At 43.9% G+C, this 59,919-nt stretch overlaps 1 protein-coding gene and 1 long non-coding RNA gene across 4 annotated transcripts; one reads left to right on the forward strand and one right to left on the reverse strand.

Annotated features, from left to right (window-relative positions):
* Positions 1-4,406: 4,406 nt before the first annotated feature.
* On the reverse strand, positions 4,407-52,839 carry FAM120A (family with sequence similarity 120A). 3 transcript variants are annotated; one of them, XM_036391294.2, is made up of 18 exons: positions 51,971-52,839; positions 46,242-46,488; positions 41,477-41,559; positions 33,743-33,871; positions 33,170-33,266; positions 32,004-32,101; positions 31,429-31,712; positions 30,689-30,776; positions 27,210-27,434; positions 24,702-24,876; positions 18,758-19,007; positions 17,938-18,052; positions 16,209-16,418; positions 15,196-15,379; positions 14,187-14,324; positions 12,635-12,776; positions 8,786-8,882; positions 4,407-6,310 (listed from the first exon to the last, which is right to left on the reverse strand). In XM_036391294.2, exons 1-18 carry the CDS (start codon positions 52,442-52,444, stop codon positions 5,999-6,001), a joined length of 3,348 nt encoding a protein of 1,115 aa, XP_036247187.1. In that variant the 5' UTR covers positions 52,445-52,839; the 3' UTR covers positions 4,407-5,998. The 3 variants fall into 3 exon arrangements, with proteins under 3 accessions (XP_036247187.1, XP_036247185.1, XP_036247188.1); XM_036391292.2 differs by having other exon boundaries at positions 32,004-32,104; positions 51,971-52,837; XM_036391295.2 differs by lacking the exon at positions 14,187-14,324 and having other exon boundaries at positions 32,004-32,104; positions 51,971-52,836.
* On the forward strand, positions 52,360-59,340 carry LOC118691868 (uncharacterized). The gene is made up of 3 exons (XR_004981080.2): positions 52,360-52,445; positions 55,089-55,767; positions 55,859-59,340. It is a non-coding gene; the product is annotated as an uncharacterized LOC118691868 (long non-coding RNA).
* The last annotated feature ends 579 nt before the right edge of the window (positions 59,341-59,919 follow it).

Here is a 59,919-nt window from a genome sequence, read left to right on the forward strand (position 1 = left end):
GTAGAAGATCAAGTCCTGGAAGTACAGCAGGACAGGGGCTGAACGGCTTGAGAGCCATCACAGAGCTTCAGACACCTTTACAGCGTTCCTCGATGCCAAGGACATCTCCCAGCACCACTCAGCTCAGGGTGTAAATGAGCCTCTAGAGACTGGGATGTCCTTTGGTACAGGATGGGCTTTGTGCCTCTGCACACCCTACACACCAGCAGCTGCAACCTGAAGGGCCTCCCTCTCTTCCTGGAACCAGTGTTGTCATGTTACAGAGCATGGAAGCAGAGGGCAGATCCATGATCTTTGAGGCCTTTTCCAAGCAAAAGGACTACTCCCTGAAGCAGCTCCTCCACACCACTTTCTGTGCCCATGTTCCCCCTCTCAGTTGTTTATGGGCTTTGCCTACCCAGCCCATATCAGCTGTGAGGAATTTTTCTCATCCCCTTTCCTTAGTCCCATGAGCATCTCCATGCAAACAGCTTTATTTCCAAGGCACCACCCGAATTCCAGTGTTATCATGTCCCAGCTGCTGCAGTGCGTGAGCCAAACCTCTGGATGCCCTGGGGGTTTGGTGCTCCCTACAGAGGGCAGCAGGGCCATGCCTGAGTGCAGCCAGGAGCTCCTAGGGGCTGCAATCATATCCAGCTCTCCATTGTCCATTGCTGGCCCTCAGGTGATGCCATACCTAGCAGCAGAGTGGTGTGTCTGTGGTTTTACTCCTGTTTTTATAGTGTCCATGTTTTTATGGATACTGCCAAGTGCCACAGGCAGTTGGGCCATCTGTAATTGTGCTGGAGGATGCTGGAGCTGACACTGCATGGAAATGCAGAAGCTCTGCTCTGGCAGCTCAGGCATCTTACTCATTGTTTTAACAGGGATTAGTGAATTAAGAGACTTATGGGTGCGGTTGTCCCACTGTCCTGAGCTCATCATGAGCATTTGAATCCAGAAGGTGCCTAGCTGCCCTTGGGAGGGGAGGGTGAGCCATGGAGCTGTATCCAGGTGCCTCAGCAAAACACCATTTGATCAGAGTTGACTGTTTGAAATCTTGAAGTGCATTTTAATATGTATTTTTAAACTGATTGGAAAAAAGTGGCACAGGCCCAAACAGAGGGCAGTGACCCTCACAGTGTTGCTGTGCAGGGCCATGAGCATTCTCTAGCCCAAAACTCCACAGAAGAGGGAGACACACAAGTCCATCACTGCCTCAGGCTGATCCCCACTTATTTCATCTCTCACTAGGGATCAGGACACTTCCTGAGGCATCAGAACGTTCATGTTTCCCAAATTCAAAGCACCCAGGAATTTCCCAGGTAAAACAGACTTTCAAGTGTTAAGAACCTTTTCTATTTGCTGAGAGCTGTCAAGAACAAGAAACTGGAGTAAGATAACAGAGGAATAAATAATTGTTAGATGAGTCCTCTTCTCCCATCCCATCCCATCCCATCCCATCCCATCCCATCCCATCCCATCCCATCCCATCCCATGCAGTCCATTCTTTCAGATCTTTCTGGAAATGGTTCAGAGGGCTTCGAGAGACATGGGTGGTTTTGATCACATCCTACAGCCAATGCTCACTCCTCAGCCTCAGTCCTGTGCCTGCACTGGACTGTGTTGTGCTTATCTCCAGAGACTGGAACAAGCATGTTTGTTCCAGGAAAGTGCTGCCCTCCCTCTGCATCACCCCTTCTCCAGCCATATCTTGCTCTTTTCCAATGGGGTGTTATTACCAACAATCCTCGGCTGGCTCCACAGCTATTCCAGCTATCAGTGCTTGAGACACACACATTACTAGTCCCTTATCTTCTGCGATCCTACACTTCATCCCATCTCTGTCCAATGGGTGGGACCCGCCTGTACTTGGCGGGTCAGTGTGACCGGGCTGGATTCACTTTACAGGCTTTGGGCGCGATCTAAAGGATCACACGGACTCTCACCGCCGCCGGTACTGCCATCTGCCGTGGGGCTGGATCATTGCGGGGCTGGATCACGGTACTCCTGGGCACCGGCAGCACTGAAAGACGTGCCATGGCCTCATCCTCATCTCGTCTCAGCGCAGAAGCGATGGCTGCACGTCCCATTCCCCGTTCCCATTCCCCATTCCCCATTCCCCATTCCCCCTCCTGGCTGCACCAGGCACTGGGGCTCCGTCCGGCGGTCCCCAGAGCTGCTCACTGAGAGGGAGAACGGCCCCAGCCGCGGGCAGGGCTTCTCCCAGCCCCCTGTAGCCCGCCCCCCACCCCTCCGGCAGCTCTAGCTCGCACCGGGAACAGCCCGGGCGGCAGCGGCGCTCCCCGGCCCGGCCCCGCCCCGCCGGCCGGCCCCGGGCAGGAAGAGGCGGAGCGGCGATGGCGATGGCGGTGGCCGTGGCGATGGCGGTGGCCGTGGCGCTGGCGGTGGCCATGGCGCTGGCGGTGGCCGTGGCGATGGCCGTGGCGGTGGCCGTGGCGGTGGCGATGGCGGTCGCAGTGGCATGGCCATGGCGGTGGCGGTGGCCGAGGCGATGGCGGTGGCGGTGGCAAGGCCTTCCTGCCCCGGGGCCGCCCTGCTGCCCTCCCCGCGGCCCGGACACGCCTCGCAGGCGGGAGCCCAGAACAAAAGTGGGCCGGGGCGCTGCGCTAGGAATGCCCCGACCCGAGACCTTCCCCGCTGCCGCTGCCCAGCCCTGCCCTGGCTGGGACATGGGGAAGGCCGGGGGACAGCCCGCACCGCCGGGGACCGGCTGCGGCACACGCCGAGCATCGCTGCTCGTTAACACAGGTTGTGAGGAAAGAGCCCCGATGCTGTCGCTGAAGGCACAGAACGGACAGTGGCCCCACGTCCCACCCAAAGAGTGGATTCTCCCAGTTTTCACTCTTTGTGTTGGAGCTGGCTAATGAGATATTGGTCACACCGGGGCTTTCCTTACCGAGAAGGTGGTCAGACCCTGGATCATGGTCCTGGAGAATGGGGTCAGTGCCCCAAATTGTCAGTGTTCAAGGGGCATTTGGATCATGTCCTTAAAAATGAGCTTAAATTTTTGGTCAGCCTTGAAGGGATCATGCAGTTCAACTCAATGATCCTTGTGGATCACTTTCAACTGAAATATCCCACATTCTATTCTATTCTATTCTATTCTATTCTATTCTATTCTATTCTATTCTATTCTATTCTATTCTATTCTATTCATAAATTCAGGTGTCAAAGATGTTCTTCAGGAGCAAGCCCAGGCAGTAGCCAGTCATTCCATAGGATCACCGATCCTGGAGTCAGTTTAGCTCTCTCTGAGAGGACTGTGTCTGTGCTAAATGTGCCTGTCCTACAGGAAGCTGCTTGGGACAGCAGGCAGGCAGCGCTGTGCTCGTCCCGAGGGGTGCAGGGTCACAGAACATTGCTGGGCTCTCGCAGTCCACCCGTCCCAGCCCATTCCCAGTGCACCCACACTGGGGACTGGCACTGCCACACGGGACCACGGCCACGCAGCTTGGGTTTGCTGACGCTGGTTATTCTATGCCAGCTCCCAGTTTGGACTTGAAAAGGAAACCTGCTGGGCAATGGGACAAGGGCTGTCCTGCAGCTGCATGAGAACCAGAAGTGGGAATACTGTCAGAGCAGAGAAGCGCTGGCATGGGGGGAGTCACACTGCACTGAACAGGGAGAGCAGGGACACAACTCCTCCGGCTGCTGCAGGGGGATCTGTCTCAGGAAGGAGAGACTGATTGCTGTCCCTTGTGGAAAAGCATAGCTGTGCTTCGGGGCAGGGCAGAGGGAGCTGTGCCCACTGCTCACCCCAGGCTGTAGCTAACACAGCGAGCAGACAGGCACGGTAGGGGAGAAAGCCCCCCAGTTTACACCAAGGTGTAAATCTGCAGCTCCTCATGTTCTGTCAGTTGGATCTTGTGTAACAGACTCATTGGATCCCAGCTCTGTAGAGGCATTGCCCACCACTCTCTCACTGCCCATCCCCAACAATCTCCGTGAGCACCTGCAGTTCTTTTTCTTTAAACAACTGCCCCATTATTTCTGCCTTATTTGCATCTCTTCACCCATCTGACATTTAAAGGTGACATCTAAAGGAGCTGCACATACCAGCAAGACAGGGCATGACTCCAACCAGGTGTGGTGTCCCCAAGCAGCGAGTGAATCACAGAATCCCAGAATGGTTTGGGTTGGAAGGACCTTAATGCCCATCCAGTGCCACCCCTTCCAAGGGCAGGAACACCTTTCACTGTCCCAGGGTGCTCCAAGCCCGGCCCAACCTGGCCTTGGACACTGCCAGGGATCCAGGGGCAGCCAAAACCAAAGGCCATGCTTCCCTTCTCTGCCTTTTAGGAGGACACCACAGATCCTGGCAACTCAACCACTTGACTTGGGCATAGGAAAACTTTTATTTACATGTTAATTAAAAAAATACTTGACAAAAAAGGCATACAGTATTTTATACTAAAAGAATAAAGATTTTTATTAAGCACTGTAAGTTGCATTCAATAGCCTTCAAAGACACCACACCACAATCCATCTACAACCAGCCAAACCCAACAGTAGTTCATTCTTGCACAATCCATGAGTTGGGGCAGAACTCCCTTCAACTTACATTAAGATACCTACTTAGCTCTGGCGGGCAGGGAATGGGGAATTACACCTCATTTCTGATCACTAATGTGTGATGAAGAGCATCAGGAGAATTATATGAAAACGAATATAAAGAAATGATTCTGATTTTGAAGTACATTAAGTTTGGAAACACTAACAAAAACATCAAAATGATACAGGTATATTTGCTTATACTAAATTCTTGATGGGAAAGTTCTCAAGAACAAGCCATTTGTTTCCTGCTACAGAAGGGGGGTACTTTTTTTTTGAAGATCAAAGCGTTTTTTTTTTTGTTTTTCACAGAATTTCATATTTGCTAATATGAAGGCATAAAACAGCAACAGAGAACAATAATGCATACAGCAATGAGTACACCAGGGTAACGTTGATATTCAAAACGGCTAGATAATTTTTTTTTTAAGTTTTAGAATAAATGCAACAGAGGTCAATAATCACAAAATTTTAAGGTTAGAGCAAGATCAGTCAATGACTAAACATAGTTAACATCTTTTATAGGACTATTACTGATTATTAGCTTTTTTTGTTTTGCAAATGGGCACAGTACTTGTAAGAATGGAAGAAAGAGGACAATAACATGCATAATATTAACTACACACTTTAAAAATCATGAACCATGCAGAAGTTTAGCTCAAATAGTAGTACTAATGGTCTACGTCTGATTCAAAACCACATAGTTCATTGATCACGGATGCATGGTATTAGTCACAAAAAGTTTCCTAACACATTGCGTTTGTTTTGAAAGGTCGTTTGCATCTTCTATGATTTCAAGTTTATCTCCGTTTAACTCGCTCGTAACATATGTATGATGTCTATTGAACTCAGCAGAACTGCAGTGTTACTGAGAATTGGTAGTTTCGAGAGTTTGCACATTTTTAACACAAAAGAACCACGGCAACGGTGATGAGATTTCAGAAAGAAAAAACTGTGGTTGTGCCTTTTTCCCCCCATAATCATGAAATCAAAGCCTTAAAGAAAGCTTTATTGTGACACAGTAATGCAAAATCAAATATAATGGCATACATATGGTGCCAAGTACTAAAAATTATAGTTTTAAGCTATATATACTTAAAGACTGCCAAAATTTGTTTTCTTTATATTTCAAAAAACAAAACTACAAGCTTTTGTCATAACCAGTTTAAACTTTATGTATACTTCATTTTAAGTGCGGGAGTCAAATGCTCTTCATTCTTTTTTTTTTTTTTTTTGTTTTATTGTAGCATTTTGACTACAACTGGTTAAAACTAAAAAATGTGTTGTTTAAATCTCTGACATCAAAGAGGGATCCGAATTTCCAAAGTCCTCATTTTTCTCTTACGGAAAGGAAAAAATGTACGTAACTGTAGGCTCTCTTTCTTTCCAGATATTCCTAATCCTGACCCTTCCCAACATCCTTCACCCTCTATAAAAAATAAGTTTACTCTTCTTTTTTTAAGACAGTGGCCTCAAGAGCATCATCTTTATGGCAAACACTGTCTGCATTTAGTGCATTTAAATGAGGATTCGTATTGCACATTTTAGAGTCATTACTCAAGGCACTTTCAGACTGATTGGAAGCCCTGATGTCTCCTGTATTCCCATTCATCTGGGAAGCTGGTTTTTCCTCAGTCACAACTCCATTTTCAGCCAGGGATCCATCTGAAGACACAAGTGAGGATTTAGATTCCTCGGATTTTGACTTAAGTTCTTTGGCTACTTCTTCTGCTGAAGCAGCGTAAGGAGGTTTGCCCTAGTTGTTAAAAAAAGAAGAGAATTACTGAAGAACCAGTGCTAAAAATGTATATAAATGTACAGTCTAATATAAGGACACTACAACAGGCAGCATGCAGGGCACAGGGTCGTGAGTGAACACCAAATATTAGGCATTGCTGAAAGAAGTGGCCCACAAAATACATGGAGAAGATTTTCGGTGTTCCCCAGAGCCTTCTGATGCCCCTGGGGCAATGCTTTAGTTTAAACTTTGCTGTTGCCCTCCTTTCACAACATCAGAGCTACATAAATGTCTGAAACACCAAAACTGAGAATCAATGTTCAGCTGCACTTTGCTCCTTAGTTCATGTGCTGTGATTCAGTGGCAGGATTCTGTGTTACTCAAATACAAACACGACTGTTTCCAGCCAGCGTTTGGAGGAGTGCAGAAGCACCATGCACTATTCCCTGCACCAAGCTATATGCTTGCAAGATTAGGAAAGGCTTTCATAAAAAAGCATATAGTAAAATTGTACAAGACTGAGTATAGCCATAAAAACCAGACTGATGCAGCATACAATTAGTTAAGTATTTGTAATTAATCTTAGTGTTCCAGAAACATAATAGCCTTTAAACAAATCAAAATAAGCAGGTTAGGCTGCTAAGAAGCAGCACACTGGTCTGTCACACTGTTCACAAAGTCAAGTGCTAAGACATGGCTTAAGACAGGGATGCCTCAAACAGCAGCAAACAGCTTTGCAGTATAAAAACCTCCACTGTTACCTACTAGAACACCTGCAGTAAGCTGCTGAAGGGTTTTACAGAAGCACTTTGCAGGTGAGTCAGAACTGCTGTTCTCTAGCATTCTCATTATCCAGATAATCACAATTCTCAGTCCCATTGCACAGGTATGGGTGATCACTGTCATCGTGCCTCTTTACAGACATCCTTAAATTCAGCTTTCAAGACATGCTTTAGTTTCTTTCCAGAACAAGAGTGAAAAGTTTCATCTTGGGATAAACCAGAGCAGTCTGGTGTGCTGGACAAATCCAAAGAGATCATTTTGGTCAGATCCCCAAGTTGAGGGGAGGAAGTGCCTCTGGCTGAGCCTGGTCTTGCACAAGCACTGCCTCAGTGAGGCAGAGGGGCCACTGGCACCTCCCAGCCTCACCTGGCTCTCACAGTCCACTCACTGCATGGGAACTTTCCCAAGTTCTCCCTGCCATGTGCATTTTAAATAATCTTTTTTATCTTCCTATAGGAGAAACATCCTATATGGCCTTGATGACCACAAAATGCAATGAGCTCAGGTCCATAGAGAATGCCATTAATCTTCTCCAGGCACAATTTTACACACAGGTCCTTGTGATCACAAGTATTTACCATCCAAATTACAGATCATTATTAAAAATGCAAATACCCAACCTTGATAGCACTTGTCAAGACACCTGCAGCTATTACCTGAACTATACTCCCATATGTACACCTGTAATAAGCCTGGAGTATTTGGGAGCTCGTTTTCAGGATTTCCTTTACTTCAAAGCTTAAGATACTCAGAAATTAGATGCTCTATGATTAACACAGTAGTTTCTCTTCTACTTAAAATATAAAGTTTCAGATCCACAGGTACATTTGTAGACATATAGTCTGCGTACACAGCAATTTAACAAGGAAGAGAAGTATTTGAATTTTTACAACTGTAAAACAGTAAGTTTTACTGGAAGTTAATAGTTCCTTCATTATCTACTGGAGAACATTCTTTTACTGTCTGACGCCTGAAAACACCCTCCTACTCTCAGGTCTCTCTGACAAATGGCATGTCCATATGACGTATTTATTGTGGAAGTTTTACCAACTATTTACTACTCATTCATCCAAACTGCATAGCAGCCAGAACCATGGAAAAGGAAGAAAAACAGAACTCTGAAAGCAACTGACATCTCATACAGGTCAGCAGTGTGCCTCAGCTATATTTGAAGGATCCTTGGAACAGACAAAAGTCATGATCCATGGACGCTTTGCAGGGTGTCACCAGGAAGGAACCTGCATGCTCAGGGGGAAAGGCTGCTCTGCTACTCCCAAGAAGTTTAGAGTGACCTCTTAGATCTGGAGCATGGCAGCAGCAAAGATCCTTCACTGCTACAAACTTTCCTTCATGAGTCTGGACCACGGTCCCAGAAAAAAAATTGGGGAAGATTTGGGGCAGGAACAGAACTGCTAATTTGTTTCAGTTTTGTATTTCTCCCATTTTCTAAATTTTCTTCTACTCCCATGGCTGGTTAGAGCTGTGTAGGCACAAGATTCATGTCAAAATACATTCTTCCACATCTGTCTTTAGAAGCAAAGTTTGCTTTAAGTGAGCTGTGACACCAGCCTGTCCTGTCACCGCTGTGCGGCTCACAGCTTCCACGGGTCGCCAGAAACACTTGGAGCTGTTAAAGTGCTGCTGGTCTGGAGTCCAGCCCAGCCCAGCCCGTCCCAGAGCGTGCTGCAGTCAGGCACATGGCTTCATTACCTGAATTGCTCCCTGGCTTTTATAACCTCGCCCATAGTACCTTCCACCTCTTCCAAAAGTTCTTATCACCGGAGTGGAGATAACTCCTCTAGGTCGCCTGCAGGGGTGGGGCAAGGGGAGAAAATAAAACACTGATCAGTTTTGTTTACAACTGCTTTACATTTAGTTTTATTATTTCCCTAGCTTTACTGACTAGTGCCTATCATCAACGCATTTTCAAAGAGGAAAGATACCTAATTCTGAATTGTAGGGTTCTGCTGCTTGCAATTGTATCAAACCCAACACACCTTTTGGGTCCAGAGCAATAAAATGTTTCTTTCTATATTTCCCTTCAAAAAGAAACAATAAATGATATTTTCAAGCTTTGCAGAAACATTTTCCAAGTGTCAAATTATCCTCATGGCACTTTAAAACCAGAGCTCAAAATACTTTCACCTTACAAAAATAGCAATTTGAACCACACAGAAAGCCATTTCCCCCATTAAGTAACAGCTCCCAATGTAAACACATGAGACAGGTTCTGATAAAAGAAAGTAAGGCAGAATTAAAAAGTTGTGTAGGTACAAAATTATCTAAGAAACTGAGGGAATAAATGAGCTTCACCTTTATCTGGCATGTGGCAATTAGTAAGTTGGGATGCCTTCCAGTGGAGACTCCCAACTTAAGACACATTAGGCGGTGGTTTTTGGTGTGATTCAGTACAGATTACATCAGATGAAACCAAACTTTCCCACCTTGGTCTCAAGTTGTGCCAGGGAAGGTGGTTTAGATTAGATATATTTGGAAAAATTTGTTCACAGAAAGGGTTGTCAAGCCCTGGTACAGGCTGCCCAGGGCAGTGCTGGAGTCATAATTTTGGAACTGTTCACAAAACACATGGATGTGGCACTTGGGGATATGGTTTAGGGGTGAGCATGGTGGTGGGTACTGGGTTGACAGCTGGACTTGATGATCTCAGAGGTCTTTTCCAACCGCAGCAATTCCAGGATTCAGCTACAACTGCTTTAACTCCATCAGCTGCAGAAACTGAATTTCCCAATCGTTATGTCACGAACTCCTATGTCAATGTTCTCCTAAAAGTTCCTTGTTTTCTCTAGCAGAGATACTGGATTGCTCTAGAAGCCTGGGAATGCCCTATGTTTGCTCTGGATGTGCTGCCTGATAGTAGGAGGTGCTGATGTCACACCTGACCCCACTGGGGCTGGCTGCGTGCTGCTCAGGTCCCTGAGCTGAATGATGCCCAGGGGAATTGCACTGTGCCCTCCCAATCTCCTCTCACAAGCTGTGAATTCCCACACTGGGCAGTAAGAGATCAAATTCTGGGGTTTAGAAGCGACAGCAGCGAATGAACAGGAGTTGTGGTTTGCATGTGAGTCCCTCTCACTGTGTTCCCTCCTTGCCAACCCCACTGGCTCTCTTTTTACAAGGTCAAACCATGTCCTTCAAGTAGCTGTAAAACTTTTCCCACTCAGAAAATCACACTAAATACACTGATGGATCGAGGCTAATACAAGGCAGCTGGTATAATTTTACACAAGAAGAACGTCTGAGCTCAGCATTGCGGAGACATGAGGCAATGGGGTGAACAAGCCTGACTCAACCCCCTCTTCTGAAAGAGATAAAAATGGAATACAAGTGTGCAAAACTGGGCCATGAACCAAGACAACCTGCTGTGCTGTTTCCTAGTTCTGACCTTTGGTAGGAAATAACCTCTGCCAACATGGACCTGTTGTTAAAGCACTGGATCTCAGGGCAAGGTTCTTCCCCCAGAGGGTGCTGGCACTGCCCAGGCTCCCCAGGGCATGGGCATGGCCTCGAGGCTGTCAGAGCTCCAGGAGCCTTCGGATAGCGCTGCCAGGGATGGACAGGGTGGGATTGTTGGGGTGTCTGTGAAGGGCCAGGGGTTGGACTCCATGATCCTTATGGCTCCTTTCTAACTCAAAATATTTCTATGGTTCTGTCTTTAGGCAGAACCCTTGACATGATCATGTTTTCCTATTGGTTCTACTTTAGTATCAACTGACCAACAAACAGGTAAGCTGCCTGCAGTCATTTTCCCTCTGGCCTATTCTAGTAACGCTACATGTGACCAATGCCCTCTCAGTGCTGATCTGATGGAGAGAAGAAGATCTGGCACTGACACTTTTCCTGTCTCTTTGGGGTGACAATCTGCACCAAACCATACTGCCTTAAGACAGTACCTCCAACAAAAAGAAACTTCAGGCATTTTATGTCAAATTGAAATCTACTACTGAAAAATCGTATTTCTCTGTCATAAAGGTACGGCAGGAGCAGCAATACCCTTTCAGTGATCTGTTCACTTCCCAGACAAGGAGGGTTCTCAGTTCCTGGCTACTGATGTTCTGTGTGAATTCAGGTATTGCCCCCTTCAGGAGATGGAGGAACTGCTGTCCTGTATGGATGTAACTGAGCTCTGAGCCCCAGGCTGCCCACAGACCCTGGCTTTGGCAGGACACAGCCATCACCTCCCCACACACAGTGCAGATCACTGGGAGAAGCAACCAGCTTCTGTTCATGTATCCTCATGAAAAACAGAACTGATGATCATCCAAGAACCTCACTTCAGTGGTGAAAAAGGTTATTTTGTCCCTTGGTACCCAAGCAAACCTCATTACTCCTCACCTTTGCTCACTCCCACTCTCTCCAGATGCTGCTCTGGATCAGTGCAGGGCTCCCAAACCTGCCCCCACACCCACCCAGGCACGTGACAGTTGTCTGAAACACCTAAAACAACACTCAATGCTTCTGTTTTGGCAGTTGGATCTCATCCTTGACAACTGGGCAGTCCTAGCTAAATGAGGTCCCCTTAAAAGATCAGTTCTGCAGCCACTGAACCTGCTCACATTTCTTCCCACAGCTCCTGCCTCTCCCCGGCCCCACAGCAGCTCCAAATTCTCCCAGGGCTTCAGATTAACCCAGCTCTTCCCTCAGCCCAACACGACATGCATTCCAACAGCTGTGGCTGACTCCAGCATGAAGCTTCATAGTGCACACTGGAGTAAATTAACAGAGAGATGAAATTCATGCAGTGCAGTCTTTCACACTGCTGCTCCCTAGCTCAAGGTGGCAATAAATCCATCAGCTTTATTGCACTCCTAATACAGACAGACAAAATACACAGTACTTTAGGATTGTCTCCTGTAATAGACACAACCTTAATGAAAGATAAAGAGAGTTCTAAGGCACAGAACCAGCAAGCTTATGGAAAAAATACCATCTTAAAAGTAACAAACTAGATATTTTTGTAATAAAGCACTTGCTTTTCAGACATGATGTGCACCCGTAACTTCAGCTGTAGTGAAATGAAGTGGAAGAGCTGAAGAAATTAATATTCTTTTAAGCACACTTCCATCATGACTGTAACAGAGAACTATTAAACTCAGAAATGTCCTTCAAGTGTTTTCTGCTTCACAGGATTACATAATGTAGTTATTAAAACTGTTATCATGCTTCTTGATAAATGTCCTTCCACAAAAAAGAAAGGTGTTTAATGTAATGCATCTACTGGTTTCATGGAAAAGTCCCAAAGTAATTTCCTCACTCAAAAGCAACCTCTGTGTTTGTGTGTGTGTGTGTATATATATATATATATTTCAGATTAGTACGAATTTTATTTGCACATAAAAATGCTTATACCTATAAAAATAACTGGTGAAAAGCATCTTAAAATGAATGCCAATGTTTTTCTTGAATATTCAGTGGGTATAATTCACCCTATGTGTCCTAAAGTGTGTCATATGGAATCTCTACTGCTTCCAACTTCTGTTTTCCTTGCTTCCCCAGTCATTAAATCCCACGTGAGCAGCACATTCCCAGGCTGGCACTTACCCTCTGGCTGGTCCTCCCACGGACACCACCTGCAGAGGAAATGGCCCTCTACCCCCTCGTCCACGTCTGCTTCCAGCCCAATGGCCGACTACAGTGCCGGCAATTTCAAGTTTCCCTCCCTGAGAAGGAATAGGTTGGACTCCTGCACATAAAAGCAAAACCAAACTTTGATCTTCATAATCATCACAGTAAAGTTCCAAAGAATGGAAAGCTGGTTTGCCCAGATTTCACCACCCCATTTCCTCTAGGGATACTGTGAGGTTACTGCTCATTTTGCAGTATTCCAGAAGTGTTAGAACTCCAAGAGCCTGTTTCCCCCACCCCTTTTTAAAAATAGATATGAATTCTGAAAAGAAAAATTATCTGACATGAATGCTTCAGTTTCAGTAATTGAAAATATACTTGAGATAGGCCTCAAGAAACCAGGGGAGTTTTACAAGCTGGCTGAAGACTGCTTTTTTTCCTGCATTCTTGAAGAAGAAGGAATTCTTGCAGGTTCAAGGCACTTTTTAGCCAACAGCAAGTATCAGCATAGATCACACAGATTATATTTGCAATAAAGAACTTACTAGGTTGGATAAGCTGTACTAAGACTAAGTTGCTATAAAAATGTAGCATTCAAACAGATCTGGTTTAAAAGGTGTGTTTATCATTTCCCCTCAAAGAAGGCAGCTAAAGTTACAGTTGTCTAAGATGCAACTACAGCTTCTGTTCAAGTTGCTCATGTCTTTATACTAAATCAGCTCTGGGGCATGACAGGTATTTCAAGAAATCCAGGTATGTGAACTGAGCAAGATGTTACTGGTAAGACCATCAGCACCAAAAGGGTTACAAACCACAGCATTTATGCAGCCATTAGTCTCCAAATGCTATAAGCTGGGAACTACTCTACCGCTTACATCCAGAAGGTTCCTACTTCCCTGTGCAAGTCCTTCAGCTCCAAATGCAGATGGTTTGCAGGGCCAGAGTTATCCACACAGGAAGCACTAGAGGTATCTTTGCTCTTAAAATAGAAGCTCAGAGGCCACAAACAACAGCTAAATATGTGGGAAAAATTTACCCTCAACAAGCTTCCATCATCTCACATACAGGAAGTAAGCAATAGGCACACAGGTAGGGAATAAATCCCAATCCTGTGTCCACACCAGCACTGATGCCAGCAAAGAAGGGGTCAGCAGTAATACCAAAGACAGTAATTTCTATGCTAGGTCTTTGCAAAAAGCTCAACTGTCCCCAGATTTTGGAAAATCCCTGTTAATACAGAGGCCAGTGGGTTACGGATGCCCTCTTCGCCAGTGGGAGCACAGGAGACAGGCTGCCTGCTGGGTTTTGGGCTCTCCTGTGTTTGGAAGAGGTTTCTGGCATGAGGAGGCTGGCGCTGGGGGCTTGCGGCAGGGATGGGAGCAGAGCGGACAGCAGCCGGGCAGGCTCTAGAGAGGGAAGCTGAGACAGTTAAGGAGACAGGGAGTCAGTAGGAAAGCCTCAGACCAACCCATACAGTGGAGGAAGCTGTTGCCAGAAGCTCTAAGAAAAGGGGTTTGGGTATAATTACCGCCCTGAAACTTGCTAGTCCTGTTGCTGTCATTGCCAGAGAAGGCTCCGGAGTGTCCTGCCGCTGCCGCCACCCGGAAGGCCCGGTAAGTGCCTGTGGCTACTGTTTCCCCATAAGGGCCTCCAAAGCCATAGACTCCTGTTAGACCCAGGGTAAAGAAAGACAGGGGAAAAGCTGTGAGGGGGCCAGGCAACTGGGAAAGCCCCAGCAGAGAGGTTGCTGCCTCCTTCCACCCTTCCAGAGCCAGGCGGGAGGACCGCGCTCCCGCGGGCCGGGCTCCTGTAGGCGATACTGCATCACTGCCGAGGGAGCCCTGGCCAAAGGTATCCTGCTGTCTCAGCCAGCAGGGAGCCTCTGATCCAAAGGGCAGGCCTTGGGGCTTGGAATGGGATCCCAACCTCTATGGCATCGTAAAGGCCTGTGACAATTTTTTGGCAGTGAGCATTGGTAGCTACAGTCATGGCACCCCTGAAATGCCTGTGGCCAGTATCTATACACCTCTGGGCCTTGGTACAGAGCGATTTTGAGGTAGTGAGCAATTCTAGGAACAGCCTGCAATGTTTATGTCAGTATTTACACTTGAGGGTGCCAATGGTTATATGACTGCAGCAAAACACAGAGGAGTGGGGAGGGGGAAAGGTTGTCTTTAGCCCTGACAGTTAAATTGTGTCTGATAATTTATAAATGTTTTGAACCAATTTACTGTGCAAATCAAAGTTTTTTCATACCGCCCAGTGTCAATCTATTCCTCTTTTTTCTACTTCTATAATAACAGTAAAAATATTCTGATCTGGCACAGTTACTAAAATCCTGATGAAAATACGTAGCAATACAGCACATTCCATATCACTGGGCTAATAAAAGCAACCCCAAAATACAGTGGCAGGCACATGCCAACACAAGCCGACCACTTGCTTTTCCGTATTTTCCCTACGAAATTGACCAGAGTTGGTAGTTTTGGGAATGTGCAAGGTAAGGTAATGTGTGGCACCGCTGTCCCATCACTTACCAGCAAAGCCTCTCCCCCTGCCCTGAGGTGGTGGGACTGGCCCAAAGTGTCGAGGATACATAGAAGCTGGATAGAAAGGCATGGCAGGTGGAGGTGGGAAAGGGAGAGGATGGTTCTGCCTGGAGAAATTTAATCCTTCTAGGATGCTCTGACGCATCTTTTCAACCTTGGCTGCCTGCTCAGCCTAGGAATAAAGAGAAGGTCACAGAGGGACATTAAAATTCTCATTTCAATTGTATAAAGCTACATTTACACAACAAATTCAATGGAAAACCCAAAATAATACAGAAGTAGAGAGAGAATCATCATCCTACACCTGGACTGCAACCCAGAGTCTGTGCATACAGGCTGAAACATGCCTGGAGGGTTATAACCCTGAGAAGGGACCACAGCCACCATCAATAGCAAACTTGGGATCACCTTCCCTCAATTCACAAAAAAAGAAGGGATACAATTTCATATCTTTCAAAAAGTTTGGGTTATTCAGTAAACTGTTTTATCAGTTTCCTGGTTTTACAGGTGGATAGTAACTTCGCATGATTTGGATAAAACAAAAAAGGCCTTTGTTCATATTTTAAGATGATTGTAAGAAACGTGAAAAGATTTTGAGCTGAGGACCCCAGGAATGACTTTACAATCTGTTAAGTCAGTTAGAAAACACCAATTTTCTTTCACTACAAACCCAGTGCAGTTTAATCTTTTCGACAGTCTGACCCAAAAAGGTGGGACTTGAACAAATGAGCAGAGTTTCCAACTTGGCCATTCATCATATCAGTGTTTGCATTTTAGAGAGAAAAAAAAATCAAATTCAACTTGATGCCTCTTCTTCCAAATCTACCCAAATGCCACCCTACTCATCAAGAAATAAGGAACTAAACAGAGAAACCCACCCATTAGCCATTCCCCTCATATTTGCCTTTTAAAGCAGAGGTGACACGTGTGGTAAATGACAAGCCAGGCCATGGAACCCTTGTGGACACATGGGACACTCCATCACCCTGCCAACTACACACCTGACCATCACAGAGGTCGATGAGCGGAACTTTCTCCCGGCTTGCTTTGATGAGCTTGGTCTGGAATAATTTCCCATCAAAATACATCCAGGGACAGCAATGCTCCCATGGAATCGGCTGTCCGCAGGCGTCGTTGGCAAAAAGAGCCATGTCCACACCACTCATAAAGAGAGCAGACAGTTGGATTCCACGGGGATCCAGATTCTCAATCTGTTTAAAACCAGAGTAAATATAGTAAGATCGCAGTGAGATATAATTCAAAGTTATTCCAATAGTTACATTCTTTTCAAAACTCTTGCAAACAGAGGGATTTTAAAAGGTCATCCAGACTTTCAGAGGTTTGAGCAGAAGAATGCACCAGAACCTCACACTTGGGCATGCAGAGCTGCCATCTTCAGAAAAGCTGTTGTCCCATCCACCTGCTCTGGAGACCAGAGATAAACACAAACCCCTATTTTCTCAACACAAAGTGCAGGAAACTATTTCTAAAGACATTTACAGGAAATTAACACTAGAAAACTTCATTCAAAATTTTATTCCAAATAATTAAATGCTTCTTAGATGTGTGGCAGAACATCTCAGGAATGAGCTCAATGCAAAATTCCATTTTTCTTCCCATGTAACACATTTCTTTCTCAACTCCTTTATAATGGATTTTCTATTAGTTTGATTCAAGATTTTGCTTTAAGAACACTTTAAGATATCTTAATAATAAAGTAGTGTGTATGCACACAATGGCTTTATTTAGGATGTAGAATAGGAACACTAAGGTAGAACTAAACAGTGAATAATAGGTAGTGGTCAAAGCAAAAAGGATTTGCTTGCCGCAAGTGTATTTTTAGCTCCAGCATAAGAAAATATCACTATTGGTATTCTCTGAAATACTTCTCAAAATATCAGCCCTTGCTTGGGAACATTTTCAAGACCTTGGTATTAAATTTTAAAATTAAACTCCATTACCACCTTCCTTATGCATAAGCAACCTTTAAGAGCCCAAAGACTCTCCTGCTCATTTTGCAGATACGTGGCTGGGTTCAACCAAATTCAACTGCTCTTTATGTCTGACTTCACAAACTGCTTCCTGTGAAGACAGTAACAACCCTGAGGGAATTACTGCATCTTCCAGCTAACCAACATATCTTATGGAAGTAATCCACATTACTTTATGTATGATTGAAAAATTAAAAAAAATACTACTAAACCAAAACATTATCTGCTATTAGTGGCCTTCTGGTTTGTGTTGGAATGGCAAGAATATTTTCTCTGGGAGTTCCTTTCTTAGTCTCTAAGAACAGTGATTTTCACAGAGGAGTTTGAGACTTTGATGACTCTACAATAGATACCTTTGGCAAAATCTATACCCCTAGATGTCATTTAGGCTGTGGGCTAAACATCCCTGGAAGTGTTCCAGGCCAGGTCAGATGGGGCTTGGAGCAACTTGGGATAGTGGAAGGTGTCCCTGACCATGTCAGGGAGTGGAATGAGATGGGCCTTATTTAAAGTCTCTCCCAACCCAACCCAGACTGTGATTTTGATTTATTGTGTTGTGTTTGGAAAATGGACATTGCAGACCATTGCAGCCATCTCTGCAACACTTCAGGCCACTATGACTAATATTTTGGAAAGTACAGGCTTTTAGTGAGGCACATACAGATCAGCCACTACAGTTAATTCCTGTATCAGCTGGAAACAAATCTCTTAAATTATCTAAGTCCTAGTTAAGAATTACCTTGAGTTCCTGAAGCTGGTCAGGTTCATAGAGCTTTGGAGACAATGCTTGGGCAAGGAAAGCATCGAGTTCCTGGCGGCGCAGAATGCGCACCCCCGGCCACTGTACCATATACCTGCGAGGGAAGCACGGCCTCGTCAGTGCCTTCGGAACGGCTAGGGCAGAAACCACCAGGGTACATAGGGACATGGGACAGGAGAGAAACATGCTGTGCCAGTGAAAAGAGGAGCTTTAAGATACCACTTTTTTTGCATACCAAGTAGCCTATAAGGAGAAAAGTGTTTTAGTGCTCAAAAGGCAAGAAAAAGGTTCAATAGAACCAAAGACAAATTTACATTTATCATTCTCAAAAATGGCTTAAATTTTACCATGTTTAAGATGCTTACCTTGGATTCTGAAAGAATGATAAGGTAATTGTCTTAAATAATTACCCCAAATGTAAGCATCTCCCAATTCCTCTGTCAATTTTCAATGTGAAAATTAAATAGTTCAGGATTTTGGAACTTAGGACTTTTTCTTTGGAAATCTGGAAGCTTTTGTTGTGCAACTTTACCCACAGAACCCTCTGAGGCCCCAAAAGTTGTTTATTTTTACTGAGCTGAAGTCTTGAATACACCAATCAAATGATAAAACCTCTTTGCAACACAAGACCTTTTTTATCTTCCCCTCAATCCTTTAGAGACTGAAAAAGAACTACACACATGCTTTTCTACAATCAAACCCCCTCTCCCAGTGAGGCTGCAAATACGAATTAGCACTTTCTAGAGATCCCAGAGTAAAACCTTTCCTCGGTTCTGATGCCCCTGGAGGTGACACTAACCTCAGCACACAGCAGAGCACCATAAGATGAGTGGGCACATTAGTTGGGTTGAGCATTGCTGGTGTGTCTGATCGCATACAGGCCAGGAACGCCCTCATACGTCGGTTCTTGTCTTCCACAGCTTTGCCCAGCCACAGCTTCTTCAGGTTTGGGCAGGTCCACTCCCTGAAGGCGAGGGCTTCCACCAGCTCAGGGGTCTGAGGAGATTTGCCTTTGTAAGCAGCCCATTCCTTAATTATCACCGGTGAAACTGCAGAATGGCAACAGCAGAAAGAAATCAGCCTGACTTAGTATTTCATATTCCAGCATTTATTTCAAACTTCACATGCAAGAGATTTTGATTGAAAAAGTATCACTTTGAGACTGCAGCAGTGTGCTGGATTACACTGCCAAACAGGTAATTTAAACCCTGCATGAAATGCTTTTAATTGTGATCACTTACAAACTAGGTATATACAGACATGCATACACTAGGAATGGCATGCTAATATCTTCAAATGAATATACAACATAGAAGGAATACACACATTTTTCTAAAACAAACAGCACAATTTCCCCTGGAAGTGTTCAATGCCAGGGTGGACAAGGCTTGAAGAAACCTGGTCTACTGGAATGTGTTCCTGCCCAGAGCAGGATTGGAAATGGATGGTGCTTAAGGTCCCTTCCAATCTAAACCATTCTGTGATTTTAACTTAAAAGTGCAATTTTCTCCTTAACTATCTGTGTGTGATCATACTGTCACATTTGACAATACTTGTGTATGATCAGAAACCTATTCCAGAGGTGGTCTTTTAAGAACAATATGATCCTAGTGATTTTATTTGAATCATATTTAAACCTGGTATTATTATACTTGTCTGCAGCTGTTCAGCTACCGCAGTGGAACGAGATCTCAAATATAGGCAAGTGTGGAGTTCTCCCTAAGCGTTTTACAAAACATTACTTTATATTAAGCCTTCCCATTTATTGCACTGCTTTCTATGAAGAGGTTAGTGGTTTTGTGCCTAATCTCCCTCTCATCTGCATCAGCACGAAGACACTCACTCTACATTGCTACTAAATCATCTCCATTCTTCTATTTGAAGACAACCAGAATAGAACACAAGTTCAAGTCAAGGCTGAGACACTATACCTTTGGCCTTGAAGCAACCCGAGCCTGACACAGTTCACAGTGTGCCTGCACCCCTCCAACTCTGAGCCAGTTATGCAGTGTGGAAAGGTTCAAGGAACTTGTTAGTGCAGGTTCAGGTTACAGCCCAGGGGGAATCCCCGAGGGAGCCTAGACCTGCTCATTTTGCTGGAAATCCACTGGATACAGCCTGGGGAACACATCCCACTGGTGCCAGCACAGGCTTGATGGCTACAAAGCAATGGGGCAGCAACCTAATGTATGATTCTATAGCCAAGGGCAGGCAAACCACAGCAGAGGTGATGGTCAGGATTACAGAGCAAAGCTCCAGAACACCCCAAAGAGCTCTCCTGATTTTCGTGAATAAACCCAGCCTAGCATTACAGTTACTCTTTACAGAGCTCAGGGCAGTTTTACAAGATCACGCACAGCAACGCAAATAAACACTGATATATTTAGTTAGTCACCTCACTATAAAATCATGTTCTATTTTGGTTGCTTCCAGGTTTTATACACCACCACACTCTAAAGATGGGCTCTAACAGCCAGCAGAGCTATCCTGCCCTAGTGCATAGCTCATCCCCCTGGTTTCTCTGCTTGCTTAGGCCCAGAACAGCAAACACAAATAAAATAAATAAAAGTATGTCTTTTTTGTCTGCTTTCAAACTGTTCTGTAATTGCTTCAGATATGAGAAGCAAAGCTGTACACACCACCAGTGTTTTCCCAGTGTTTCTTTCACTTACACTGAACACACTTCTTAAGCTTATAAGAACAGAATGTTTTATGTCTATGTTTTCTACCTTATGTTTCACCATTCAAATACGGTTCAAAGCTTTTAATCTGTGGATGAAAACTTCCATGGCCCTGTGACATGAAGGTCACAGGAAGAATACCTCAGCCTTTTATTCAGCCACATGCTACAAAGGTTACACTAGAGATGCACACTGCCTTCTATGTTGTGTTAAATAATATACAAGATCGCTAGAATGGCTAGAGTGGGAACAGACCTTAAAGCCCACCTTGTTCCATCCCCCACTGTGGCAGGATGACCTGTGCTGGGGCCTCACCACTCTCACAAGGAAGAATTTCTTCCCGATATTCCATAATTGCCCTCAGGAAGCAATCCCCCTTGTCCTGACACTCCAGGCCCTTGTCCAAAGTCCACCTGCAGCTCTCTTGGAGTCCCTTTAGGTACTGGAAAGGGCTCCAATTCTCCCTGAAGCCTTGTCTTCTCCAGGCTAAAGAGTCCTCCCAGAGTGTCTCCACAGCATAAGTGTTCCAGCCCTCAGAACACCTTCAGAGCCTTCTCTGGACTTACTCCTGCAGATCCATGCCCTGTGCTGAGGACCCACAGCTGGGTGCAGGTAACCATGCTTCTTGTGGAAAGGTTTAACACGAAGGTCAATCTAGTGGGCTGGAATAGAGTTTCCTCTCTGAGTGATGGGGATGAGAAATTGCAGCCTCAATCCACTAACAAGCAACTCTAGCACTGTCCACCAAAAATTAGCATTTAACCTAGCAGATGGATCCAGTACTTGTCCATATCCACTAATTTTTCCAGGGCATTTCTTAAACTTTTGAAAAATCTCCACTGAGACTGCTGCCCAACTCCCTGCATCCTCAGCTGACAGAATCACGTATGGAGACTTCCACTGAGAAATTAGCAGTGCCTACCCTGAAAACTACATAGACTACTACTAGGATCAGCACATTCAGCCCCATTACCATGGTGTATATTACACTGTTTTCATACCAAACCTCATCCTACTGCTCATCAGCACGTTTGAATGCTCACTGAGGCCTAAGGCACCACACAATCTATGGACCTCTGCTTTCAATAGTGACCTCATGACATGCTGAGGCTAATCCAAGCAAAGAGGGTCAGCATCAATCTGCACAACAGTAACCTGCTTAATGAACACCTGAGTGCCATTACAGACTCTGAAGGCATCAGCTATAGCACCCCAGCAGAGCTCTGGTTGCCAAGCACAGCTCCAGGTTCTGGTCTTATTCATTTACTGTGATTTTTAACCTTACAATCCTTCCTGACAGCACAGCTTGAGCTCAGCACACTTGATTTTGCATGAGGGCTACTGCCCAAGAGACACGGCTTTCCTCTTGGCAGGGCCGGTGCCGGCTGAGTACATCCGTGATGGGAACAGCAGGTCACCTGGGGCTGGGCTTAAAGGAACAAACCTTGGGATCCAACCAGGAGCTCTGCCAGCTTGTGCAAGCGTGCCTTTTGCCACTGAGCAGAAAGAGCAGATGGTTTCACTACACACATGTATTTATCGGGACACTGAAATAACCTGGTTCAGGGCTTGACAAGCAGAGCAAGGGAGACCCTTGGTTTCCACCCCCTGTGAGGGAAGGGCAGCACGGTCAGCACGTGCCCTTGGCAGCCAAACACAATTAGGCACTGTGACCCAGCATCTCCTGTCCTCTGAGAGCAGAGATGAGGCCATGTACAGCAAAGGCATCACTTAGCAGACACTGATCACTGAAGAACCCCACCGACTGCTGCTTCTGTTGTTTCTTATTGGCTTTTAAACTTCAAACAAAAATAATGATTTAAAAGTCAAGAAGCCATCCATTTCATGATAGATCCATTATCTTGCCATCTATATATTTAGTAGTAATCCTGATGTGTCAGTTTATTATGCATTTTTCCCAGCTTCCCATAACCCTCATGTACAATATCCTTGCCAATTATTCAGGGACTATTATTACATTGCCAGTGTTTGGTTTGTACAACAAAGATGACAAGATTTTAGATATTAATATTCATTACCTCTCTACATAAATCTTAAGGATCATTTACATTTCTTCAGAACCTGATTTATTGATTCTCTTAACATATCTTAATTCCTAGATTTTCTTTTAATTGTCTTCATTACTGCATTTCATAACATACTCATTTCTGAGAGCAGCAAAATAATTTAGACACTGGAGGAGAATGAGCATCACCAGTTCGTTATAGTGAATGAGCATCACCAGTTCGTTATAGCCTGGGTGCTCAAAAAAGTTAGAGAGGGCTAATCAGTGCTTCAGACACTGTTCTCTCCTTATGTCTTGCACAGGCTGCCCAAGCCTTGTAAGAGAGCCAACCAAAATAAAGGCATTCCTGCACCAGAGCCCTTTCACACCCCACACCTGCACAGCAGCCCAAATCCATCTTTACCGGCACTGCCAGCTTTGCAGCGAAGCAAGGAACTTTTGGGCGTATGTTCAAATTGGCTTCTGCTTTAAGAGCTTGGTCAGTCCTAAGCTAGAAGTAGGTCAGTAGCTGAATGCATCCTGCAGCAAGATTTGCCAGAGCTCTTGTAACTAAACTAAGTCAGCAGCAGTGTGCTTACCCTCCAGAGGTAAACTCTGGAAAACAGGATAAATGGAGAGAAAATAGAGATTATACAGGCTTCCCCAGTAGCCTACAGAGAACATTCTAGGTTTATGAGATTAACCCGAAGCAGACCTCCAGCACACCTCCAGCACTCAGCCACTTCACCAAAAGACAGCTGTAGTACGCTTTTCAGGACAGAATTCTCATGAGGATACATGATGACTGCAAATAAAATCTAGTGGGCTGGAATAGTTTTAATCATTCTATTCACTGTTTTAATCCTGAAATGACCTCGCAACCAAAAATATCACCATGTTGTGTGAGTCTTAAGAAGTAAGAAGTTTGTGAGTAGGTGTGCTGAGGTATTATTCAAGCAGTAATACTAAATACTGTAATAGCAAATACTGATTCCCACTAAGTTAACTGGCAAAGATAAACAGCTTTACTAACATCAGTGGGAGATTACCATCTTCACTACAAACGTACAAAAACATTCACAATCACAAATGGAAAGAGCAGAGGGAAGGGAATGAACATAAAGTTTACAACTGATAGTTATTTTTATCCTTTTACACATGAAGCCTGTGAATGATGATTTCATACATTCTGAATATCTCATTCTTTGATTTACCATAGTGACAGGAGACTCCCACATTTAAATACTTGTGCTGCTGTTGCCTTGCACTGAATGCTTCAGCATTCCTGTAACCTTTATAAGCTGCTACTGCAAAGTTCAGTCATTTCCTTGTATGCATTCATTATAACAAAAACACTCTAGAACGAGGACTGAAATGACAGTAATTCCTGGAAACTGAAGACTTAAAAAGACAACTTTCAGATTAATGAGAAGATTAACATCCGTATCTCTGAACAAATCAAAGGATCTTTTGACAAGGCTGTTTGCAAAAGTCTAGTCTGTCCCCACCCAGGGCTACCTTTGGTTACATTACACCCTGATTTCTGTGGCGTTTTATTAAACTAGGTTTTTATATGCCAATACCTGAAGGACACATGATACTTGCAAATTTCCCTGAGGTACCTTCAGGGACACATTCGGGAAGCCAGGGCAAGTTAACCTGTGCACCTCTGATTTTTGAAAAAAGCAGGCAGATTTGTATGTGTGCAGAGAATAGAAGTTTGCTAAAATCCAGTTCTGCCATACAGAGAAATGACATCACAAGCTGACATCACTCACTGCAGGTCTGGCAGCAGCTTAAGCAGAGGTTCAAAACCAAGCTTCAGAGCTTGCTTAGAAATAGCAACAATTATAGCTCTTAAACTATGATAGGAAATAAAATTTCAAATTAGCAACATCTTTTTCTCTTATCCACAGCATCCAACAGGCATGAAATTCCTCTGGCTTCAGCTATCTTGACAGGATCTTAGCAACAATTTCCATTCACATCATGGTACAAGTGGCTCTGAAACCACAGCAAAGGGAAGAGGAATAAAGCATGGGTTCTGCAGTACGTACATTCTGGTGGAAGTCTGTTCTTTCTAAAAGCAAGCCTTTCAGTTTTCTTTCTGCTTTCTGCCAAACTAAACAGGACTCCGTAAACATACTGACGCACTGGCCTATACAGAAGAGCAGCAGGAGGCAAGTCTTTGTTGGCTTCATCTTCTATAGAAACAGCGATTTTGATTTCACCCTTTGGCATGAAAGAAAGCAGAGAAATATGACATGTTACAGTGAACAAGAAGCATTCAGGTATGCACAGCAACCCAATCCAACCCTAATACACATCAAGCTAGTCAAGACAAATGTGGATCTCAGGGAAGGATTAGCCCAGCCTGCTTCATTTCCTCCAGGTTCTGTTGCTTTCCTCTTTCCCTTCTCCATCACACACGTATTTGTCTTAGACATGTGAGGATTAACTAAATATTGCTCTTTTAATACAGGCACTTGGAAAAACAGCACACACGGAAATAGAGCAAAGTGCTTTTAGACAGCCAAAGCACATTTGAAGCTGATCTAGATTTCAGGCAGTTATCTTAAAAAATATTCATGCTGTCTAAAAACACCAGTCTGACTTTTTGCTGCAGGATTTGAAACACTACTGGGGACTCACTGTAAAAAACAATGCATGAGCACACGTGGACAAAAACCACCTACCTGGGAATTGCTACAATAAGGCTAGGTTTGAATTACTACAATAAGGCTAGGTTTCTACATGTATGTAAAAATTTAACATTTTATACCTTTTAAGAAAAAAAGCAGGAAAGAACCTTCCAACATTTTCTCTCAAAACAGCAACACTGTTTTCTATAACTGCACATCCAAACAGGTTAAGATATTCTTGGAAAACAACTGACTGCACTGTCCCCAAAAATCAACCTTTATTTTTAACACTGACAAGAAAACACTCCATTGTGCTACTTTCTCTTAAAAAAAAACAAAAAAAAACCAACCCTATTTAAACTATCCTAGTAATGAATTCTGAAGGTGACACCTTGAAGTGGTTACATTAGGATACTGTCAGGTTTAACTGGACAACATTATCTTAGATGTACGGTTATGTGTCAAAGGTCTCTCCCAATAACAGCAACATAACCTGGAACATGTGTCCGTTTCTAAAGAATCCCCATAACTCCACCACAAGGTTCAAGAGTTTTGCACTAGAGTCACAGAGACTTCCTGCAGCTCCAGGCTGAGCCAGAGGGCCTGGAAAGAGCCAGCAGGAAAGGCCCTGGGGGTGCTGGTGGCAGTGGCTGAACAGGAGCCCAGGTGGGTAAGAAGGACCAGGGCACCTTGGGCTGTTCAGCACTGGTGTGGCAGCAGGGCCAGGGCAATGCCCATCCCCTGTGCTGGACATGCTGGGGTCAGTTTTGAGCCCCTCACAACAAGAAAGAGCTTGAGGGGCTGGAATGTGTCCAGAGAAGGAAATGGAGCTGGGGAACGGGCTCAGCCTCGGGAGGGACCTTCTTGCTCTGCACAACTCCCTGACAGGAGAGTGGAGCCAGTGGTGGCCAGGCTCTGCTTCCAGGACAAAGGAAGTAGCTTCAGGTGGCAGCGGTGGAGTCCCCATCCACGTAGGGATTTAAAAGCCACGGAGATGCAGTACGTGGGGGCATGGTTCAGTGGTGGCCTTAGCAGTGCTGGGTTAACAGTTTATCTTGAAGATCAAGATAATCTTACTCAATGATCCTGAAGATCTTTTCTAACCTAAATGATTCCGTGATTAAACATCAAGTAGCATTTAAACATGCTAAGAATATTTGGCTATGCAAAGTGTGAAACAGAACTGGTATCAATGGTCATCACAGACTTTTTGATTCTTCTTCACTTGTCTTTGACAAAAAAGTGTAAGAACACGACAGCAACACGAGCTATGGTATAAACAAAGAAATGGGAAATAGGAAATCCAAACCTCAACCCTGATGCAGTAACTTTTAGTTTGACGGATTTCAGATCTGTCTGTGGTCCTTATTGTCCTGAAGAGGATTTTTAAGGTGAATAAAAGTTAACAGGCATGGGGACAGTGCCATTTTGCTAGCTGCTGATACAAAAGGGATTTCTTAGAGCTATTGTGTTTCTCTAGGGACCAGCTAGCAGTAATGGAAGGGATCAGACTGGGAGAGAAAACAACCTCAGTACTTTTGAACACTGAAAATAGAGAAGACTTGGCACAGACACCGAAGCACATATGCAGGAATTTTTAGATGGAAATGGATTCCGCATAAACACACGCACACAGACATATACACCCATGCATAGAGATACATACAAATAACTGCAAACAGTTGGGAAAAAAGAATTAATTTTGTAAATAAACACTTCTAATTATAGCCATCTCATATTTACTGGAACAACATAACATATCAGTGCTTAGAAAATGGGGGAAACAGGTTCAAACAACTAAAAAGTGACCAGAAGTTAGAGCATTAAAAAGGATGTAAAAATTTGACACTCTAGCCAGAAATGCCAGGGCAATTATCTTCACAGTATCATTTTCTCACAGTACCTCATTTTAAAATGTCTTACCTTGGTTAGGACATGAAAGATGTAGGGATACATTAACCCCTTCTTGTGCCTGTGCTCTGCCACTCGTAATACTTCAGGTGCTACCGGAGGTAATGGAGGGGTGGTAATATCCATGTGGTTTCTGGTGGGCATAGACAACAGGCATGGGATTTGTGGATTACTGGTTTGATTCCCTTTGACATCAGCTGCCTGACTTCCTGAAGAAGCACTAGAGGAACCTTCTGCCTGTAACAGAACATACAAAATAAAGTCCTTTGGATGTGTCCAGAAACATAACAGGAGATCAACCAAGAGAAACAGCAAACTTCCTCCCTCACCCCTAATGAAAATAGTACATCTTCACATCACACTGTCACAGTGTGCAGAATATATTATCCAAAGCTGGCTGCAAGGTTTTCAGGAAACCTGCAGCCATTGTTTGCTAGTAGAACCAAATTACTAAGAAAGTAAACATTATGATAAAGCTTTTAACTTATTAACAGCAGCAAAAATTACTGTTTTCTAAAAATTTTAACTGCCTAATGCAGAAGTGGACTAATGGACTCCCAACTCCATGTGTTAACTGAGAGTCACATAGCCTGTAATTTATCTAGACTTCCATAAACATAGCCCTTCTTAGCTTGCAATTCCACTCAAAACAGGAGAAATTACATGGTTCAATTAAATAATATGTAAAATACATAGTGTCCAAACTCAAAACCTGGTAAATGCTGTTGGTTTTTTTGGCTGTTTGGGTTTTTTTTTTAACATAAAAGCTCTTTGTCTGAGAAGACTGTAAGAGAAAATGCTGAAGTTTTCTGACTGGAAAACTAAAGTGGCATTCTATTCCAGTTCTGGAAATGCAGTTCATAAACTTATGGGAAAAATACGATGCATAAAAATATACTGCAAACCTTCCAACCTTTATGTTGATTTCTCACAGATACAACAAAAAAATTTGCAGTTCATTCCTGAAAATCCTGGTCTTCAAAACCAAAAGCTGGCTTTAGCTTAAGAGTTCATGTCAGCTTCATGCCTATCAATTATCATCGTGACAGTAAAAACTTTTGAGAGCAAAATTTCATCACTTGATGATACATCATGTATGAGTATTTTCATGATATCAGTAAAGAAGTTCACATGCTTCCTAAGACTTGAAAAGCAAGGCTGAAATGGAAATGGCCAAAGCATGAAATCCCACAGAACACGTAACATAAAAAATAGGCCCAAACAAACTCAGGTGGTTCTACTCAGACCCACGAAAAATTCAAACCTAAATCAAACAATAAAAAACCCACACAACCTCCAAAAGTCTTCTACAGAAAAGTGTAGGTAGTAAAAACAGGCTCTAGCAAAACAGCAAAATATCAAAGGGCAACCTTCTTTTCAGATGATGTTTTAATCACACAATCAAAGAGGATGTTACTGAAAGATTGTATTTTAGTTGGTAATATAGGCTTCATTTGAGTTACAAAAATGAAAATATATAGATGAATTGGTTAAAACCTGTAAACCAGAACATTTCCAAAACAATATGCTTAATAACAAATGCTTTTATATCACAGCTTCTTTAAATCTGTGTTATAGTATCAAATATATCTATGTCAAGTTAAAGAATTTTTCCCTGTCTTCTACTACCCCAACAAGTCTAAGTCAGCAATACTGAACCACGGGAAGTTTACAGAGCTATCAATTGCTGGGGGCACACAGGGAAGAAAACAAAACCCTCACATGACAGCAATGCTTTCCCTGACTACAGTACCCAGGCTCTTTCTGCATCTGCTCCAGCAATATTCCAACACCTAAGCTGAGGAAACACCACAGTTAAAGGGTGATTCTTTTCTTTAGAAATATGCATCCAGCCAAATGAGAGGAGCTTATCTTTGTCATGTAGAATTCACACTGTGAGATAACTGTTTTTGACATTTAATTTTGACATTTAAGTCAAGTGAAAGGAGTGTCAACACTGCTGCTACCTGCCTGACCCATGCTGGATTTTCAGCACTTCAGAAAATCACATAGCTCACTCACTTGAAATCTTCATAGAATCACAAACTGGAAGGGACCTTTGAGACCATCTTGTTCCACCCCTGCCATGGCCAGGAACACCTTCCACTATCTCAGGTTGCTCTGGGTCCTGTCCAACCTGGCCTTGGACACTTCCAGGGATGGGGCAGCTTCTCTGGGCAACTTCTTAAGGAAGTACTACCTCTTCTCTCAATCATTAATGTTTCACCTCTCCAGGAAATGAGTTCATTTACAAAATGTACTCACAATCCTTCCTTTTGTGCTCAAAAGATACTTCTGCCTTCTCCAGCTACTGAGGGCTGACAAAGTGGTTTGATAATCAGAAACAAACAGGCAAGTAAAGCTCAGGAGCATTATTACATTAAACTGTATACATTTAAGTCAGCCTGTTCATACATCTCCTGGAAAGCTTAGTGAGTGCTCGTTCATCTCTGGCTCAGTGTAGGGACTGTCTCTGTGAAAGGATGCTTGGGGCTGGGAGACCCACAGGGCTGCACACAGGGCCCAGCCCAGCAGAGAAGAAAAGAATGTAATAGGTCAAATTAGCATTTGCATACAGTGACTAATCCCAGGCAGACACAGTTACAGGCATGGTCTGCAGAAATAATAACTCCTGATGCATGAAATCATCCACTTGATATTTTAAGCACAAAAGCCCAAGTTTACTGGAATTCCCATGCCAAAAGTACAGGGAAAATGTTCTGCTTGCTCACAGTGTAACTAACTCAAGATCAGGGTTTTTTGACAGAGTTAACATTTGGTGTACAGCTCTACCATTAAGACACAGATATTAAGTGCAAATGCTCTGAATGTTCTTTCCAAACACAGATCAAACTTGGAATAGAGATCATCATGTTCTTGATTTGAACATGGTTTGAAATCTCAAATTTAATAATGATAAATCTTTATCAAGGGCTATCTAGCCCATACTGAGTTAAACAGCAACACTAACTGGCCCCATGGAGCTACTTTACAAGTATTATGTGAAATTCCTACCATGCAGTTATAAAGGACTTCTAACTCCTCAGCTGAGTCCTAATGCACCTGCAGTGCCTGTGGCTGACACTGATGGTGTCAGAGCTATGCTTACTCCACTGTGGGTTACAGGATATGGACTCTGACTCCATGGACACTCAGACTGTCACACTCCTTCCTAAAATTCCAACATGCATTACTGGAAGCCCAGAAAGCAACATCTGAGGGTGAGATTGCTGGCTAAGGGCCAAACAAAGTTATTGATTTGTTCCTGGTTTGTATCTAGTATTTTCTGAACCATCGTATTTCATGTTTGTATTTATGTATATGCTACAATGTCCTTGGAAAACTTCCTCCTTTATTCCAAAGTTGTTGTTTTGTAACTAACAAAGCGTACAGGTTTGCACTAAATACTATGGATCAATATTGAAAATTCTCCTCCAAGTCTGCCGGAAAGTTTTAACACAAAGTAATAAAATGTGAATTTAAGGAAATACCTTTGTTTGGTCTCCCAGCTCTCCACGTGTTTGACCTTCTGACTGGGTTCCTGGCTTTTCCCAGCCTATTTTGTTCCCACTGACATGGCTGAAGGACAACAGAAAGAAAAACATCATGCTAAAATGCAGTTTGAGAGACAGTGAAATAAATCCTTGGTGTCTGTGACTGGAATTTTGGGCAAGATATTCTGATTTTAAGGGATGCTTTCTATTATAAATGTCCATTTGCAGGAGTCTTGGAAAAAATTCTGACATTCACATTACATTATGCTCAAATTTAAGATGTGTAAACAGTACAAGTTCAGTGAAGTTCTGTAGATTACAGCTTCTGAAATTTTAATGAATTCTACTGTGAAGCAGGAATATTTTTTATACAAAGTAAAGTAAAGGACTGGAAGGGTTTATGACATTTACCAAAACCTCACTCTCTCAATAAAACCTAAGAGCAGAAGAGGAAAAACACCCAACACTTTTTGGGTTTGGGTTCCTGCTTAAGGAACAAAGCAATAAGATTGAACAATGCACCTGTCCGCAGTCACAGTGACCCAAAACTATCTTTTTAAGGTCTATCATATCACTGATTTGCAGATTTCTGCAGTGACACTTGTGGGTTCCTTTCAGCTCAGGGTATTCAATGATTAATTCTATGATTCTTACTTTCAGGATACAAGTAAACTATTTTAAAAGTAAATTCATTTTAACAGAAGCTGAGTAAGCAAATATCCTCATGAGAAACTTACTTCACTGCACCTCCATTGCCTTCATCATTGTCAGAGGACGAAGATGTAGAAGAGGCAGGAAAATAGGTTGAATCCACATGATTAGGGCTCCCACTCTGGGCTGGATTTATTGGAGAAGACCGTTCATACAATGGTGTGTGTTTTCCTTCGTGAGGAATGTTACTGTAATTGTTCTGCTCAGACAGACTTTTTCCACCTGTTTCCAAGGTGATGGCTGGCTCAGAGAGGCTGTATGGGTATGGACCCTGGCCTTGGGCCCCACCCTGACTGGACATCTGCTGGGCCTAAAATAAAGGGATCTCTCTTGAGTGAAGGCAGCTAAGGCTTTGCTTTTAAAACAAAATACATTCTTTAATCAAGTGGCCTTTTCCAAATGTACGCATTGAAACTCAGCCATCTTGAGCATCCACAAAAACAGTTCCACCAGAGGCTGTAGCATCACTTTAGTTTCAGATTTAAAATTCAGTCAGTGACTGCCCACACTGAAAAAGCTGGCTACACCTTTCCCACCTGGATTCCAGTTTGCTGAGCACAGCAGACCTCTCCCCAAGGAGCAGGGCAGAAGCTGTACTTACCACAGGTTTTGCTTGTAGTGAGGTCTGTGGAATGTTAAGCATCTGAGAAGGAACATATGGTGGCACTATCCCAGGCATACCAAACTGATTCGGTCTGGCTGCTGTATTGCACAGGAGGAGGGAAAAAGAGAAGGAAAAAAAAAATGAAAAAAACCCAAGCACTCATGAAAACACTCAGTATTTGACACAAATGTTACCTTGTTTGTCCCTCTGCTTCTATGGTTTATTTATTCTTGTTCTGTTAGCATTACTGTTTTCTCCTATGCCTTTAAGTCAGTTTTATTCATTTTTACCTTTCAACAGAAATACTTTGTAGCTTGTGAAGTGTATTTTATGTGTCTCACCTTCTTTCAGATCTTTGTATCTCATTGCTGCACATTCTTATTTTGTCTGGGAATCAAAGGTAGCTTACAAGAAAATAAACCCCAAGACATATCATAATGGAGACACTGCCAACATCACACAGATATAGAATGCTGGCATTTTGTCATTTGAATATCTGACCTAGAGTAGCCTCTTAACCCTTTGATACATGTCTTTGGAAGTAAATCAAGACACCCCAACACCTTCCAGAAGAGCAAGAAAAATCTGTGTCACTGTACTAGTATGGTAACTGAAGATCTTTAGAAAATTTCAGCTAAAATGACATTTTAGTGTTAAGACTAGGGCATGAGTAGGAAATCCTGTGATCACACATTTTAATTTTTAAGCCTTGAGAATAATCTGAAACACTGCAACAATGTGTAGCTGCAATTTGAGCAGGTTTGTTATTACACCAAAAAAATAAAAAACTATAAAGGAATTTCTAAAACATGTCAGCAAGGCCAGTGAGAAATAGTAAATATATTTTAATAACTAGAAATGGCAACTCATGAATGGGAGTGGACACCAGACTTCAGCTGTTCACAGCACCATTCCAAGAGTCCCAATGCCAGAATGGATGCTGCAATAGCCAAGAAGAAAAGTAATCCAGGTTGTTCTCTTCTGGAACAAGAACACAACATATTCTATGAAAACCTTCTTCTGAAACCTCATCTTCGCAGGTCAATGGGAATTGCCAGAAGATATAAACATTTTTGTAAGATGCTGCCACCGATACCATTTCTGATTTAGGGTTACCCCAGGTTTTAGTTAAAACAAAAGGCATGGTTGCTGTCATTACTCACCTAGGTAATGTGGTGGATGAAATGGCATAGGTTTATTAGTTGCCGAGTAATAAGCAACTGCTCTCTTAAACCGAGTAACTTTGTCATCTGTTCTAGACTAAAAAAAAAAAATAAAAAAAAAAAATATCTGTCACAAGCACATTCAGGTTTGTCACCTGCAGGTCAGCACAGGGCTTTACAGTAGATAATGTACCATATCTCAGAATTAATGCCTACGGACCCTCCAGGGCGCAGCACTGCTCCAGTACAAGAAATGTTGTATCAACCCATGTAAGGGTAAAGTTTAAACGTTCAGTCTTCATGTACAGCTGATTCTCAAAGGCAGTGCACACAGCTAGGCTAAAAACCCCTCTGGTTACCAAGAATTTAAAGCACTGAGGGTAAATGCAGTATTTTCACCCTCAGAAAGCACGGAACAAGAAATTAGGACAGTTGAGCCACTGCAAATATCAAGAGATTCCTATTATCAACTGATCAAATCACTATTTTATCAAGTGCAATTCTTCAACACAAATGTACAGCAAAATTGATTAAAAAAAAGAAAACAAGACAACATTTGGCTTTATACTTTACCTGCGAATGCTGAAAAACATCTTTTGCTATGGCATCCAAATCAGTGGTGTCCTGAATGTTGCGGACGTAGTCGGCTACAGCTTTGATCACTACGTCACACGGCGGTAAAACTAACTGGTGAGCACGTACCTGTGAGCAAACATGGCACGTGAGCAGGGAACGGGGCACACAGCTGAACCCCCTCTACTGACAGCACCTGCAACAAATTCCCTGTGCCCACATGTACTAGCTACTTCTGGGCCTTCCACTTTGTTTTTAAAATTTCACCTTAAACAGGGACTCACACAATTACAACTCACCTCTATGTAAACCTGCTGGTTAAGTATCAGCTCCAACAACAAATGTCAACAATGCTGATTCGTTTACTGCTTTCTAGTTGCACATTTCCTCCAGTACAAAATGCTTCATCTAATTCATCATACACTATAATCTTCACCATACATTCACATACATATGCCAGGAAATATTTTAACACAGTTTATTTTCTGAGTGTAAAGTGATAGTAGAATTGATGAAAAAGACCCATTGGAAACCCTGGACTTCCACCTCAGCATTCAATTGGTTACTCCTGAAAATAAATTATGTCTTGGCTTATGATTATGGGAATGGCTGCTCCTATGTGCCCTGTGTAATCCTCTGTGGGGAACAGAAGCTTCAGGCCAAGGAACCATCCTGGACCTCTGCAGAATTCCAGGCAGGGAGCAGTGCTGCCAGCTGGATCTGAAGAACTCCTCAACTATCAGCAGCTTCTGCTCCCACCCCAAGTGTTGCACAGGCTCACACAGACAGGAAAGAGGTCTCCAAACACGTGTCCTACATTCTAGAGGAAGTCTGAGCAATTTCTAAAAGTTCTGGCTGGAAGCTCTGCACATTCTGAAGCACTCTTCTCGGGCCTATAGGAGCCGCTAAGTTTTTGCTTTTAACATCTCTCAATCTGTTTGCAAAATTCAGTGATTCAGAACCCGAGAGGTGACTATTACCATTTAACAGTTCTATTTTTAAGATTAAAAAAAATATTTAAAAAATCTTTATGAGTCTTTACTGCATTGTACACAGAGAGATCACACTTTACTAGAAAACAGTGCAATTCAGACTTGTCAGAAACATTTATGCAAAATTCTGACTAATACTTTGTTAGTTTTATCTTTGCAAATTTAAAACCCATATCACAACTCCTTTTCATTTTATATGGGGTCTAACATATGTGATTATTTTCTTCCCTGCCCTTATCTGCTCTACTTATGATGTGATTTCTTACACTGCTCTCTTCATATTTAGACCATGGAATTCTTGCCAGATACCCATTTTTATTAATTTCCTTCTCCTAATGTCTACTCTTTACAAATGTCAGGATACACATTCTATATCTGGCCATTCTCTACCAGAAATGAGCTCTATATTTTAGAAGCCTAAATTAAACCAAGAAACAGAATGGTTAAGGGACCCTGGTCCATCCAGTTTCACCCCTACCATTGGCATGGACACCTTCCACTATCCCAGGCTGCTCCAAGACCCATCCAACCCAGCCTTGGACACTTCCAGGGGCAGCCACAGCTGCTCTGGGCACCCAGTGCCAGGGCCTGCCCACCCTCACAGCCAAGAATTTCTTTCTAATAACAAACCTAAACCTGCTCTCCCCTTCAGATTAAGACCATTCCCCCATGTTCTATCAGTCCATGCCCTTGTGAAAAGTGGACAGTTAAGAACAGTTTTGTTTAGTGTAGTCAGTGGCAGGGTAATTATTTCTATCTCAGATACTAAAATCTAAGTTTACACTAGTGAATATAGACAACAATACTAAATATAGATCACACTCACATGTAAGTTTAGAGTCACAAATATTGGTGATGAACTTTTGCCCACATTTTGCCAGAAGGAGGAATAGATTTTCTTCTCCCTGGTAATCCAAGTCAGCTGCTGAACACCTCCCATTTTCCTCCTATGTGTAACAATTACCCATCTCTGAAACAGCTGAATCATTCAATGGCTGTGTCATGCTGGATGTGCTCTCTGCAGAGCCCTTGCAGAAAGCCTGCGCTGCTCCCTGAGTGTTCCTGCAATCTCTGCTTGGAAATACAGCGGATGACAGAAGTAAGCAATCTCCCGTTAATTTATGTGTTCTCCATGATGGCAATCTTGAATAAACCATATAAAGCTGGCATCACAAGAAGACATCACATCACTTTGGCACTAACAGCCAGCTAAAGGCTGGAAGTTTGAAGCCCAAGTGAGGCCTATCAAGGGCTCACTTGGCATACTGCTCCCACTGAGCTGCCTGTAAACAGCCTCAAGATCTCACTAGAGCATACTCTTAAATCCTGAAGTGAGACGTTCTGGAAGTATGTTTTATAGACCTAGAGACATCTCACATATTTGGACTTTCTTCTATTGCAAAGACACCCAGTGCAGATGTGCGATCATCCTCAAAACTAAGAATATCATGACCAATGCTATACAAAATTCTGAAATGAAAATTGTGAAATAAAAAGTACTTTCCTGATAGTAAAGAATAAAATATCATTCTATTAATTTCAGAACTTTCCAGAAATCTAAAATGTAGATCTTCTACTGAAACATAACGAATGTTTCTAATCCTGTGTGCATTAAAATACAAGCTAAGTCTTACTGCATGTTAGGGCTAGGAGAAATTCAGACTTGCAGCAGAAGTTACAGAGCATGTGTTGGTGGTTCAAACTTACTTTCAGCGTCACACAAAGCATTTTAGAGCAAAAGCAGCAGCATGTTTTACCAATTTCTTATTAGGAGTTACTTTTGTCCCTTATCCTCTAGAGAAACATTTCAGACAAGCAACAACACAGAAAATCAATTTTGGAAGGCAAACATGGGGATTGGTGCCATACTTGCAGGCAATCAGGTTGGAGAGCTTACACCTGAGAGGAGGCGAGTTTCTTTGCTAGTTGTAAAAGGACTCCTTCAGTTTGTGACAGAGCACTGACAAAAATCACAGGTCACTTATCTGTGCACTCTGAAAAGACTAAGTGGAGAAAGGCAATGAATTCTATAGGGGTATTTGTCAAAATGAGTAGCATTACAAACATAGAAAGAGCAAGATAAAAATGTCTTGTGTTTGACAAAATAAACTTGCAAAAATGCTTTTTTGGAAGAGAACAGACTCACATAAGCACAACTCCATGGGATGATCAGGATAGTGTAGAAGTACCTAAGCTACACTTGGGAAAAGCTCCCCAGCTCTGGGAACACCTCAGCTGCCCACTGTCTTCAGGAAGCAAAGCCTGCAGAGACTAATCAACACCCCATTTACTACTGTGCCTGCTGGAAACAGATAATTGGTTCAGTTTCATTTTCAAAATATTAAAAAAGAGACCTTGAACATTCGGTTGCTCTGAGGGAACACACAGGGAACATCTTTTTTCCACTGGTGAGTGAAAAGGCTGAAGATATGAAGAGGAACATGAATTATGTCAGAATGCAAAGGAGAGAGCAGAACCACAAGCCAAAGTTGCGACACACACAGACTTCATGAGACCCGTGGACAGCCCAGCACACTCCGAACCTGAGGGCTGGGCTGCCATCCAGAACTCCCTGACAAGCTGTAGGGATGAGCCAACAGGAACCTAGAGAAATTCTATAGCTATAGAAGTGAAGCCTTGCACCTGGGCAGGAATAACCCCTGGCTACTCCACAGGCTGCAGGTGTGCCAAAAGGGACCTGCAGCTGGAAGACGCAGCAGACTGAAGAGGAGCCAGGGGCACCCTGGGCTGTGCAGCAGGAGCACAGCCAGCAGAGCCAGGGATCCCACTCCTCAGTGCACAGCACATGCACTCCAGAGCACTGCACTCTGTCTGGGGCTCCAGCCCTGTGTCAGAACAGTTGAGCTGGTTGCAGGCCACCCAGGCTGTCAGAGAGGAGCAATTGCTCTGGAGAAGGCTGAGGGAATGGGGCTTATCCAGCGCGGCAAAAACAAAGCTTTGTAAATACAGCCTTCCACTACCCACAGAAAGGTAACTGAGCACAGAGAGCCAAGCTCTTCACAGCAGTATGCTGTGCAAGAGCAAAAGACACCAGACATACCCTGACACAAGAAGGGCTCAGCATACAAGGCAAAGCATCTTCACTGTTGGGGCCATGAAACCACAGGGCAGGTTGCCCAGACAGGCTGTGCAGTCTCCAACCTTGCAGATTTTCAAGACTAGTCTAGGCAGTGCCCTGAGCAATCTGCTCTTACCACGCTTTTCACAGGAGGCTGTACTAGATGACTTCCTGAGATCCTTTCTGACCTGCATTATGATGACCCTTAGCATAAAAAACCCCACGAACAACAAAGCACTTACTTGAAGTATATCCTAATAGCGTCACCTTTGTCATCTGAGAAGCAGCAAATTACCTAAGCACCGACTTCAAATATTGGTCTCCCTCTGGCAAACACCCTCGGAAGTCAACAAACAGCAAGACGGGAATTTGCGAGAGAGATTCAGAGAAGAAGCCTAACCTGCATAATCTGGATTGCTTTCTAGAAGCATCTTTGCCTCTCCACTGAAATGGAACAATGAAGGAAATGGAGTTTCCCTGCATACTCTTCTTATTTAAAAGGGAGACTGCATTAAGCTTTGTTTCTAAGGTTACCTTGTGAATGAAGAGTCAGCACTTCTTCCATGGTCTGTGCTCCCAAATAGGTACCAATTCCTTCCAAAGGTAAGAAACTGCCCTCCTAAATTCATTCTGACAGTATTACACATTGATCTTGAAGCTCCACACTGTAACCAGTTTTTCCAGAATAAGAACCAAATTGTCTTTGTCTTAAAGATAAATCTCAAAGCACACAAATAAAAAGCAGGGTAAGATAATGCTGGTTTACAAACAAGGTCTAACAATAAGATGATTCCTCAGAAAATCTATCAACTCTTCTTGTTTCAAACCCCTGATTAGGGTGGTCATTTTAGTGAACTCTGACCTCAGGTAGGTGACAGGACTCAAGTGCAGGTCTGCACTCTGATGGGATTTTTCCACAGGGACATTTGGGCAAATGAGATCCTGACTCAGACCAGGTCACAGAGCCAGCTTTTGATTCCTTCTCCCTGTTGCAGCAACAGCAATTCCTATCTCTTTTTTTTATATTTGGTCATGGAATCTTCCCAGTTCTGTTAAGCTGACAGAAATTGTTGGTGTCTGCTGAAAGTCTTTTCATCCAGCACATAGAGACCTTGTCCTGACTCTTGGGTTTATTTCCTTCCAGATGTTAAGGTACGGATTCTTCCGTCAGGCTTTTAATTTTCCTCCCATCTTCTCATTTCTACTCAGCTGTTCCTGGATGAACACCCCTCCAATAAACACAGAGGTAGGGGTTCCTTTGGTTTATTTTTTTCCCCTCCCCAAGGTGACTCCAGGGGAGACCCAGCAATTTCTACCAGCAAAGCTGGTAGTTTCTTTTTTAAGTTATCCTTTTTCACTGGTGAACTGGCAAAGCTTCTCTTGCAGGAAAAGTACCTCTTTTGCTACAGCATAATAAAAGATTGAAAGAGAATGAAGGAAATAAACTGTATTTTATTAACTGTCACAGTTCTCCCTGAAAAGCAACAAATCCGGCCACTGGAACAGAATCTGTCAGCTTTGATGCTCAAGACCATACTGCTCTAAAGACAAAAGATTAAAATCTTTACACAATGAGAAAAAGCTTTCCAAATCCTGAGCTGAATGAGGTGTGGGACTGAAGCCCTTGGTTCCTGAGCATGAAGAACACTCAGCTGTGACTCTAAACAGACACAACAAAACAAAGCTTGTAAGCACAGCCCAAGAAGGACATCCTGGGGTAACACAACAACTTCCCCCTCATTTTGAGGTTTCATGAAGGCTTGTGCTTTTTGGGCATGTTCTGAAACTACTCCTTGCTATCAGCCTTGTGGTTAATAGAAATGTTTTTTAGGTTTTTTTAAGCATTCATAAAATTTACAAGTAATATTGCTTTGCGCACAGCTCCACTGAAGATATCCCTACAGAGAGCTGTGGTGACATCACTGATATACTAGCACGTCAAGGAAATTCAACTCAATTAAGAGCTCCAGAAACAAGTCATCATTTCAAACCATGAGCACTGTAAAATTAAAGCTGAAACAAACAGGCAGTTGTTCCATTACCAGTAACTAAAGAAGACTAGTTTGCTGCAGATATGTTCTTCCACCTAACAGCCCTGCGAGGCAGGAGACAGAGGTGCTGTGCTCAGTTTGGGGCTGTGCACTGAACAAATGGCCAGCAAGCTGCCATGAAATTCAACAAATCCTGTGTTGTGATAGTCTTTCCTCAGTCAGGGCACTCATCTGGTGCTTTGCATTGCTCACAGTGCAGCAGTTTTCACGGAACCCTTAACAGCCAAACAGGAACTGCTTTTGTATCTGATCACATTGGCCAACAGATAAAATCCAGCAGGGAGGACTGCCTATGGCAGGCCAGGATGCTCTGAGAGTACATATTTCACTTCCTTGGGATGCCAGCCACAAAGTCCAGTTGGCATTTCCACTGAACAGGTACATCTAGATGCAAAGATGACATATCTAACTTTCCCTTAAGTAATTCAGTATAAATTCTGAGGGCTTTCCAGAAGGTCTAGGTGTCTGAAGTCGTAATCTGACCTGACTGACAAACAAGTCTACTCAGGCTAGACCACTGGAAAGAATCACCACAAAGTTTACCAACACTTGGCAAAAGCTGCTACATTTTAACCTCTTTAATAAAAAATGAAAATACAGGCACACTCACTCATTTTTTCACCTCAAACTTTAAGAGGAAGGAGCAAACATGCATGCAGGCTTTGTTTTGCCACTAGAATGTGCTGACACTTACCTTTCTAAACACCAGAGCGGCAGCAAAATAGAGGATGAGTGTAACATCAAATGTCACAGCTGTTCACTAAGCAATGCATGTGCAAGCCTTGAAAATTCTGCTGAAAATCTGGAATCTTGTTTCAAATTCTACCGTTGGCAAAACAAGTTTTCAAGGCTTAATAAACTTCCAGAACAGAAGGGGAAAAACCCATCTATTTTTGCTGTAGAGATAACTAAGCAGTCTGACAGAATTTACAAAAAGCAGATTATTTGCTACATGGTACACCTTAGGAGAAAGGCAAATATATATGAGAAGGGTCACTATGATCCCATTCTCTGATGTGTCCAGTTTCCCTTTTATAGCCCTCTACTTGGCAGATGCACGAGGCAAGTGTGATGAAGTAGCAGAACACACATGCTGTAAACTAAGAGCATCAGGCAATTTACTTGTCTCAACTCCCCCTCTCCAAACCTACCAAAGGCCACTTTAGCTTTCTCGTGCAATCTGTTTTCCAGCATATTTACACTTTAAATACCAAAAACAGATTATTACACAAAAACTCAGAGCAGCAGAAAATAAAACAAGATGTTAGAAAGATATACAGCTCATTATTTTTGATAGCTGAAGAACATGACAAAACAAAAAACTCTCCTTTTCAAGAAAGAGGAGAACAAGAGGCTGCATTCTGCAAGCCAAATCACACTGGAGCTCTGACTTGTACAGCTGAATGGCACTGAGGGGGATCACACAGGCTAAGTTTAGCCTTGTAAGGCCAATGACCCCAGGTATCACCTCTGCAGCCAGGCACTGGGACACTTTAGGGTGACTGAGCACAAAGGCCTTGCAGAGCTGCTTTCAATTAAGCTATCACATTGCTCTAGTTAACCAGTAGTATTGATTTTAGCTTAATTTCTCCTAGTTATATTAAATTTGTACCTTAAGTGAAGCTAGTGGATGTTCTGGACCAAGTAAACTCCAATGAAAGGAAGCCAAATCTTCATCAGGTAGAATATGATTACCTGGAACATAATGCAGAACTCATTTAAGTGCACTGTAAAACATTACACGGTTTCTACATACAGCAAACAAATCTGCAGTCAGTCCTCAACTCCTGATCAAGAGGATTAACAGATTAAACTTGCAGATAGCATTCTGTTACTCCAGAAAAACCTAATTAGCATGCTACTGCTGCAGCAGCAACAGCTACTTGGTGTGTTGAGGACCACTCTTCCATGAAACCAGTTCACTTACAGCAGCAACAGAGCCAGGCACAACACAGAGTCCACCTCAAGCCAGTGTGTCCTATTAGGAAATCCTCAACGGATTTCACACTGCAGGTGCAAGAGAGTAAGAGCCTGTTCTGTTGCTCCCTGACACATGCTAGTAAGGCCTTTCTGCAGCTCAGCACGTGCCATTAGTGATCCACATGGGAGCTGCCTCTGCAACCTGCACTCTGCTCCACTGTGCAAGCATGGGTCAAGCAGCAAGGCCGGACCCAGGTTTATCTAACCCTCAGCAACACCAGCAGCTCCAGTGACACTTAGCAGATCCCCAGTTCCTGAAGTTTCTTTTGATGATCTGACCAGGTCAGATGGGACCTTGGGCTGTCAACAGGGAAGGAATTGGGAAATTATTCTGTTGTTTCCATGGACAGAGATAAGAGACTGTATTTACCACACTGCTCATACCTAATGGAAGACCACCTACATTGTTGTTTTGGTTTTTTTTTCCCAAAGCACATCACACTCAAAAAAAAATTATTACTAGGAAGCATTTAAAACATTTGTATTAATCAAAGACGTAACTAATCAACCTCTGAGGGAGTTCAGTGGCTGTGTACCCAAACTTTACAAAGAGCTAAACAGAATGTGTTAACACAATTCTGGCAGAAAACTTCAGGATCTATTCAACACCTGGCTTTATGGAGCAGCAGTTTATTAGTGAATGCACTGTTCATAAAGAATACGAAAAGATTCTCTGAATATTACAACAATTGTTTTCTTTCTTGGTAGTTTGTTTGTAAAATCATCTAGTTTGCTCTTAATGCTTCTTAACCTGCAAAGCCAGGCAAGCTGCCTGGTGACAAGCAGACGTCCTCTCAGAGTGGAAAGTCTTTGTGTCCAATCAATACTTCACCCACTACTGAGATCTCCAGCAAGGAGATGTTATAATTTTTTTTCATTAGGAGCTAAACTTTAATCTCACATCAGAAAGATTCAACAAGTTTGCATATAACAGCCACACTCACTAATCTGGTCAAGGTAAGATTAGACAGTCTTTCTAGTACAGGCCTGCAAAAATCTACTGTAGCCAGAGCAGGACAATTCTGTGATAACTGACAATCACTCCTGCAGATGCTACCTTTTAAAACAGTCAGGGCCTCCCTCCCTTCCACCAAAACTCCAATTTTGTTTGGTCTCCATCTGTCACTGCAGTTAATTCATCCCCCAGAACACATATAGGCAGTGTTCAATCAATTCTCACCATGTACACTGAAATGCAGCAGTGTCTTCTGTGGTCCAATTAAGAAGTGATGCCTGTACTCACCTTATGTAGTTCTAAAATTTTACTGAGGAGCAGAACAGGATTCCATAACTAAACATGTTACAAAGTGCTGTCACAGTGGGAAAGAGATCAGCGTTACATAAGCAACCTCTATTTCTTGACCTGGCTGAACAACCTCAACATATATTGATTTTTCCCAATTTAATGGCTTATTTTAGTGTATGCCTTAGGTTTTTTTTTAAAGCAATTAGATACTAATTGAAGTCGCTGTCCTTTCTAAAGAGTTCACTGAATTGGAGCCTGTATCTCACACTGGATTTGTTTTTCTACTTGCTGAAGCTTGGGTGCTTATCTTTTTAAAAATTATTCTGAAGTATTTGAGTCAAAAGTTACAAAATAACCCAATTCAACTCCCTGTTTACATCAGCAGCAATTAGAACAGAAATTTTTAAGAGCCTGCTCGGAGGATGCAGTATCCAGGCCACATTTTAACCACCCATTCCAAGAATACCCTTTATATTACAATGCTACAACTATAAACCCCTTCCAGATGAGAACTGTAAGAAGGAAAAAAAAACCAAACTGTAAACCAAGCCAACCAACCATAGTGTACACAGAACCTCATCTGAAAGCAATCTTTACAAGTTTGCCTTGTTGATACAGTCAGAAAAATATTTTGAGGGAATATTTCAATAGAAACTATCCCTGAACAGAACTCAATCCCAAATCACTCGCCATTGAGATCAATTTTTTAACTGCACAGTTCAGAGTCATTCCTCAGGCATCTCCAACTGTTCAATGTGAAACTGAAACTTTGAGGATGATTTTCCTTTTTCAGCATTTCTCAAATTAATTCTTGGAGTTAATGACAAGAAAGATTCTGAACACAAAGAAAACTTCAGTTTTCTGGATAGAGGGAAATACATCTGCAGCCCTAAAGCTGAATATGGATATCACAGCTACAGTGATAGTTTGGGCCTGCTGGAATTGCAAACATTAAATCAGCAACTTAACTGTAATTATTTCAGAACACATTCTTTTATTCCTACACAAAGTACTAGCATGGGGAGTTATATTGCTGTACCCAGAAAAAATTCACATGCCTTCCCATGTCATCAAATGCTCACTCATTCCTTCCCATGGTGTTTTTCTTTATTCTATTTAACACAATCAAAAAAGATTCAAAGAGGCCACAGGAATAAGGATGGAATAACCTGTGATGCCAGAGAAGTCCTCATATATTCAACAAAAACATAAAAAATTAGATTAGAAAATGAGCCACTCTAATTTAAACACATTCCATGCTTCACACACCTATATGCATATAGGAACCTAGTATTCCATTAAAAAAAAAAGTTACTGTATTACCAAGGTTGGAAAAGTTAAAACATGTTGCCCATACTTGAAGCCAAACTGTATCTGTTTGTTGTCAGCTTATATAAACACTTCCTATCCAAATACCTAAGGTTCCTAAAATTCACTCATATAAAAATAATAAAAAAACTCTAAGCACAGGAAGATCTTGAGAGTATCTTCTCTTCTAACCCTGATATCCATGAACTTTATTCTGCTTACTCATACTGAATACATATACATAAGAAATGCAAAGGAATACTCAGAACTAAACTTGTAGCTGACCTGGGGGTTTTTAACCTTTGTACCGATTTGACAGGGAGGGAGGAAAGCAACCAAATCTCTCTAGAGTAATCACATGAAATTACCTCCAATTTCTTTCTTCTAAGAACATGCTGAAAACTATTAGGTCATGAAACTCAAGAGAGAAAAAACAAGCAAGAGTTTCCTGCATAAAACTGCAAAACCTTCAGAAACTTTATCAGAACTTATCTCACCTACTGTTTGATATAAGCGAGCAAAGCCCCAGCAGACCATGCAGCTGGAATTGCATGGCAACTTAAAGCCACACTTCCATGAAGTCCATAAAGCATATCTGCAACTGAGAAACTGCTTTTCCAGCAGTAATTATTACTCACTGAACTGGCATGCTCTAACTTATTTATAGACTCCAAAACAAAGCCAAGCAACAGTCGTCTGTCATGCAATTCCTGCAATGGCAGCTCAGCCATCTTTACTATTGCCTTCCCTCCCTACACCTGTGCAGACAGGAAAAACAAACGACAAAAAGCAAGTCCAACTAGTCAAATACTTGTGGCTGTCTACTGCAAGATCCATTGGATCTTTCCTTCTTAATATGGAAGGTGCCATCCTGGACTGGGAACCATGTTAAAGACCACTAAAATATTAGCATTTAAAACAGTAACACAAAGCCTCTCTCACTGAGAGCTTTCAAAGAAGTTTTATTCCCCTATCCTGTAACCATTCTTAATTTGTTTGCACAGCATGACAAGATTGAGAACATGGCTGTTCCCAAAAAGCATTTAGAATGCTATTATAAATAAATCTTATCCATTGGAGTCAACTTTGTCAGTACTTAATTCACTCTTCTGTCTGAAAGAGTATGACAGTTATTCTCTACCACTGCTATGGAAATAGAGTGTGTTAAAACTCTCCCATTTAAGCAGAAAAGTGAAACTGGAGACATTCCCACCTATGCTACTGAGTATGAGAAGCTCATGGGCATGAGAAGCAGGAATGCTAAGAAAGTATACAGCCACAACCAATGGAACGGTACAATGTCAGTCACTTGTGCTTTCAGAAATGCGGAGTTCCACTCAATTATAGCTCAGCATATTTCTGTTGCACCTGACATGCTGCCATATTTGTCCAATACTCATTTCTGAGGGGAAAAAATGCCCCAGCAAACCAAGCACCTTCACTCCATAGGTGTTATTTTTAGGTAGAATTCAGGACAAAAGCATAATTCCCGTCAGGAAAGTGTACCACTGAAACTAGACCTCATACACTATACAAGACCCAAACTAGAACCACAACTGTCCTGATTTCTCCCACCCACAGAGAACATTCTGGCTAAGCAGAGCTCAGCTGAACCCTTGCTTTCAGCTCTTCTTTCTAGCAGCCACAATTTGCATTGCTCTAAGGTTTCTATAAACTGGGCATGTCTGACCTCAAACACATATCCAGTCCACCTCACACAGCAGGAATGTCTGGAACAAAAGGATGCCTTTCCCCAGGTACTCAGTCAAATTACACACACATTATTTTAAAACTGTTAATAGCAACTGAAATCATACAGATGACTAGCAGCATCTTCACTTACCTAAAAGAGCAGCAAAAATAGGAAAGCGATTTGGATTCAGGTCCAGTTGCTTGGCAACTTCATGCATTAGGTATTGGCTTGTTGTGAGGCTTTTCCCATTCCGGCTCAGTTTTAGGGCATGGGCACTGAAATAGTAAGGGATGTTGCACAATGCATAATCGGAGTCATATGCAACCAAACCATGGAAACCTTTTTCTCTGCAGAAAGCAATTACTTCTTGATGATGATCTTCAATGCTCTGCGCAACCTATAGTAGAAGATAGAGCAATTAGCTTCAGTGTAAATGGAAGCACTGATTGATCACAACTATTATGATATAGTGGGTCATTCTGAAACAATACATGTGAATTTAAAATACTCAAGATATTTTTTAAGTAATTAAAAAAATCCAGTGATGCAGCACATACAGACAGGACCTAAGGAGCACTTGGAAGCACAGCACACACTTCTGGAAGCCTGTGTGCTGCAGTGGCATTGTGTACTAGTGAACTCATCTGAAAAAACTGCTTATTACCAGAAACACTTGAACTCTGAAGACATTACTGTTCCAGTGTCTGTACCAGCTCATGGGAAAAGCCTTGAGGATGTGAGTACTCCAGCAGTTCAGCACACAAAGATGCCCCCCATGATCAAACTAACTCATGGTACCTTTTAAAGTTTTTTGAGCCTCTTTTAAACAGGCCAAACACAACCACAGATGAACAGAGATAACTTTGTTGACCTTTCAAATGCAAACCTTGCTGTATTAAGCCAACTTTTTTTCTCATTTCCACCTTCAGCCTAATCCCTTCAGGCACAACTGAATCTGATGGTGCAAACTGCTTTGAGTTTTTAGCCCAAACTTCACCTCTCCACTCCTGTTGCCTAGCAAAGCACATATTTTAGGCTACAGAAATCAGATGACTTGAATAGACATGTGCAGGGAGACATGGGCCAATGCCTGATGTTGGATATATAAAAGCAATCCTTTCTAATCAGGAAGCTTATACTGAAACTGAAAGTCCCATGAGGACAGGCCAGGACCGACAGCCCTGCATTCCAACATACCTTCAGAATTGGTACAATCACAGTATGCATACAAGCACACTCAACAACAGCCAGCTGAGGAAAACAGAGGCAAAGGGATCCCTTTGGATCCCTAATGCTTCTGCCATCCACAGACATAATACACATTCAGCGACACAGAAATCCTCTTGGAAGTTGAGTATTGATATAACCCATCCTCACTGAGTAAACCACTTTAACAACAATATAGATAGCAAGTTATCCCAAAATAGACCAGTACAAAACTATTAGCTTCAGTCTCCACAGCATACATTAATAACCATAGCCTTAGTGCCAGCAAGGCTATTTATTTCCTCTGCAGAACAGGAGACAAGGTCCACAGCCCCTGCAGTCACCCACAGCAACTTTACAGTGACCCTTCCTCTTCTACTCAAGTCTTGCACTTGCTGAACCTGATGCTGAACTACCATATTCCAGAGAGGTATGTCAAATTTTACTTCTCCCCTGCACTTTTGTGAGACGCTCCCTTTCTAGCCAGACCCTGAGCAGCGAAACAGTCAGCACCTCACCTGCTCCTGCAACCAAAAACCAGCTCACTAAGCTCTCCCTACTACTAATCCTACAATCCCATAGTCTTCAGAAAATGTTACTTCTTCAGAAACTTCCTCGATGGACTGTTTTTGAAATTTACTTTGTTTGTGAGAAGAACACACACACACACTCATTTTTCTCACAATGATGCTGCCCTCTAGCATAAGGTGTGGGAGAAACCATAAACATTTCTGGAAAAAATTTAAAGACATCAGATTTACATAGTTCCTAACTAAAGGAAGGCAACTTAGGCTTTACCCCACCCCCACCCACCAGTCTTCACAGGTTTTAAATTAGAAAAATCCCTCCGATGTTTTTTAATTAAGGGTAGATAGATTTAAATTATGTCCATATCTCTAAACCCAACCTCTCTGCATGCACAAGCAGCTCTGCTCTATAAAAAACCAAGTGAGAACTTCTTCTGCAGCACTAGGTGTGACATGGGTGTGCAGATAACGCAAGAGGAAGCTCTGTGTGCAGCTCCTCTGATTTTTTATGAGCTATTTCCTCTACCTCCACAGCCTGTAGTTCCCACCCCATTTTATAGAGCTCTTTAACCCAGCATAAACCTGCTGTGTGCTTAGGGAATACCAGAATCCATGTTCAAATAACTGAACCATCACAAGGAAAAGAGTGGTATTTACCAAAGTACAGTTAACCCACAAAGCTCTAACAAGATGGAAGTAAGAGATATATCTCATGGCTCTCACAAATGCAGAGGTACCCAGAAACACGCAGGCTTCAAAAGCTACCCCGGGAGAGGGATGTGGTGGAAATCACAGTCAGGAATTTGGAACCATTCTCAAGTCTAAATCTTGTGTAAACATTAATGGTGCTGGCTCAGAAAGAGAGAATCCTGCCGGAGTAAATACACATGAGCACCTTAAGGTACTGAGAACAAAACAGTCCCCCCAAGTATTAGAGTTATTAAGAACTCCACTGCCTAAATATTTAAATTTTAGCAAACCTACTTAGCATAAAAGTTTCTTTTAAGAATTATTCTCCTCAAACTGAAAACCACCAGGTCACAATGAAACTAAGAACCCGCAGGATATTTGTTATAACCTGGAGGAACCTGTTATTTTTACATCCTACTGAAACCATCTGTGAGTGATTTATAATTGTTCTGGATAGAAGACATTACTTTTTCTCCTCCCTAATTACCAAAATGGATTAGATTCATGGCCATTTCCTAGCTTCACACAGAAACCTACTCCAGACTCAAATGCTCATAAAAATATGAAAATCAGTTTCATATTTAAAGTCAATCAGTATTCTCAACCCAACTCCTCAAAACAAAGTAAGAAAACACTACAATTTAAAAACTGTTTTATGCATATGTAGATTTTTTAAATCACCTATACATGTAAATAAAAATCACACTTTCAAGATGCATTTGCTCTGTGCCCATCAGGAGGGCTACACCAGAGTGTGTGAGAATAAAAGTGAAGGAAGATTTAGAGAAAAACAGATATATGTAACAAAGCAGATTTAGAAATATAATGAATCATGTAAGAGAAGAACAGCAGAGAAGGAAAGTGCTTTAAGCTCAGCAGTATCTTTGATGTGTATTATGCATGTGACCACTATAACCATGAAACATCCTTCCTAACCTGAAAAATAATCCATTACAACTAGATTTATCATCAGAGCTTCTGGACAACTGAAAAAATTGAGGCATCAAACAGAAATTGCTGATATCCTTCCCATCCCCAGGATATCTGAGCAATGCAGAGAACCAGTGCAGTTGGGACATGCATGGTGGTGGCTCAGTGGCGTGGACAGCAACAATCTCTCTCCCCCCACACCCCTCAGTATCCGGTAATAAGCTGTCAACTCCTGAGGCTAACCCAACACAGACAAATAAATATACACCTCATAAACCTTCTCTATCAAACTGGGGGGATATTGTATTTACTGAGATTTTGCAAGTTTGGGGTATTTTTTTAATGACAGAAAAGGGACTCAGTATGAGTGTGCTCACACTCCTCTAACTGCTTCCAGAGATTAGGAATAAGGTCTGTCACCAAGAAACCATAAAGGAGCTAAAGCAGCTGCACTGGAAAGTAAACAAAATCCTACAGGGTAATACCATTGTCAAATGCAGCAACTTGGTTCAGATGCAATGAACCTGAGTCAGGTCTGTAACAGAAAATGCTTAACAAACTAACAGCCACTTCAACATACCACAAAATTATTGCAAGCACTAAATTCCCATTGATATCAAAATATCAATGGGAATTGATATTCTTCCTGTTGGGTACTATGCATTTTTATGTTGCATTAAACCAAGTCTCTACTTTAACACATTAAAAGAAAAAAAAATGCTTTCTTTTATCCCATTAATTGCTTTTACTAATGATCACTGGGTCTCAATAAGAAATGAGGAAGATTTATAATGCACCCAGAAACAGGTCAAGGTAAGGACCTTTACTGCATGGGCCCTAAAACTTTTTGCTGAAAGCACAAAACTATTTCCTAGCAACAAAAGGTCCCCAAAAATTCAAATGATAGGATGTTTTACTTATTGCGCAAATTCCCACCATCCAAAAAACATAACACCATTTGGCTTCTACGATGACCAGGAAAAATGACTGCAGCAGATGCGGCCATAACCTCCTCACTTTAAGCAAGGCCAAGCCCAAGGCATCACGTTTGGCAGAGCTGCACGTGCCCTGCAAGAACGAGCTTCGCCTCCACTTCCAGTTTGTTCCACACATGCTTTGCCTGGTGCAGCGGCCCCGGCCTGGTGACCCAATCCCGGCCACGGCCGGGGCCACCACAGGGTGGGACCTCCACTGCCGAGTGGAGCGAACTCAGGATGGCTGTGCTCCAGCTCAGTGTTCCTCCACAGATGGGCCTGGCCCAGCGAGCAGGGCACTACGAGGGAGCAACATGATTCCCGCTCTGTTGGCAGAACTAGGAGAAACTTCACCCAAAGCCACCTGTGGGGTGAGCTCCTTGGAGAGAGGCCTCTGTACCCCAGGGCTGCAGCCCAGCCAGAATGTTTCTAATCCGCTGAAAGGCCAAATTACATTAAGGTGCTGCTAGTGATCGAGCAATTCCCAAGATTACATAATATTTTTCTACAGACAAAAGTAATTTAAGATAATAAAGCACGAATATGTGCTTCCCTCCTGCTGCTCTTCCCTCCCCAGCAGGAAGGTGAGCAGGCAACTCCTAAAACTGCAGCTTCATCCCTGGGCTTGCTTTTCCAGCGTCTTGTGTTTCAATATACACAATCGCTCAGCTGAACAGAAACCATCGTAAATCAGGAATGCCATGTGGAGAGATGCGACGTGGTCATATCCTGCAACCTTTGAAATCGTAGCCTTCGAGCGCATGATGGCCATGAAGCCCAGCTTCGACATGAAGGGCTGTTTGTGGGGCCGGAAAACTGAGGTTGCCCCTTAAAATAAGGAGTTTAAAAGAAGGACTGTCAGCTTCGCACTGCTGATTGCCCAAAACTAGAAGTGCCGCTGTTATGGAGTAAGGAGCCAGTTAGTCTACAACTGTTTTTAAAAGCTTGTTGATATTGAGAAAACGCTGAGCAAACACGAGAACCTCCATAAAGCCAAAAGTGGCACCCCTGCGTTTTTTGCAGCGAGCCATTTCCCCTTCAGCCCAAGTTTAAAACACCTCGCCTCAGCCGGGAACTTGTTGCAGATCCATCCTGCGCGAGAACTGATTAATTTTTTTTTTTCCTCCCCTCAATAATTAATTACAGAGATGTTTTTCGCCCACCCGCTCTCCCCTGCGGTACCACAGCCCACAAGGAAAGAAGGGACATTTTGAGTCAACGGAGCGAAAGAACATGGAGGCAGAAGCCGCCCTGCTGCCGGGCCGGGCCATGGGCGCTGCCAGTCGCCCCGCCAAGGCCTCCCGACCTCCGGCCTTGGGGGGGCGGCGGGCAACGCCATGTAAATAAGCCAAAATCCCCCGGGGATTGAGGCCGCCGAAAGTTGTGCCGCCCCCGCGGGTCTGGGCGACATTTTGAGGCGCTGAGGGGAGCGGCTGAGGGTGCCCTCCCTCCCCCCGCGGGCAGCCCCCGCTGCCATCTTGGAGCCGGGAGGGAGCGGCGGGGAGGGGGCGCCGGGACCCCCGGGCGGGGGGGTCCCCGGGCTCCTCCTCACCTTGATGTGGAAGCGGATGAGGGCCAGGCGGATGCAGTGCGCCATGCAGACGGGCGGCAGGAACCAGACCTTGGGCGGCGGGGTGCCCTTGTTCTGGACGTGGCTGACGATCTGCTGCGCCGTCTGGCGCTCGTTGCCCTGGCGCTTCACCCACTCGTGCAGCCGGGCCTTCTCCAGGGCGCCGTTGAAGAAGACGAAGAGCTCGATGTTCCCGTTGAAGCAGGCCTTGGCCAGGGCCGCCAGGTAGCCCAGCATGTGGTTCCACTGCCCGCCGCTCACCCAGTCCGTGTAGAAGCCGCCGTAGAGCCGGTGCAGGCAGTTGTCGGCGTCGATGAGGAGGCGCAGCGGGGTCTGGGGGGGCCGCTGGCGGCCCCCACCCACGAGGCTGCCCCGCGCCAGCTTCTGCAGCTCGACGGGCACTACGGCGCTGGGGCAGTGCTTTTCGATGTAGTCCTGGAATCCCTGCACTCCCATGGTGAGGACCGGGCGGCGGCGGCGGGCGGGCGAGCGGGGGCCCGGCGGCGGCGGCGGCGGCAGCAGCGGGGTCTGGGCTCGGGCCGGGCGGCGCGGCGGCGGCGGCGGGCGGGCGGTGGGAGCGGTGGAGCCGGGTGGGAGCGCTGGCTGCCGTCGGTGGCCGATCAGGGGGGAGTTGTATGGATTAGTGGGGGGCTCATGGCTGCCGCGGCCGCCATGTGCTGCGCTCACAGAGCCATGGCTCGGGGATCCGGGCGGCTGCGGCTCCGACTGCCGGGGGGCGGGGGAGCGGCCGGGCGCGCAGGAAACCAACCCGCCGCCGCCGCCGCCTGCGGCAGCGAGAGCGGAACGGGCGGGACTTGGCGGCGGCGCCGCTGCCACTCACACACCGCGCGGAGCCGCGGCGGGAGAGCGGGGAGAGCGGGGCGCCCTCGGCGCCGCCCGTGCTCGTAGCCCGAAGCCCCTCACGGCCCCCTGCCCTGCCCTGCCCTGCGGCTCTGGCCCGGCCCGGCCCGGCCCGCCCGCCGCGGCCGTTGCATAACCCGGGCATGCGCGGGAGCGCGGCGGAAGCGAGTGGCGGGGAAGGGGAGGGGGCCGGAGGCGGGGAGCGGCGGGGGGAACCGGGGCAGGGGTCTCCCGGCTTGGCCCGGATCGGCCTGGCCCGGTTCTGGCCCCGCGCTGCCGGCCAGCGGCACTCCATCAGCCCTGCGGCTGCCGTGGCGGGCCCCGCTCGGGAGAGCGGCGCCCCGGGCACCTGTTGCTCGGGGGTGTTCGGCCGTGCAAGGGCAGCAGAAGTGGTCCCACCGCGGTTCGGTTCCGCCTGGGGAGCCGGGGGCCTCCCGGGCCGGTGCCGCGCCCGACCTGGCCACAGCGCCTCCGATGAAGGTGACCGGCTGGCCTGGCCTCTCGCGGCTGAGCGTTTGCTACTGCTGGTAAAGCTTCCAGATCGTAGAATACCCCGAGCTGGAAGGGACCTGCAAGGGTCATCGAGTCCAGCCCCTGGCCCTGCACAGACACCCCAACAATCCCACCCCAGCTATCCCCTGAGAGTGTTGTCCAAATGCTCCTGGAGCTCTAGCAGCCTTGGGGACACGACCAAACCCAGGGGAGTCTGTTCAGTGCCCCAGCACCCTCTGGGGGAAGAACCTTTCCCTGATGTCCACCCTAACCCTCCCCTGGCCCAGCTCCAGCTGTTCCCTGGGTGCTGTCCCTGTCCCAGGGAGCAGAGGTTGGAGCTGCCCCTCAGGAGGAGCTGCAGCCCCTGGAGTTCTGACCTCAATCTTCCCTTCTCCAGCTGAGCAAACCAAGTGCCCTCAGCCACTCTTTGTAGGGCCCCTCTGGCCCGTTCACCATCTTCTTAGCCCTCCTTTGGACATTCTCTAATTGCTTAAGGTCTTTCTTGCATTGTGGCACCTGAAACTGCACGCAAGACTTGAGGTGAGGCTGCACCAGTGCAGAATAGGGATACACAATCACTTCCCTCAATGATTTTGGCAGACTTTTCACCTTAGACATGCTTAAAGTGGCAACTGCTTGCATCTAGAGAGCCATCCACAGGGCAGCCAAACTGTTGCCATAACTGGTAAATGAGCATAAGTATCAACAACCAGGGCAGAAACCCATAAATGAGCATTACTATCAATTACTGGAGGAAACCTGCTCTTCACTGCACAGCCAGTGAGGAATTAACTGTCTTTGGTTTTACCAGAAGAAATTATTTTTTAAAAGGCCAAAGTGCCCAAGCTCCAGAGGTTGCCTGCGAGTTTATCATTGCAATAATACCGCAGCACCTGAGCAGTTCTCTGTTGTTTAGGTGTTGGAAAACTACAGGAAGTGTCAAGCTGCTGATGCTGTATGTTCACATTAATATTTTATTAATGAGGAAAAGCATATTGGTAATGAGATTTCAGTCAGGCTGGATTGACACCCACAGTAAATATTCCCAGCAGGGAATAGCTGTTGCAGCAGGGGTGGGCCAGCTCACTCCCAGGCAGTGAGTGCCATGGATGTGTGTCTGAGCCCAATTGGTGCAGCATCAGCATGATAGAATAAAGAATCCTGGAAAAGCTATGGAAGTAATCAATGACAAGTGCATGTTTCTTCTTGGAAATCTCTTTTTGCAGTAATCTGAGAGTGTGGCTTCCTAAGTAAATATTCTGATCGCTTTCTGAACTACTTTTCCCTTAGAATTCTTAGATTACCCTATAAGAATAGATATGCTCTAGTAACATTGAAATAATAAAAGAATTTGGAAGGAACTTTGAGGAACACACAAAACATGGTAGGAGGCCAGTAGTGCTAATAGAAGGAAAGTGGATCAAGGAGAAAGAACTTCAGAATTTCAAATATCCTAAAAAATCACCAAATTTGGTCAAAATAACAAGTACTGCCATACATGAGGTAACTAAAAATCAGACTTTCAGACAGCCCTGCATGTATCCAATGTTCCAACAGTGCAAAACTTGATCACAAACAAGCCATTCTCTAAGTAGCCTTGTGAGCAATAACTGAGTCAAGAGGAATTCACTTCTTGTCGTTAACTGTCTCACTGGGTCTTTAATTTCTATAGTCTTAGGAATGGCAAATAATCTATAAATAAAAGATGATAAATTTGCTTGTGTCTTTTTCTGTTTTGTTTTTTAAGAAAGAAACTAGTCCAGAGCATGTGCCACCAGGAGCCTGGCTGTCAGCGTCCTTGGAGTCAGGGCAGCACAGCAGAACTGAGCACTGCCAGCTTGTGCCCAGCCACATACACAACCCTCCCTCCCCAACGAGAAGAGAGAAGAAAAGCATAAGGGGAAACAAGGTGCTTCCAGAACTTATTTAATATAAACTAAAAGTTTGGCCAGACAAGAAGACAATGGAAAATAAGTTAAATTTATGGAAAAACAAAATTACTCTGGAAAGCACGTAGATTAAGCTAGACTTAAAGAGCAATTAATCAAAGACACAAGGCAAACAAAGTGGTTTTTTCATCAACTAGCAGCAGAAAGCCTGCAGGATTCATCAATCTTCTACTTCAGCACTGAGACACGTGTTCCACAGTTCCCAGATGTTGGTTGTGTAAGGGAAGGGTTAATAGCAGTTGGTATTAAAGTCAGTGACTCATTATCCAACCTGAACAGAGGTGAATTAGGAGTGGCTCCCCCAAAGGAAGGAACTGAACAGTCATTAGGAAGAGCTAACGAATAACCATGTCAGAGCGAGGACAGAGATGAATCTTATCAGTTTAGTCTTTGTTCCTCTGGTAAGGAAAGTCAGTCCCACAGCAAGATGAACATGGACACAGACTGTGGAACAGACTAGCCACTGGGACCTGAAAGGTACATCTGCCTGGGAGGAATAGATGCATACATTATCCATGGGAAACACTTGTTCAGTGTAATTTCCCTTAATATTTCTCTTTTTTCTCAGCCTGGTGCATCTTGCTGTGGACCTGCTGCCCCAGAACTTCCCTGCTCTTGCTGCTGTGCTGTAGAAGAGCTCCTGGCCCTCACCTCACTGCTAGGTCTACAAGTGGCCGTGGGCTCACCCTGTGGGCAAGTGCTTTTCTGCATTGCTACTTCAGCACTCACAGTTCTAGGCGTGCAGTGTCACTTAGTCGAAAAAAGTGCAAAAATAAAAGAAATTCAAGAAAAAATGTTGAGGTTTAAAAAAGTATTGCAGATAAAATCTGTCACTTACTGCAATCTTGCTCTGATTTTGTATCATCGTATTTGCTACCACCTGTGACATCCCTTTCTTGTCTCTTATGTTGCTGCAATTAAACTATACACCATCACACAACATTTATAGAAGGAGGTTTTTCATGTTCAGGTATCTCCACAAAATATCAACAAACACCATCTTGCTTGAGCAATAACTTTTTTCAAATATCTATGATACTTCGGATGGAACATTTTTCTCTTAGGACAAAGATGTGCATGTAGAAGGCACATCGCTGAGTTACTTAAAACATTTATTGGTCTCTGCATCAGCTCTCTAGAGACCACCAATTCAAAGAAAAGATGATTCAAAAGGTAGCATACTTTACTAGAGCCACTGCTGTGCTCAAACTCAAAATTTCTCGTTGTCCATAGAGGCCAACCCTTGAGGGATTTGGCCCTGGACATATGTGGGGTAAATGATGGTGTTGCTCCAGCAAACTTTTAGGGCAAGAAAATGACTGGCAGTGAGTCCTCTGAGTGCCTGGGAGAAGCAGGCTGGAGGAGGAGGGGGCAATGACGCTGGCTGAAAGAATTCCTCCTTTCAGAGAACAAGCAGCGCTTTCACAGCAGTGGATGCTCAGCCACAGCACACACTACACAGATTACATCGGGGCCATTTGCTGCCTTTGATTAGTTTTAAGAAACAAAAGCATGAAAATTTTAGGTTCTCAACTTGAATTTTCAAGAGAAAAAGCATAAATAATAAGGGCATTATGGAGCAGGCAGTGGGAGCTGGTGGGGAGCAGTAGCACTGCAGCTTCAAAAACCTGGAACAGTAGTGTGCTGTTCCTGTGGCACTTGTGTGAGACATACAAAAAGCGAGTATTTAAAGCCTATTCTACTGCAGTTTTTGCAGGACAATTAATAATATTATGAAAAGATACTAATAGAATGCTACAGGTTGATCTTATAACAGATAAGATGCACTTGCCAGTGGTATTGCGAGAGCACATCTGATCTAAAATACATCTACTGTGGCCATTTCAGAAGAGCAACTATTTACACTCCCAACACTTTAAAAACATGTCATTTTTGTTGGCATTTATGAAATTAACACAAGTATCTCAGGCATGAAAGAAACAGATTTAGCTACCTAAATGTGGGGTAGGGCTGCCAGGTTTGGGAATACCATCCATGCCACACCTTCGCTTTCAGTCTGCTACAGCAGCTGAATTCTTCATCTTGCCCAAGTGCACAGCAGCACGGTCTGCCAGCGTGCCACACGTAGACGTGGATCACTTTGTTCTTTGTCTTACCATGGTCTGCCCGTATTTCATCCCTACAGTTCTTGCTGCGGAGTCTAAAATGGAAGTATAAAAAACCCCCTAAATTTATTTGAATTGCAGAGTGTAAAGTTCTGGTGCTGCGCCTGCTTGAATCAGCACACAGGATGAAATGAGGTCCATAAATCCAGTGTTTTCAAAGTAGTAGCCTGGACACAAGGGATACTTTGTGCTGTTGCCTTTCCTGTCGCATAATGGCTCTCCCATGTCCATCCCAGAGGCACAGCCACCACTCCTGGGACAGGGTGCTCCTTGAGCTGGTGCAGTTGGAGAAGCAGACAATCCTCCTGTTGTCCAGAACTGGCCCACGAGCCACCAATTAGACTGCTCGGAACGACAGCATTCCGCTCAAAAGGCTGCTAATTGTATTTTAATGATGATTTAAATGCTGCTGCTGATAATTTCAGAGACATCCAGATCACTAATTACTCATAGTCTATGTTGAGCTTTAAGCAGGCACAGGCACAGCACCATAGAAGCATCGAGTAATGTTATTAAAGTTCTCAAAGGCCTTCACTGCCCTCCCAGATGTCAAAAGCATCATCTCCTGTTCCCAGGCCCAAGCCCAGCCCTGGCTGCTCACATCTGGGATCCAGCAGTCCAGCTGCACTACAAGTTCTTGCAGCATTCTGGAAGTAAGGAAAGAAGCAGCGAATCAAAATTACTTACATTCATTAAATAAAATTCAACCAATATTAATAAAAATTAGCTTACATCCTTACAACACCACCACTTCAGATCATTTTACCTTTAAGATAAAATACTAGCTCAATTGAACTGCATCCCTGAACACAGCGTGGTCAGAATGTTTGAATTAACTAGCCAGAAATGCAGATCCTAACAAGCTGCCTGCACAGCCAGGAAGAACATCAATCTGTTGGAGCAAGTCCAGAGGAGGCTGCCAAGATGGTCAGAAGGATGGAGCACCTCTGCTACAAGGAAAGGCTGAGAGCATTGGGGTTGTTCAGCCTGGAGAAGAGAAGCTTCAGGGTGACCCAGTTGCAGCCTTCCAGTACCTGAAGGGAGCTTACAAGAGAAGTGGAAAGAGGCTATTTACAAGGACCCGGAGTGACAGAACAAGGGAGAATGGCTTCAGACTGACACAGGACAGGTTTAGGTTAGATATTAGAAAGAAATTCTTGGCTGTGAGGGTGGGGAGGCCCTGGCACAGGCTGCCCAGAGGAGCTGTGGCAGCCCTATCCCTCAAAGTGTCCAAGGCCAGGTTGGACAGGGCTTGGAGCAACCTGGGGTAGTGGAAGATGTCTCTGCCCATGGCAGGGGTGGCACTGGATGATCTTTGAGGTACTTTCCAAGCCATTCAATTCTAGGGTTCTCTGACTCTCTCCTTGCCATTGCAGCAGGAGCAGTGATGTGGTGGAAACGTGGCCATCCTGCAGAGCTCACACAGCCAGAGCTGTGCTGTGCAGTTAGTCCAAGGGAGTAGAGTTTCCAAGGCTGTCAAATCAATACCTGCCATAAGCATGAAATTCCTTCCCAAATATTTACTTGTATTCTGTACAAGATACTCATAGTGTGTGGAGGAGTCTATTCTCCAGAAAAAATATTTAGAGTGCAAGTCACAGTTTTCCCCTTCAGAAATTCAGCCAAAACACACCAAATGTGCTATCCATGGGCAGTGTAGTGCTGGTCAAGATGTTTATACATAAAACACTCTGTCAGTGAGAGTAAAGCACATATCTTGCCTGTGTAATTGATATCTACAAATGGGGAAGCTGGCTGAGCCCTGTTCTAAAATATGTGCTTCTATGAGAATGTAGGTTAGCTGTAGTACAGTGGATTTTACATGCCAAACCTAAGCAGTCAGAATTTGGAAGAGACTTTTAATGATACAGGAACAAAGGGGAGGCTTGTTTTCTCATTAGAAAATAAAATGCATGTAAACAAATCCTAATGCTGTTTGGCTTTTTTTGTGAAGATTTGTGTGAGATTAATCACTTTATAGTCCTAGACTGTATTAGTTTCACTAATCTACCCTCAGTTTGATGTGAGATTTCTGGCCTAGGACAAGAGTGAGGAGCGTGCTCCACTCTCTGACCAGGTGAAGAGAGTGGGATCCTCTGGCACTCCGTCCCCCAGCGATGCTGTGCCTGGAGCTGCAGGGGCACCTCTGCCTGAGCAAGCCCCTGAAACAGCCTTAAAAGAGACACTTGCGCAGCTCAGGTGGCTGGTACAGAACAAGATTTGCACGTGGGAAAAATTTTACATGGAATTTTTTGCAGCAAACTTACCTAAGAGTTTTACTTTTTATATAAATAGTCTATCTTGCTTGTCTGAGGAAGGTTTTAAGTGTGTTTTTTGTGTGTCTCTCTGTTTTCTGAGGGCTGTGCCAGCCATGGCAGCTTTGGAAATGAAAAGTCATGAAAAATTCTTGCACTTTGTTACCAAGTGCTGTTTTTTTTTTTTTCCTTTTACGTTGTTGATGGTAGAAACTGAGTAGATACAGAGGCAAATAATTCCTCCCTTT

Source organism: Molothrus ater, chromosome 11 (genome assembly GCF_012460135.2).
Source record: "Molothrus ater isolate BHLD 08-10-18 breed brown headed cowbird chromosome 11, BPBGC_Mater_1.1, whole genome shotgun sequence".
Lineage (NCBI taxonomy): Eukaryota > Metazoa > Chordata > Aves > Passeriformes > Icteridae > Molothrus > Molothrus ater.

Excerpts from the sequence above, each read along its gene's own strand:
- FAM120A (XM_036391292.2), bottom strand. The coding sequence starts at position 52,444 with ATGGGAGTGCAGGGATTCCAGGACTACATCGAAAAGCACTGCCCCAGC. Across the intron at positions 33,267-33,742 it reads ATGTTTTTCAGCATTCGCAG|TCTAGAACAGATGACAAAGT; the intron begins GTAAAGTATAAA and ends TTTTTTTTTTAG. Across the intron at positions 12,777-14,186 it reads GACTAGCAAGTTTCAGGGCG|GAGTCCAACCTATTCCTTCT; the intron begins GTAATTATACCC and ends TTTTATGTGCAG.